The sequence below is a fragment of the Pinus tabuliformis genome, chromosome 5_2 (genome assembly GCF_031772625.1).
Source record: "Pinus tabuliformis cultivar Carrire ecotype Pingquan chromosome 5_2, CPIR1, whole genome shotgun sequence".
Lineage (NCBI taxonomy): Eukaryota > Viridiplantae > Streptophyta > Pinopsida > Pinales > Pinaceae > Pinus > Pinus tabuliformis.
This window is the reverse complement of record NC_142306.1, coordinates 529,004,410-529,076,498: the sequence shown is the minus strand read 5'-3', so window position 1 is coordinate 529,076,498 and position 72,089 is coordinate 529,004,410. Positions and strand designations below refer to the sequence as shown.

At 35.3% G+C, this 72,089-nt stretch overlaps 1 protein-coding gene and 1 long non-coding RNA gene across 2 annotated transcripts; one reads left to right on the top strand and one right to left on the bottom strand.

Annotated features, from left to right (window-relative positions):
* Positions 1-33,912: 33,912 nt before the first annotated feature.
* On the bottom strand, positions 33,913-34,776 carry LOC149160057 (uncharacterized). The gene is made up of 3 exons (XR_016261191.1): positions 34,698-34,776; positions 34,429-34,496; positions 33,913-34,353 (listed from the first exon to the last, which is right to left on the bottom strand). It is a non-coding gene; the product is annotated as an uncharacterized LOC149160057 (long non-coding RNA).
* Positions 34,777-69,077: 34,301 nt separating this feature from the next.
* LOC149160056 (uncharacterized) lies at positions 69,078-70,571 on the top strand. The gene is made up of 3 exons (XM_089433631.1): positions 69,078-69,648; positions 69,746-70,117; positions 70,219-70,571. The coding sequence occupies exons 1-3, from the start codon at positions 69,094-69,096 to the stop codon at positions 70,315-70,317; spliced, it is 1,026 nt and encodes a 341-aa protein (XP_089289757.1). The 5' UTR covers positions 69,078-69,093; the 3' UTR covers positions 70,318-70,571.
* The last annotated feature ends 1,518 nt before the right edge of the window (positions 70,572-72,089 follow it).

Below are 72,089 nucleotides of genomic sequence, written 5' to 3'. Positions count from 1 at the left end.
ATGCTGATAAAAAATAAAGGTAGTTACAACAATTTATAAATATAAATACTTCTCAGATACATTGGTTAAGATTGCAACCACTTGGGTCTGTTGCTTTTAAAACAAACAATTCCTAACACCCGACAACTATTATGTGGAATAGTACCCACAACTTGCCAGCTTTGGTGCAACAACATCGTGCGAGTGAATATTGGTTCGGGATGTAATGACAATAACTGGCGACAACACTCTTGGTGTAACAACAGTCCTTTGTATCAACATGTAGTTTAACAACAACGTGTAACAACATTCATTGTGTAACAACAACCTGTAAAAACATATAGGGTGTAACAACGAATTGCTCTTACCTGCTCTAAAATCGATCAACACTTCCTATTTACTCCATAACCTTGTTCCCACGAGAAACACTTGAAAAAGGGAAGAGCTTCCAAAATACTCCTCCAATGCTCACCCCAGTTAGCCACAAAAGGGAATATAGTATTGTATTATTTATCAAAACATGGAAAAATAACATGACAGTTGAACAGGTTGTATAAATGAGAAAAAGGGTGATTAATCATGTAAAGTTTCATGGGCCTGGAGGATAAGAGGGTCAAAACTAGGGAAAGAAGGTGCAAAAAACAAGGAAAATGTCACACCCAATAGTTGGATTTATTAATCCTTGGATGGTGCAAGACCTAGGCATCTATTATGAGGCTTAAATTATTTAATTATTGCTCTACCATGAAGATAGGACATTGTCTTAGGAAACTGGGGGAGTGGATCTCATTAATGAGTAAGTAACTACTATCCACCTAATGAATAAAGGAGGAGGTAGTTACTAACTATGAACATAATGATAAAAAATGGGTCCTTTTATCTTATACTGTAGTTAGAATCACATAGTGCATAGCTAGAGCAAGGAGGTATAGTGGAAAAAAAGGAAAAAATATAAGAAAATGTTAAGTTGGACTGTAGTCAATTGAAGCTTGGGGGACTCATTTAGGAGAGCGAGTCAAGGTTGGGAGGAGCCTTCCAAATCTAGTATTATTTTCCAGGGAAGAAAACATTTGTCAGGTTGGTTTCTAAACAAATTGTTATTTGTTTTATGTTAAGCATTTTTATATGCAACAAGTGTGTTATTATATTGTGTGAAAGATTTATAAACGTTTTATGCAAGAGAATGAAAAATAATACAAACATATATCCTTTAAGTATTATAAAAAGAGTAGAGCATGCCATGTTATAAACTGATTAAATAAATTATGTTTTCCTATTTATTATAAGGGCTTCTCTATACAAATATATAGCAAGCATATATTTTATGTTTACACTCATGAAAATATTAAATAGAATTTCTAGATACATGGAAATATAAAAAATTAAATAGAGAATTACATAGTTGAAATAAAATAGTTGGATAAGGTATGTTGGTGGCATTCCTTCTTTCTATAAAACTTTAGAGAAAAAAAGGTTGTAATTACAAATGTAAAGAAATAAAATGGTGAAGCCAAAATGGATTAGTACTTTAAAAATAATGGAGTTTGGAGTCATGCTCCTATGTAAAACAAGTTTAATTATAGGCTGAATGCATAAATATGGGTTACACTTTTCGGCCAAATGTGGTGATGAAATTTCAAAATTTTACTCTTCTATCAAATTAAAGCCCTCAAAATTCATATAAGTATTGTTAATCTTGGTAGATCCATCCATTTTCTATTATATATTAGGAAAATTTACACCACACAGGTTGACCGGGTGGCCTCAACTTGCCCTGAGGGGAAACCAATTTTGTTGTCCACTGGTTAGCGTTATAAGCCATCCAAAAACATAATTGTTTCAGTCTTTCTATCCAAGCTAGATAAGTCTCAATATCATGTCCAGATATTACATAACTGTAAAAACTAGCATATGCAACAGGAAAATTAAAAGCTAACCACATAAACAAAAACTATGCATGGGGAGTTTAGTCTTTCTGCTCATATAAGGCAGAAGAAACAAGAGGACGAACTTTAGTAGTCACCCCTAGCATTCCATGCAGCTCCAGAATGCAAGGGATGTGGTGGTCGATTCGATCCATCGCGATGTCCTATTTGCGCAACTGGAAGAGGATATTCTCCATATATTTTTATAGTTTAGCTTACCTTGAACTGTAGCTGCCATCCCCACAGATATTTCTTCCATCACATTTCCAAGAAGGCTCTTCATTAAGAAATACAGATAAAGGGTGTGTTTAAACTGAGTAATTATCCCATGGGTATTCCCTGTGTTTGGGACCAACGTTCTCCAACGAGTTCTTCCTCTGATTCAATTTCCTGCTTAATCTCCACTTCCTAGTCTTCGATCAGCTTCCGAATTCCCATGTGTGTCCCACCTCATTATGCTATTGTTTCCTCTTTTATGAGGTGCTTGACAAGCTTAAAACCTCTGTGAGCTTCCTATGTGCTCGGCCCCTTGTCTGTTAGGGGGGCAAGACCTCTCCTACCACACCCTCGTCCTCTCATTGCTCAAGCCATAACCTATGTAGTGGAGCCCTATTGACATCCAAACAAATTTAGGTTTGTCAAACCTTGCTCAACATCCCATCTGTGCCATTCATATAGTGTCGCTCTTACATACTTCTCCGCCTGAGTGTTAAGGTAGCCCAGAGCCCGCAAGTGGCCAAGGGAAGTGGGTTTTAGACTCTTCTCCCAGGGCTCCTCATAGTACCCCTCCCCCTTGCTATGGCTCAATTGTCGATCATCCCGCTGCATCTGGAGCCAAGCCCACAAGCCTATCTAGAGCCTGGCAAGATACCTATAATTATCCTTGCTTTTTTGCACCCTCAGCTAACAGATGCGAGCCATGGCTTTGCTTTCCCCTCTACCTAGATTGCCGCCGGGGATCCCTAGCTTTTCTCTCAGTGCTATGCGGGTGCTTAGTTTCCAAAAGATCTCTCTGCATCCTACTGCCATGTCTAAATTCCCATCCCCTCGCCCTCATCTCTTTTGTGCCTCTCTCTTCGACACCTAGCCCCCCAGGAATGGAAATCCCACTATCCCGTATTCCCCTGGCCTGAGAGACTAAGGATAGACCTGCATATCTTCTCAACCTGCATTTTCCAATTCCGCAACCAAGGTTCTAGTTCGATTGGGATAGAATCAAAAAGCAGAACCAGGCCATGGCATACCCTTTCTGCCTCTAATGCATCCCATACAAAGTTAATCCCCATTGTGATGGCTGCTTGCTCGTCCCTTCCCCCCATCATAACCCCAGCCAGATCATGGAATCAATACAGGAGTAGGACCAAATTACATACCAGGAATCTGTTTCTTATCCGTAGCCAAGGTTCCTTGCTTGCCTGCACCCCTCCCTAGCTTTGAGTCACCTCCCATCCCCATAGCTGCTCTCTCCTATCCTGCATGTCGAATGCATTAACCTTGTCCTCCACCCTTCCTTATTCCTTTCTATACCAACTTGCCCGCTCACCATCCATGCATTCATTCCGAAGGACACCGCACCCCCCAACTTGAGCATGTGGGGGGTGACGGTCGTTATGGCCTTCGTACTACCCATATCACATCCCAAGCTAGCCTCTCTCACATCAAACCGCATCCTGTTCAGGAGCTTGGATTGTTTGGCTTCGACTTTCTTGGCTATGTCTGAGGTCTTGGGCCAAAATTGCCTCCAAGGTTTCAAATTTCAAATGTTGTATCCCATGATTGAACTAACCATTTCTTTTCCATCATGTGTTGTTGATGGTCACACCCCCAGTTAGCCAGGAAATCAGAACCTTTGTTTCCATCTCTCTGGACATGCTTGGCCTGTATATAGTCAAATTTGGGAATGATTTCTCATATCTCCTGGATAAGTCTTGCAATCCTCCAGCTCTTTGCTAAGTTTGTCCCACTTAGTGCCATTGCTTAATTTTTCCACTGTATTTATAACGAAGCTTGAGTCCCCTTCCACTTCTAGGATTCTGTATCCCATTCTAACAACTATTAAGAGGCCCTGTCGTACTACAGAAAACTCTGCCTCATTGTTACTGGTAATTCCACAACTCTTTTCACAGATGAGACAGGTGTTAGCCTGAGGGTCTCTAAAGAGGCCACCCACACATGCCTCTCCCGGGTAAAATGGGACCCAGTGGTCATGCCCATGTTGCTTGTCTTCCATGCTTTGGTGTCGATCATCCCCGAGGCTAGATTTATCTTTTGTAAGATTCAGGCTTCTTGGGGCGGCACTTGCTAGTCCTCTTTGTGCCATGTTTCTGGCAGGATTATTTCCCTTATATTCTAGACAATACCTTCCCATACTTTTTCCTATGGATTTGCTCTATTATTGAAGATTCTATGGTTTCGTTCCTTCCATATGGCCCAGAGGGTGAATCCTAGGCCTAGGCTCCAGGCCTGATTTACTACAAGGATGGAATAGATATGATGCCACCATAGGAGAATTGTTCCTTTGATATTTTTTTGGTCTCTGTCCATCCTTTCAAAAACTCCTTACATTTGCCTTCGATTTTGTTCCGCAAATTGGCAAGTGTTGAGGATATATTCCATGTCTTCCCGGTGTTGGTGGCATAGCCAGAAAAAAGAGGGCCCCTGGAAACCTTGTTTCTACAACTGATCCCAGGTCAATATGTGTCCTTTACTAACCATCCAAAGGAAGTGGGTTACCTTTGGCCACCACCCACCTTTCCAGATTTTTTTCCATATGATATCATGCCCTTATTGTTCTTGTCTAACTTGGATATCGTTGGCTTCACTTATGGTGAAGGTACACTTAGTGGTGTAGCCCCATCTCAAGATGTCTGGGTCTTGATAGATCACTATCTACCTTGTCCTTAGTTCTTTGTCTAGGTTTTCCCATTGATCTGTTTCTACCGTCTGTTCCTAGTCATCTTTTGTCTTCCATCTCCTCCAAATTTTTGCACCTTGTTCTTCCTTCCAATAATGTTTCACCACATACATATTACTATCCTTGATGTGTTGGTATATTTCCTCGAGTTCCTATCTTTCCACCATTTTTCCCTTTGTTGCTAAGATTCCATCCAGAATCGAGTTGTTTTTCCATTGCGAACCTCCTAGAAGGCATGTTGTTGGATAATGTTTCTATTCCAGGCTGTCAGATTCCGCACCATAGATCCCTTGGGGGGTCTTAATATCCTAGGATATCCTCATTTCTCACTGACATGTTGTACTTCCAAGTCCATATCTGTTTTCATAGATCTACTCCCCCACCCATCCATTGCCACCATAGTTTTTCCCCCATGGTTTTGTTCAGGAGGTATGGGTCTCTGAGGCCTAGTCCACCATCCTCTTTCTTCTTGATTAGGCCCTACCACGACACCAGTGCCCATTTCCTGATCTATTGGGCTCCTCCCCATAGGAATTTTTTAAATATGTCTACCATCTTGGAACACGCTCCTTTTGGGGTCGCCATTCCAGATAGTTGGTATATAGGGATCGACTGGAGCACTACTTTGAGTAGTATTGTTCTGCCCATGATGTTTAGGGATCTAAAGGTCCAACAATTGAGTTTTCCTTGTAGCTTTTGTAGAATGTTTTGCCAAAAATTATTTCTTAGAGGGTTATCGGAGAGCATCATAACCGGGTATTTGGATGGAAGGATACCAGTACTGAACCCTAGGATTCTGGCTAGGTAGTTCTTAACATTTCCTTGGGTATTGAAGAAGAAAATGCAGGATTTGTCATTATTAATCTTGGTTCCTGAGGCTTCCATAAAGGTGTTAAGGATGTCCCTAATGCTTCGGGCTTCCTTCAGGGTGGCTTGACAGAAGAGCATAATGTCGTCAATGAATTATTGGTGGGTGATAGGCATGTCATTACCCCATATCCTTAGCCCTTGGAGCTGGGAATTGTGAATCTTTTAATTTATATACTGGCCTAGCCCATCCACTGCTAAGATGAACAAGAAGGGCGAGATAGGGTCCCCCTGTCTCAACCCTCGGGTTGGGTTGAAGGTCGAAGTGGGGGTTCCATTCAGCAATATGGAGAAGACCGAGGAGGATATCATGGCTAAGATCTAGTTGATCCATATTTGGGCAAAGTCATAGGCTTTGAGAATGCTTGATAGGTATCCCTAGCTGAGTTTATCATATGCCTTGGATAGATCCAACATTATCATCATGCTTGGGATCTTCTGGGACTTAAGAGAGTGGATGACCTCTTGGGATGTAATGAAGCCATCAAGGATTTGACGACCCTCTACAAATCCGGTTTGTTAAGGAGAATGAGACTGGGAAGAAGGGGTTTCAGGTGTTTGACAACAAGTGTGGCTATAATCTTGTAAATGACATTACATAGGGCAATAGGCCTAAATCCTTGAGGGACATCAGACTTAGCAGTTTTAGGAATCAAAGAAATAAAAGTAGAGTTGAGACTTGGGCATACCTTTTGATTACATCTTGATTCCTCCACAACCTCGAGGATGTCCTACCCCATGAATGGCTAGGTGGTTTGGTAGAAATTTGCAGTGAATCCGTCTGGACCGTGGGCTTTGTTCTTCTACATTACTTTTACTATCTCTTCTACTTCTTCTTTGGATACAACTCACATCAAGGCCATATTTTGGTCATTAGTTATCAGTTTGGGAATGTACTACATGATTCTTTGGATGGCTTCCATTCTGTTGTCAGGACTCTCCATGAGCAGATCTTTGAAATGGTTAACTAGGAGGGCTTCCATTTCTTCATGTTATACTCTGCGTTGTCCTTCCTCATCTTTTAGGGAGTAAATTCAGTTATGTTGTCGGTGATGAACCATGGCTTTATGGAAGAATCTCGTGTTTCGTTCTCCTTCCCTCAGCCACTGAACCCAAGATTTTTGTTTCCAGAGGATTTCCTCCTATTGTCTTCTTTCCTCTATCTTGTTAATCAATAATCCTTCCTCTCGAACCAGGTCTTCTGACCTTCCTTCCTGTATCATTTTTTGTTGGACCTCCACCATACGCTTGCTGAGTTCAGTATGATCCTTGATAATATGCCCAAACTCCTCCTTATTCCACTTCCTGAGCTTCTTCTTTAGTTCTTTTAGCTTCAATTGGAAGGTGTGCATCCTGTTCCTACCCTGTTGTACACTTTGTGTCCACCATTCTTCAATTTTGTTTTAGGAGACCAGGGTCTCTAAGCCAGAAAGCTTCAAACCTGAAGGGTCGGTTCTTGGGTCTATCTTTTAGATCCACTTCTAGGCGGACTGGCCAGTGGTCCGACCCCATGCATGGAAGTATCGATGCTTCTATGAAGATATCTCTGCTCATTAGTTGTTTTGAGAGTAGGAATCTATCTAGGCGACATGCTATTTGATGAACCCCTCCTTGTCTGTTATTCCAGGTATGACTCCCATTGATTGTGGGTATATCAACAAGGTGTAAATTTGTGATGGTTTCGCTAAAGGCTTCCATATCGACATATGTTCTTCTCATTCCTCCCTATTTTTCCCCTGGGGTCGTGATCATGTTGAAGTCCCCCCCCACTACCCATAGGTCTTCCGGGTATAGATTTCTCAGGTTTCCCAAATTGTAGGAAGGCTCCTCTTTCTCCCAGAATATGAGGTCCATAAACCCCTGAAAGCAGGACCCATTCATTGGATCATATATTCCAAAATTTTCCTGTGAGAATTCTTGGTAGGCTTACCCAGTCTTCAAACCAGATTTCTATCGGGTTCCAGAGAATCGTCGGTCCCTTGCACTGCCATTAGCGTCTTGGGCCATGACATGGTATTCCAACTTGAAGTGTTCCATTCTTTCATATTTCTTTCGCTGATTTTGGTTTCCTGTATTATCATAATGCTTGGCTTCTCTTTTTTCAACCTCTCCTTAAGGTACCTCTATTCACCTCTGTTGTTGAGTCCTCTAATGTTCTAGGATGTAATAATCATTTTAGCAGTTGGTTGAAGACCTTTGACAGTGGCACTACTCTTCCCGAGTTCATCAACAGTTCCCTGACCATTTGTATGGATTCATTCATCGTTCTCCTGCCTATTTTCTTACCCCCTTTTCCTTGTATTCCCGCTTCTTGTCCTTGGTTGGCTTGGGCCCCTAAATGTTCAGGTTGGCTTATTATCGGTGATCCCTACTTGCATCTATATTGTACGAAGGTCTCCTTATAGAGTTGTTTATGATCTTTCGGGATGAATTGTTCATCCAAATGTCACCATTCCTTTAATAGTCACTTCATGAATTTTTCTTATGCACTTAGGTCTTATTTTTGGTTTTCGATCTCCATTAGGGTTTGTTCCACCATTTGCATGTTGTCCTCTGGTCCTTACTCTATCTCAGTTGCCATTTGCTTCATTTTATTTCCCTATTTTCCTTTTTCTTTTCGGCTTTCCCTTTCTGGTGAAATGTCTCTCATGTCCGCTCCCATATCTTCTTCCTGTAAGACCGAAAAGCCGTTCTGTGGTCTTTGTTTCATCTCTACTTGATTTTCTTTATGATTCCCTGACTATCTCGAGGTTATTTTCTTCCGTTGCACCTCCTTAAACCCTTCTCCATCCTCTTTCGTCATCGATTCCCCTGCCCTTCCATCTGCCAGGTGGTTTTCTTTCTGGTTGAGGGGGCATGCCCGGAACAAGTGGCCATATTCATGGCATCTGCGGCACCAAAATTGTATGTGCATAATCGATCGGTTGTGGCCATAATGTATCGTCGTATTCTGGCTCTATGTAATCTGGGAGTGGTTCCATTATATTCATATAGATATAGATTTTGGCGTAGGAGGTATATATACCATTCCTTGTTGAGTCTGCCACTTTAATAAAGGCGTCGATAGAATTTCCAATGCCTTCTAGTATATCTAGATCCCAAAAGTCCATTGGTAAACCAAATACCCGAACCCATATTGGGGCAACCAATATTTTTTCCTGATCAGGGTTGTAGAATTTTTCCGAATGCCTGATGAAGAGTCCGACATTGTTGAAGAAGTATGGTCTGCCTTCAAAAATCCTCTCTTTGTCTTCCAAATTTGAGAAGATCACTGTGAAGAAACCCTTCACCTCCAGCTTGAGATTAGTGTGGCCTTTTGGCTGCCATCATTGTTGGATCCATTCTATCAGTTCTTTCTCTATCGGCCATTCCCCTATGAACTTGCAGATGAGGGCATGGTCCTTCATGTACTTACAATACTCTTCCAACTTATTGTTTGGGATAACGAATATTGGTTTTTTTGCAGCTCTTGGCAGACATTTTCCTCCCAGACCCACTTGCCATTTGGCTCCAAAAACCGATATTCCTTTACCTTTTCCCCAATTCCCACAAGCGGTGCCATGCTGGCTCGATTCTCCTGCTGTAACACTCCTATAGGAGGGGATCTCTCATGGGGGCTTCACTCAAAGATAAATACCATACCACGTGCATTCATATTGGGAGATATATATTCAGGAAAAAATGACATAATATATTGAGCATATAATAGGGGGTAAAGGGCTTTTATATTGGCAGGTATAAAAAATGGAGGTCAAAGTTAATGAAAAAATATAAAGGGGTATAAAAGATGTTAATGAAAAAATGGATACCTACAATATCTAGTGAAAGTATGGGTTTCTTAAATTGGGAAGGTGTATTGGGTTCGTATTGGCAGGGGGTTAAATAATGTGATTTTTAGAGGTATTTTACAATATGTAGTCAAATTAAGGGTATTGTTTAGTATACCATGAATGCATGTGCTATGTCATAGGTTCATTGAGTGAAGCCCCCGTGGGATCTCTCCCCCCCTACCATACCGTTCATTGCTATCTCAATCACGTGTTGCAGTCAAGTTGCAAGCCTCTGTTTGGTTTTGTTGTAGCGGTTTTGTCAGGGCAGGGTCATGGAACCCTGGAACCCCAACCTATCGCACACCTTGGTCTCTCTGCCATCGTCTCAAGTATTATTAATTTTGATTAAGAGTAAAATGAAAATTTGTGAAGAATTATGTTGTTGTGATAATGATAATTTAAAAAAAATTAGTGTTGTATAATATGTCAATTTTCCATTAAATGAAATGATTGTCCTTATAAATTTTCACACATCTTAAGAGATATGTGTGTGTTCACGTAGCATAACTTAGTCTAAAATGTATAGTTTAATATATATATATATATATATATATATATATATATATATATATATATATATATATATATATATATATATATATATATATATATATATATATACATATACATATACATATACATATACATATACATATCTATATCTATATATATATATATATGTATATATATATATATATATATATATATATATATATATATATATATATATATATATATATATATATATATATATATATGAGAATTATCTATAAGGAGAGAACTAAGTTTTTCATATAAATTTTTTAGTTTTTTATACAAAAGTATATTTTTTTATTATTTTTCGAAGTTGGCAAAGTAATATTTCAATTGCATTTTGCAAAAGTTCTTGTGTTCGCGTAAGGTTTTTTTTAACTATTCAAATAAATTAAAAACCAAGAGTACCCTTTTGAAGAGGACTCGTAGACAAAGATAGTGGTATTTTTTTAATTTTTTTCATTGCGTATGTTTTATGTTATTTATTTTTTATTCAACCTCTTTAAAATTGTCCAAAAAATTTTAAGTATTATGTTGCCTCGTCGAATATTCTCTTGCATAAGAAGTCCCACCCCGCTAACCCGTATGCGCCGTTTTCGAGCAAGGAGGCCCATTGCTTATCATTTTGAAACTTTTCCCCATTCTCCTTTCTCTTCTCTTCCTTTCCCTTTTCTCTCAAGAAATTAGATAAAAAATATCATATGAATTCGAAAATGTCAAACTCATATGCCATTCGATAGAGTATTTCTTAATGAATCTAACATGATCAACTCCACCACCTAAGGAACTATTTTTCCCTAAGTCGGCTAGGGTGGTGTTGCATAAAATTTCGTAGAAGGGGTGTTGACATTGTGGATTTTAGGAATTCAAAAGCTTGATCGAGTGCTTAAAATGCTCGATTGAGCACTTAAATTTCATATTCAAATAGCTTGATCGAGGGTTTCATAAACTCTCAATCGAGCCTTTATAAAAGAATTATGAAATCTTAAATAAGCTCAACTAGAATTATAACATTGAGAAAAGAATTATTGGAGGGTGGAAAGCTTATTATGAGCCTGAAATCAATTGTAAGTCAGTCGATCTTTATATTTGGAGTAAAAAAATGTCCCTCTTTGAGACTCTTGTCACCCCTGTTATCTTATACCGATGTGAAGCTTGGGGGTGCAATATATCTAGGGAGTCGTGGAGAAATATTGAGATGATCCAAAGGCAATTCATAACCTATAACCTAAAGATCAAGGGAAATACTCCCTATCTTATCCTCTTGATCGAAGCTAGCCTGTCCCCCATTGAATGTGAGGCTATGTTTAGATATTTGATGTATAAGAAGAAGTTTCACAATATGGAATCCAAGAGGCTCCCAAAAATTGCTTCTAACTTTAGTCAAAACCCCCACCTATGCCTCAAGCGTGGGTGGCATTATGATGCTGAGTCTTGGCTTAACCTTTGGAGGATTAAGGAGGAGATCATCGTGCGAGGCAAGGACAATATTAAAGATATTATTACCTCCGGTTTGAAGAACAATAGGTGGGATGTTAAGGAGATCGAGGGTAAAACTACCCTCGATTACCAGAATTATCTCTCTATGTTGACTAGCACCAAGAAAATGAACATAACTAGGATTAGAACTAACTCACGTGAGCTTTAGAGTGAGACCAGGTGGTGGTTTACTCCCAAGAATCCTTGGGAAAATATAATTTGTCATATTTGTGAACTAAGAAGGTGGAAGATGAACATCAATTCCTTTTAGACTCCCCAACTTTTGTCCACATCTGCTCTCAATTTCCTATTGTCAGCCACACCTCCAATCTTCTTGACTTATTAAGAAAACCCAACTATAGAGATCTTGGAATGCTTCTTTCCCTGCTCTTTGATCACAGAAACAAGACTTCGAAGAATGACGATTCGACTCGCTTTTCTTGAGGTCTGATAGACCACATTGGTCTTAATGGACGTTAATCATCATCATCATCATATATTAGCACAATTGCATTAATAAATGCGGTTGATATATGCCATAGGTGTCAACAAAAAAGTCATTAACACAAAAAGAGTCATATAAGATGACTCAATATGTTAATTTTATTTAACCTATTTTTTTTTATAAATCTAAAATATTAAAATATAATATTTTTAAGATCCTAAAGTAATCATAACTTAAAGCTACCTAAATAAATAAAACCTAAAAAGTTTCAATTGGACGACATGAAGTGCTCTACGTATCTTTGATGGAGGTAGTTGGAACATTAATATTTTGGAAAATTTTAGATAAGATTTCCATGGAAATTATAATTTTTACTCCAGGTGAATGTACAACACAAATTTGAAATCTTGCATAGTTTTAAATATATATATTCTAAAAAATTAAATTGTTGTATGACATCAAAATAAAAAAAAACATTTAAACATGATATTTTGATTGTCAAAGTATTTTAACATTTTTGAAATATAGAGGGGAGAGAGGGAGAGAAGGGTAAGAGAGAGAGAGAGAGAGGGACACTAATATGGAGACGAGGAGAGAGTGGAGGAGAAATATAGGGAGATCGAGAGATGGAGTTGGAGGAAAATATAGGGAGGGAAGAAGTTTAATACATATAGAGAGAGAAATGTGCAAAGAGAGAGAGGGAGTGCCAAAGGAGAGATAGAGAGAGTGTGTATGTTTGGGGGTGAGATGGAAAGAAAAATAAGGAGAGATGGAGAGAAGGGGGAGAAAGCATGAGAGAGGGAGGGATATAGTCAACAAAGATGGAAGAGAGAGAGAGAGAGAGAGAGAGAGAGAGAGAGAGGACTTGAGAAGGAGGGAGAGAAAGAGAGAGAGAGGACTTGAGAGGGAGGGAGAGAGAGGGAGGTAAGAGGAAAGACATATAGAGAGAGAAAGGTGGAGAGAGAGAGAGGGAGAGAGGAGAGTGGGAGGGAAGAGAGAGAGGGGGGGAAGAGATTACGCGAGGAAGAGGGAGGGATATATAGATAAATATGGAGAAGAAATGTGTATGTTTTCGGGGTGATATAGAGAGATGAAGAAAGAGAGATAGAGGGAGATAGAGATCTCGATGGAAGGGGGAGAGAGGGCAGATGAGAGAGATAGAGGGAGGGAGGGAGAGATAGATAGATATAAAGAGAGAGATCATGTGTGTTTGGGGGGGGGGGGGTGAGATAGAGATATAAAGAAGGAGATATGGAGGGAGATATCAACATAGATGGAGGGGGGAGAGAAAGGGAAGAAAATTGCACTAGATGCATTGATTTCAGTATAAAAATGATGATTTCTAATCCTATTTTATTTCTTTCATTATATGCATTGATTTATATGTAGATGTTGATTTCTAGTTATATTTAATTGCTTTCATTAGATGCATTGATTTCATTAAATATGTTATTTTCTAATCCTATGTGATTAAGATTGCATTAGGTGCATTGATTTTAGTGTAGATGATGATTCCTAATCCTATTTGATTGCTATAACTAGATGCATTGATTTTAGTGTAGATTTTGATTTCTAATCCTATTTGATTTCTTGCAGTAGTAGATGCATTGATTTGAGTGTAGATGTTGATTTCTAATTGTATTTGATTGTTCGCATTAGATGCATTGATTTCAGTGTAAATGTTGATTTCTCATCCTATTTGATTGCTTGCATTAGATGCATTGATTTCAGTGAAGATGTTGATTTATGATTTGATGTAACTAGATGGATGGTGTATATTAATTTCAAGTTAATTAGATTAACATTGTGCATTGATTAGATTAACAAAATTATTGATGAAGTGCATTATGACTAAGCTTTTGTAGATAACCTCAAACAAAATAAAATCAAATAAAACTTATATTTGTAACTTTTACATCTCCACATATTTTAAAATTTAATAGAACTTATTTCAATCATATTTGATTTTTTAAAACTTGAATAAAAATTATTTCAATCATAAGGAATTGATTGAAACACTTGGATATTTAGGAAAATTGATAGCATTATATAAAAGTATAGAAATGTTGTCATATATTATTTTCTAACTTATATATTAAATTTCAATATGATTGCCTTATATCATGTTATGAATAAGATCTTGTAGATAATATCAAAAGAAATAATATTGAATAAAAATGATTTGTTATTTACATGACATCTTTCAAAATTGAATAAAAATTATTTCAATCCTATTTATGTTTTTCAATTGAACCTTGAAATGAAAAATTGATTGAAATGCTTAAAAAATTTGACCATGCAATGGTATATGGGCGAGGCACAAAAAAATTCATATATATATATATATATATATATATATATATATATATATATATATATCTATATATATATATATATATATATATATATATATATATATATATATATATATATATATATTTTATTATATTATGGATGACTTTAGAATTCAAATAATTAAAAAAAAAATTGAATTGTAACAACATACATGTTGATTGCACTAAAATACACATTATACAAACCAATATGAAGCATGATTGTAATTCTTTCCATGTTCAATATTAAGTTGATAAATGATATATTTTAGTTCATTTTAAGTATCAAAGAGGCTTGCATCATAGTAATATTGCACTTATATCATATTATGACTAAGATCTTGTAGATGACCTCAAAATAAATATAAAATTGAATATAACTTATTTGTTGTTTACCGGACATATTTTAAAATTGTATTTAAAACTTATTTCAATCCTATTTGTGTTTTTTAATTTAACCATCATATATTTTAGTTCATTTTAATTATCAAAGTGACTTGCATCATAACTTAAGATTGTACTTATTTTCTTAGTCTATGAAACTAGAAATCAAAATTGTTATATTTTGTAATAAAAGTTATAGTATATAGAAAAAAATTAAACTAGTGAAATAATTTTAAGAGATCCATAATATTAAAAAATTAGTGAACATCCATAAATAAAATTAATACAAATCCATAAAATGAAATAATGAATGTATCAATAATTTATCCATATGAAAATATATACAAATTACAAATATCACATTAGCATCCATAAACTGAAATAATGTTCATATACATCCATAAATTATCCACGTATGAAAATATACAAAGTTTGTATCACATGTGAATGTGCCCTAAGAAATGGGCTTGAAAATATACAAACTATCCACTCTAAGTACCATCAGAACTCCTATGTGAGTTCAGTCGTGCAAAGTAATTTTCCATAACTTGTTGGTATTGCAATATAACCCATTCAAATTCAAACTAATTAGATCATTATTTGTACAAAATAAATAATAGGTAAATAAACGATATTGAACCACATTTTTAATTACATATATGAATCTACTAACTCCATTTGTTTCAATATACAAGTCAAATAGGATGGGGGTATGATGAATCTAGGTTTGGTGCTCCCCTGCCCATGGCTCAATGATTGTAGTTTGCATCAATGGACCCGCATTGTCAGTGCTCTATACCCAACATCCCACTCATGTGTCCACATAACCACAACATCAATAACACTCTGCATATGGGTCTATGTACACGATAGAAAGAACAAATTATAATTAGTCTATGAATTAATTATCACATATGTGTAACTTAAATAAAGAAAATGTTGAAATCTGAGAAATATTTTTTTAACTGCTCATCCATGTGGTTGTACATAGTGACTCTCCTCCACATGAGTGTTATGAGGTGGAGGTGGAGGTGGAGGAGAATCCATTGAAGCATGCTCTAGTGGAGGATGACTTGACTGATCAATTGTCCCCTTGGATGACCTTATAAGCTCATCCATGTGCTGTTCTATGTCTACATGTTATCATGAGCTTATTAATATAAATGCAATTTAATACAAACTAGAAATTAATATAAATAATTATGCATAATTTGACAATAATATTCAAAAGTTATATATATATATATATATATATATATATATATAACGGAGGTTATGCACTATCCAAGTTTCATGGATGGCATCACAACACATACATGCATATGTCAAAAGCTGGTTAGCGAGTAAACTCGCGAGAAATGAATCATCATATAAAGGAATTGGCGGTTCATGAGGAAATGGTGGCGGTCTCCTAATCTCTCCATGCAATGTAGCACGTAAAATTCTTAATGATGTTTGCATGCTATCTACAATGGTCTCCCTGGTCTCAACACCAAGCTGTGATGACTCCTCTAGTTCTGTTGACAATACTATGCTCTGAGACGGTAGTGGAAACACTCTGAGAGGAGGTGGTATATTCCCAGGACCCTATGATCCTCCTCACGATCATATGTATGTCCCAAGCCGGGTCCATCATAATGAGATCCAATATCAGCGTTATACGACCTCATATGTAACACGAAATTTGCATATATATATATATATATATATATATATATATATATAGATATATATATATATATATATATATATATATATATATATATATATATATATATATATATATATACTTGGCAAAACAAACAATGACCTGGTCACAGTAGGGGAACTGGCCCCAAGCTCCAATGAATCGATCATACATAAAAGGAGTTGCATCAAGATTTCTAAAATATTTTAGTGGAAGCAGACCTTTATGTCTAGCAGGGCAATCCAGAGGGATGTTGAAGAACTCCCCACAAACATCAATGTCCTTGGTGGCCTTTCACCACCTCCGAAGTATGTGGGCCTCTAACACCACACCTCTTGATCCTCTATTAGACTATAGGAGGTGGCTCTATGGGCCCAACCTTCGGTATGTCTCGATCAACCTTTTGATGCTTTCCAACATAAAAGAGAAACTACGACTAGTAGGTGAACTGTAGAGGATGTTATGTTACGCATCTCTCGTGTGATCCACATATGCTGAGCCATAACATCCTCCAATGTGATATGAGTTGTAGCATCATCCCACGGAGGGATCAATGCTACATTGTGATCCTCAACTTCACCCCGTTGAGGGCCTGCAAATCATAAACATAATTTAACATATATATTTAACAAACTAGAAACACGATAGCATATACATTAAATTCAAACACATGAATTGAAGGCAATTTAAAAATTAAAGACAATTTCAAAACATAAACAAATAAAGTTTAGAACGATTTAAAAATGCAGGAAGTTTACTTGAAATAGGTGAAGAAGTTTCACTGGAGGTAGCATGATCATCAGCAGAGACAAAAACACTGCCTATGACTCTCTGACTAACAAAGTGCGAATTTTTCACCCACCTTGTGCACTTTTAATTCCTTATAAGTACGACAATTTTGCAACGCAATTTAAAAAAAAAAAATTGTCAGGCTTCTTCACTTGGCTCTCTTCTTAGTGGCTCTGCAGGCACCACAGGCCTTGTCATCCTTCCTCGATTCTGATACCAATTTGTTGGAAAGGTAGAGGAGGAAGGACACAAAATAAAACAAAAATTGACACACAATAAGACAAGGTGTGACTCTTCAATTGATCACACAAATTTGATGATTACAATGAACCCTATGAGGGGTATTTAAACATTTTCTGATCGTCTGGCCCAAAATAACTCAACATGCAAACACACACTAAATTCGACTTTACCCAAAGAATGACTTAACTCGACTTGACTTATTTAACTGACTTTCTAGATTTAGCCAACTCTTCATGAGAGAGTAATTAGCTATCTTTAACATACGAATAGTTACTCCTCATGCTAACCATGGACAATGACTCTCACTTAAGTGTCGCTAGCTGCACCACCTGGCCAAATGTATATTGGAATATCTTTTTTCTCGATGATACTTTGGTAAAACTAGGTTTATACAACCTCAAGATAATTTATTTGTCCTACTATTTTGCTTTCCCACAGGCATACCAATAAGATAAATAATACTCTATGTAACATCACTCTTAATGAAAAAATAAAGCTTCAAACAAAAAAAATATTATCTTGAAATTTTAAATTAAACTATATATTTCTTATTTTAAATTTTAAACTAATAGTCAAATATATTTATATTTATATTAATATAATTTTATTAAATTGATTGATTTTGAAAAACGTATTTATTTTTATCATTTCAAATCCTAAATAATTCATGTAAAAATAAGGAATTTCTTCCTCATCATAATCACCATCATGGGCCGTAAAACGCTAGAAATTGTGTGGAAATCAAGGTTGGGTGGAAAAGACTAGAATACTACAAGGAAACAGTTGTGATTATACCATGTCCCCGGATCCTTTTCATCTCAATTCAAAAGGGCTAACTGGTCAACAGTGCACAGTAGTGGCTAGGGTTGAAACTCGAGTGATGTGCATGCATAGATATCATTCCATTGTCTATTCATTTGGCGGCTTAATCGTTTCACACTATGGTTTCTCTTTGCGGTTTCCCATGGGGTCTTTATCAGGAAGACTTTCTGTCCTTAAAACAACAAACAAGTTACCAGCAATACATCCGCTTCAGCTTTCCTTCAAATCTGAAGGGAAAGGAAAACCATCGCCGCTCTGCTAGGGAGACACCTGGCTAGGTTAGAGAATTCTGCATTTGGTAATTCGTTAGTGACTCCTTTTTATTTGTCACGCGGAAAGGGGAATAGTGGAGAATGGAAAATTGTGGCGAGGCTATCCACATCCATCCAAACCTTCTTCCCAGGAAGGAGTCTGCCTTCCCCAAGATCATGGTAATGTTGGTAATGCTTATGGTGTGCAAATTCGAACACCGATCAAATCAGTCAATTTTGGCGATCCCGGAGGTTGTACTGATGTTGGCGACCCTACAGCAACAGTATTTGATGCATTTACCAGCAAGAGCGAACATGATTACAGGCCGCTCGGAACAGCTTTTTCAGGGCCACTAATGCAGCCTGGTCAGACTGATGACGAAGATTCTTCATCGCCGATGACGCAATGTTGGCGGAAATTCGTGGGTAACTTTGGCGATCGGGGTCTAACTCTGGCCTGCAACTCACGGCCAAATTCTTTGATGAGTTCCCGTAACCCTCTTCTTCGGCCAACACGGAACCGTCGATGGAAGAAAGCAGCAGCAGCAGGAGGAGGGCATTCTCACGTTCACAAACAGGTGGAAAGACAGAGGCGGAATACGATGAAGACGCTTTGTTCAATGCTCATATCGCTACTCCCTGAAGAGTATCACAAGGTAGGTTAGGTTTTCTATATCTCAATCATATGAATAAACGTTATGGAAAACAAGAGGAAAAGGGGCATTAGTTTTACTTGTGTTTGCCGCTTTTGTAGAAAAAACACACGTTATCGGACCAACTGCTGGAAGCCGTTAAATACATTGATAATTTACAAGATACGCTAATTGAACTCGAAAAGGGAAGAGATTTTCTCTGACTCTCGAGCACTGTAAAACCTTTTTCCAGCAGCACTTGTGTTTACAAAACTCTGCGAGCTTCCCAAGATGGCCACTCCAATGTAACCGATACGTTTCCGACAATTAGGGTTAGCAAATTTAGTTCGGGGATTCAAGTCACTGCAAATATTTTTAAGAACCAGATTGACTTCTCTTGTCTTCTATCAGTTGTAGAAGAAGCCGGGCTTGAAGTTGCGAGTGCTACGAGTTCTGCTATAAATGATAGGGTCTTTTATAGCGCACACTAAAGGTATCTCTTCGTTATTATATGACAAGCTTGAATCGGGGATGCTTATCTGAATTTTTTTTTCTATATGTACCTTAACAGTTTCTATTTTGTAACGGTGCAGCTGCCAGAGTTTCTCCATTTTGATAGCGGTGTCCTGCACAGGAGAATTGACCAATTGATGAAGGGAAACCTTCCATCACATTCACTGATAAATAATCAATTCACTTTGCTTTTCAGGTAAAGTGGGTAATCTTGACTTTTGTTTTAGGAACCGGAACCGCTGGAGGTAGGGCAAAGAGGTGTAAGGCTAGGTCTAAGTTTAGAATGGAAGATAAAATTATGAAATTTAAAAGAACTTTGTCTAAATAAGCAGGAAGTTCCTATAATAATATCTGTTTGAGTGCATTTTCTAATTTCCTTCCATTTTTCTTGTTATTGCTGCGCTCTGTCTATTTTCCTTCTGTTGGGTTGCTATTGCTGTTATTTTTACACATTTACTATTCCATAAATATTGTAGAAAAGAATTGTGGAAAGTAAGATTTTAGTGATTGTAAATTTTATATATATAAAATTTAAAGATTTCAACTAGTTTACATAATTAAACTACTTTTAATAATCTAAATTCAACACAATTTTCATATAAAAAACAATTACATTTCATGGACTGATCTTTCCTATAGATAAAGGAAACTATGTAAACTAATGTATATGTGAATGTGTATTTGTTAGTTTTCTGCTTTTTTCGGGGGGCGGGAGTTTGTATTCTTCCTTGCAGAATAAACTGTGTTTCTTCCTTTATCAATGAGTTTGTGTTCTTCATTATTGAATCCACTGATTTAGGAGAACTATATTATTCTCTTTGAATTGCCTGTGGATTGGTTATAAAGTTTTTTGCCGTTGTGAAGATTGTGAAATTGTGTTTGTTCATTAGATTTGTGGGAGAAATAGCGAATTCGTTTATATATGTATGTTTTCTCGTAAATAAATATAAATTGGTTACTATTCTTAAAATCCGTTTGATATTATAAAGTAAATCTAAAATGGTTACCATTCTTAAAATTCTTTTGATAATATAAAATAAATCTAAAGTGGTTACCATTCTTAAAATTGAAAACTCTCCACCCCCCAATATATCAGAGAATTTTCCAATAATTAGGATTAGCAAACTAGGTTGAGGCATTCAAATCACTGCAAATACTTTTAATAATCATATTGGCTTCGGTAGTTGTCGTGACAGCTATGGTTTCAGCTATTAATGAGAGGGTAGGGTCTTTTAGAGCATTCACTCGAAGGTATTCGTTATTATTATACAAGTAGCTTGAATCTCCGATGTTTATTAGAAATTTTCTCTGCTGTAAACACTTTAGCGTTCTATTTTCCATTTTGATACAACAGTTATACACGGAAACATTGGCCATTACAGATAACTAATTATTTCCGTAGGCGTGGTCAGAATTTCTATTCTTTACAATAATAAAAAAATATGGCTGATGTAAATTTAATAAGCTAGAAATATTTTTGGTTATATATATAATGCGAGGATTTATAAACAGTTTCGCAGCATCCAATTTCCACTCCTATCTTGGTGTTATAACTTTTCAGCTTTACAAAAAATATATAAGTATTCAGCTTTAAAAAAAATATACAAGTATTTTGATAACTATAAAATCTTGTCATCCATTTAATTTTTTCCAACAGAAAAAATCGTGTTGGAGCAGCTGTCAGGTATATATAGTCCTGTCTGGATTTGGATTTGGGTTTAGACCATACTACCTGTAGAGACTAAACTTCTCGACAAACCATTTAATTTATATATCTATAATATTTCAGTTAAAATAAACAACCTTAACTTATTTTACTAACTGCCAATACTAACCTAGGTTTGTATCTAAAACGAAAGCTAAATTAACTAAATTTGAAAGAGACTTGTCTAAATAACTAGCAAGCCTTCTTCTCTCGATATAGAAAAGAAATACTTATGTCTCCTGAGTTTATTTTGTAATTTGCTGACCGTTTTTTCATGTTATTCTGGGATCTGCCCGTTCTCCCTTTTTCCCGTTTTCCTTGGGATCTGTCATACGAACCGTGTAAGGAAAAGCTTTTGAGAATGTGAGAACTTTGTTCCTCGCCATGAGAATTCATGGCGAGTAAGACAATTTTACTATCGACAAAGACAATTGCATTAATGCTTCTTTTGTTACTAACTGCTTACACATTAAGTTATAACCTTGTTCCATGCCAATTCATGGAGAAAATGGCAACTTTCATATCCACAAAGGCAATTGCATTAACTATGTGACATGCTTTTGTTACTGATTGTGTACACAAGAAGCTTTTGAGCATCTGAAAACTTTCTCGCCCTACCAATTTATGGAATGTATGGTAACTTTCTCTATTGTTATATGGAATGTATGGCAACTTTCTCAATTGTTATATATGTGAGTGTGTATTTGCTAGTAGTTTCTTTGATTAAAGATGTTTGTGATCTTCATTACCGAATATACTGTGTCACTGATTTCGAGTAGAGATACCCTTTAATCCATTCAGAGTGTCCGGTGAACTGTTGCATGCAAAAATTGTTTGATGTTGTGAAGTAGTTTTTAGATACCCTTTAATCCATTTAGAGTTTCTGGTGAACTGTTGCATGCAAAAATTGTTTGATGTTGTGAAGTTGTTTTTCTCATATTTATTAGAGAAATGGCAACTGTGCTTGTATTCTTATGCGTTCTCGGTAAATATAATTGGAGAAATGGCAACTGTGCTTGTATTCTTATGCCTTCTCGATAAATATAATTGAAGAAATGGCAAGTGTGTTTATATTCGTATGCTTTCTCAGTAAATATAATTCTGAGGACGGGAACAGATCAATAACATTGTTGTTTTATTGGAGAAAGGAGGACTGTGTCTATATTTCATGCGTTCTGGGTAAATATAATTCTGATCGCCCTAGGAGGTGAATTTCATGTCTGTTTTTTAGTTTTGTGTTTAGACAAAATCACACGTGCTTTTGATTTGTGATACACAAAATCACACAATAACATAATATATCTGCAGTTTTATAAGTCAAATTGACTCAGTTAATTGTTTGAAGCTCTATGATTAAATAGAATCAAACGGTTAATAATAGATTTACCTCACACATGAATAAATGAAACTTCCTAAATTTAAAATAAACTTAAATTCCTATAAATGGAAATCTGATAATTATAGTGAATAGTTATTTCTAACACTCCTCAATTACGAATACTACTTCCTAGTCTCATCTAGCCTTTCATCACTTCAAATCAATTCAAAAAGTTATTTTACTTCGTCATTCTAGTGAAAGTTATTTTTAGTTTTAAGTCTTATAAGTTTTTTTTTCTTTTTTGTTGTTGGAAAGACACAGGAAACAAAGCATGAATTAACACACATAAAATACTAGTTGCGGCTCTTTTATTGATCACACAAAACATGATAGTTACAATGAACCCGGTGAAGGGTATTTAACCTTTTCCAACTAGCTACTCGCTTTGACATGCAACTGCATGCAACCACATGCAACCACACACTAAAAGTCGTCTATCACTTAACTCCACTTGACTCAACACTCAAATACTCAAACATTCAATCACTCAGTTAAATGACTCTCTATGTTTAGCCAACTCCTCATTGAGTACTTGTCTTATTTGAACACATTTTGCTCCAAAATTTATATTTTTCATATTTTTTTCTCTTTAACCGTAGTTTTACTTTGGTCTTTTTCTTTAATATTTCTTTGTCTTCCTAGTCATCTTCATTTGGATCGAAAATAGTCTTTAACAAATTTAATTGTTCCCTTCATTTCCTATATTCTTTGTTTTATTGTAGTTATGACAATTTTTCCATAGTTACTTTCTTCCTTATCATATTTAAGCTTTGCAAGCCACTCTTCCTTATAATTAAATTTAACTCCTTATAATTAAATTCAACATTCATTGCTAGGTTCTTCTCACCTATTGTTCTCTATGCAAAGGTGGTTTAATCTTAAATACATGTTTATCCTATTGATACTTTTCTTCTGTTTCTACAAGTTCTTCTATGTGATATCAAAATCTTTCACTTCTGTTAGAATAGTAGTTTCATTCTTCTATGTGATATCAAATCTTTCACTTCTCTTGTTACAATAGTAGTTTCATTAATAATATTTCACCTCTCCTAATATTACAATAATAGTTTCATTAATAATTTCAATGTCCTATAAATGATATTGTTCCTCTTTTCATTGTATGCTATTTTGAGAATATTTCAAGTTTCTTTAATTTAATATGGTTTCTATTATAATATTGGGAATAATGTTATCATCCAACATTTTTTAATGAAAAACAATGTTGTTTATCTTCTTGATCTTGTGCCAGAGTTTCATAGGCTACCTAACAAAAGGGTTTTCAAACCCATGCAAAACAATATCCCTTAACTCATCTATTAGTAATCTCTAGTTCTCATTTTAATGGCCCAAAAATCATCTTTTTTGCAAACTAAAATAAGAGGGTGTAGAAAATATTGTTCCTTCCGTTGTTCTTGTGGTATAGGAACTATGAGATGGCATATGTAAACTGACTTTTGATCTCAATATAATCCTTGGGTTATAGGGGATCCCTTATTAGATTCAAGAAATATTGTAACCAAATAGCAACTTATTCATTAAAATTGGTGGCCAAATTTAAAGTGGAAAAAAAGGATGTTAGATAAGACGGAGGATAAATGGAAGCATGTTGGTATAAAAGATACAAACTTATAAATTACTTTCGATTGGGGAGAGAGTCTTAAAACAAAAATTGATAGTTGAAAGGTGGAAGATTGAGAATTTTTTTTATGTCAGACTTACTTTAAGGTAGTCTTTGTTGACCTGTACTGAAGGAAAAATGGCTTTTCTGAGTAATTAAGAAATGAATATAAATATTAAAATGCATAGATTGAATTCCAAAAAACATAACACTTCATCTACAATTTAAATACAACCTTTGAATATATAAATCATGAAATGTTTCTTTAATGAAATCCTTTCCGTTATAAGTACAACCTTCTAATATATAATGTATAAAAAGGGCATTTAATGAAATCCTTTAAGTCATTAAAAAATATACTGTTGACTGTAACATCCCTTGTGAAAAGTTAATGTTAGTAAATAGTGAAAGTAATTATTGAACAAAGACTTTATTTGAGAAATATATATATTCCTGTTATTAATTTTATGTGAATGAAAAAACAATTGTGTTGGTACTATTTGAACTGAGTTATGATTAATCATGGTTAGTAACTGAGGAATCAGTTACAGTGGAACCCTAACTACCTTGAGGTAGTTGAGACCCCAGAGGAAAAAGGGGGAAATGCCATGTCTGGTTAGGATCAGATGGCAGAGGAAAAAGAAAACATTCATGCTATGTCTGGTTAGGATCAGATGGCATAAGGGGAAAGAATTTCCTGTGTACGCTATGTCTCATTAGGATCAGATAGCGTTTACTGGCAAGACCAGTGTAATTGCGGTCGAGTAGGACCTGCAAGTGCTTGGGGGTGGAAGGTCAAAGAAGAACTCTTCCTACGGACGGGTGGATTGACAAGCACTACAAGTAGGTTTGCAGAGTAGCAGGTATGGCCTACTATGTGTCTATTTATTTACTGAGATGTCTCTTATACTGTTCTGTGCTAAAAAGATATACTGTTCTGTGAGAAGAAATAGAAACAGTAGGGATTATTCGACTGTTATTTTTAACTGAGAATGAAAAAGAAAAACAAACATTATTTGCTGTAATATAGACAGAGATCGAAACACATTCGTATTTTGAAGAAAAACAAACATCAAACCCTCGCATTCTATCTGGAAATAACAGTAAGACACAAATCAGAATAATCAAGTCCTTGTTATCTAAGTAATGGCTAGAAATACGAAAGAGGTAATGCCGTAGACCCTCTGTTTATTTTACATGTCAAGAAACGAAATATGCATTCTGTACAGAAAGAATAGAGAGAAATAGAACATGCATTCTTGGCAGAAAATGGTAATACGCATCTACAACATGGTATCAAATCATAAGGCGGACTGGTAAGTCTCGCAGCTAGATGAATACAGATAAACTATATCGTTGTTTACATAAAATAAAGAAACTTAAATGCAGACTAAACCCCGGCTCGGAGAGCCGTAGCCGGAGAGTCGTAAGAACCTCATAAAGTGAGAATCGAACCCCTGTAACTTTTGCATGCACGGGTTACATATTCCGAACAAAACGCATTTTTAACTATTATACAAATAAACAATATGAGCGACAAGGATTGCATGATAATTATGGTATATGCATTCTCAGTCCGACTCTTAAGTAAAACCCTCACCTACAAAGCTGGACTGAAATGGGTCCAAGCCCGCAAGGTGTCATAATCGAACACATCAAAACAAAGTTCATCATATAACAGAAATATCATAACCGTAACGCAATATCATAACAGTAGTGAATCTCATAACAATAATGCGATATCATAACAGAATGGAACTTCATAACAGTGTAACAATTATTCTGTGGAATAAACTTTCTATATTAAACTTGGAAACAGTAGATAAACTCCGTCCGAGAGGACGGGTAAATAAGAGAATGTGAACAAGCCGGACTTGTAGGGTTACCCTCATTTGTTATTCAAGAAAGTATTAAACAGTTTATGACAGAGTCAAAACCATAAGTTCGTGCACAACCATTGTCTGTAGATAGCGAGCCGAATGGCTTAAGATTAAATATACAAGTTAAAATAGTCCCAGGACTAAATAATCAAAGCTCAGTGTGCTGGGCTTCCCGACAAGGGTGTTCTGCCTGAGCGGGGCAAGAAACCGAACTATTGCCAGAGAGAACCCTGGATTGTGCGGGAACCGAATCGAAATGGACCATGACTGACATCCCTGCTCAAGGGAAGCAGGATTCAGACTTCGATTCGAATGAAGAGAATGTGAAATGACCGACAGTATTATGCATACCTGGTTAAGGGCAGCCGACAACATGTAGAAAACTACCCTTGCCCTCAATGTTCGACGACCGCCATTACCTGAACCAGCAAACCAATAATCGATTAGACCCGAGAACGAAATGAAGAATTGAGCAGATGTAAAATAAAACTAACACAGTAGAGTACTAGCTGGAAATCGCTGAAGTTGAAGGGACTGTAACAGCTTAGAAATATAAGGAAACATAGTGTATTACCAGCTAGCAAATATTGAAGCGTTGTAAACCTTAATTAAACGCATACCTGAACCATCTCATAGCCATGACGACAGCTGGAAAATGTATGAAATACACACAGGAGTTACAGAGCTGCAGCGACTCATCTCATGCCCAAATGAAAATGAGGATCCGACAGAAAGGGAACCGGCTTATAAACATTCCATACCTCTTACCGTTTCGTGGCAAGCTTTCATCCGTTGATCTGCCTTAAACCCTGATTGCCGTCCGATAGCCGGTGGGCATCGGAACCCTTTGGGCGCGAAATCAACAATAATCGAGGTGCCAGGCCGTAACACTTCGAGCTTCGGGCGCACATGGCCAAACGCCATCGCACCGTCTATCTTCCCAAATGGACGACGCTGGTATGGACAACTGGTGTCCGATGCAGAGGCCGGACGAGTGTATTAAATGCAGGTAACTTCGGGATATGGAAATCCGAACGGGTAGCTGTTGCCATTAATGTTAATTGAACTCTGTGCAATGTAAATGATCTGAAGACTTCATAGTGGCGGAGACATTTAAAAGGGTTTATGTAAATGAACGCTATATATATATATAATCTTATAACCTTAGTCAACGAATAACACACTGATTATCATTGTTTGCGTGCAATTATATACATGCCACATATGTGAGGAATCAACTGTAATTCTTGCCGCTACTTTATTACATAAAGAGATTGAAGAATCCGCTGCATTGTGTTATATGTTTATTCCCGTGTTTATCATCAAGTAATGTAGCTACCATGTTTATTATTAAGGTAAAGATTACCATGTAATATTTAAAAAAAAAATATTACATGGTAAAGCACTTGACTTTGAGAGCACAGGTCAGGGGTTCGATCCCTTGAACTCCCAAAAAAAATTTACTTAGTATGGGAGTGTGACAAATTGGTATCAGAGCCCAAGGTTTACAACTCTGTGACCTTTGGGAAAATTTCAAAATTACAGTAACATGAATGTAAATGGTATCATGATAAAAGTTCAGAATACGCCAAGATGAATTATATCTGTTTAATGAGTTATTCTGTAGCAGGTAGTAGCAGAATGAGGAGAGCAAATAGTGCTCCTTATGGAAATCCGGAACCACCGGATAACATGGAACAACCTCAGGGAAATCCTGAGCTTTGGGTACAATTAGGAGCAGCAGGCCGCAATGCTGACTCGACACTGTTGAGGACAGTGCAGGAGCTAAAGGACGAAATGGCCCGGCTGCGTGCGGATAACGAACGATTAAATGTTGAACATGAGAGGATTCTGAAAAGTCTATCTGATAAGCAACATCAACAGCAGTCACATCCGAGACCTGAACAGCCAAGAATAACAGATGAACAGAGCTATCATACTGAACCAGAAGAAGACAGGGCAGAGACGCGAGGAGAAAAGTCTGTCAATGCTTCCGAATACCAAACCCCAAAAAGACCCCGGATGGAACTACAAGGGGAGTTTCGGAAAATTAAACCACCTCATTTCGATGGGGAATCCGAAGAAGCTGCAGAGGCATGGCTAATTAATATGAATAAGTATTTTCAAGTGTATGAATATGATCATCATCTTAAGGCAAGGCTGGCTATATTCCAGCTGCAGGCCAAAGCCACGCTATGGTGGGAAGAGGTCAAGATGGTGCGGGGAGTGAGTGATCAAGATGTGACATGGGAAACGTTTCAAAGATATTTCAAGGAGAAGTATCTAACATAACGCTTTTATGATGAAAAAGCGCGGGAATTTCATGATCTGCAGCTGGGACAACAGACCATTGACGAGTTCGTAACTAAATTCACTTCCCTGCTTCGTTACGTACCCTATATTCGTGAAGAGAAGGCTAAGGTACAAAGATTTGTTAGCAGCTTACCTCTGACAATGCGAGAAAGGATAGAGTTCGATAATCCGAAGACCATGGATGAAGCAATTCGGAAGGCAAGACTGTGTTATCAGCAGAACAAATCAAAAGGAGAAAATTCTGGTAAGCGATGGACAGATAAGCGGGGCAGTAAAATGCCTATGGGAAGTAAGGGAGCACGCAGCAGTTTTCAAAAAGGATTCCCAAAAGGAGCCAACAGTAAGAATCTAACGAAGAATCAGAACAGATTCAAGCCTCCTGCAGAATCCAGATACAGTGAACAGCAAGTTAGATTGGACAATGAAGGCTCAGCTCGGCCACCTGTTCAGTGTTGGGGTTGTGGCGGACCCCATTATATTAGAAACTGCCCTCATCGGAAGGACAGCGACCAGCTGTCCCAGATCTATGAAGCTTCAACAGTAGGAGATGTGGCTCGATCCATGCCCAGAATAAATGCAGCACTGGAAGATCGACAAGCTGATTATCAGCCAACAATGATAGAGTTTGAAGGTAAGATCTTTGATCGAACTGTTTCTATTTTAGTAGATCCAGGAGCTACTTTAAGCTACATAAGCCCCAAAGTTGTGGAAAGTTGTGGTTTGCAAACTGCTAAATTTAAAAGTCCTTGGCTAGTACAGCTGGCCACTGGGACCAAAAGACGAGTACTAACCAAAGTCAGCAACTGTCCATTAAGGTTAGCTGGCCAAACAATAACAACTGAATTAAATGTACTCCCTCTTGGTTCCTATGACGTGCTGATAGGAATGGACTGGTTGGAACGATGGTGGTCTGTAATTAATTGTAAAACAAAAACAGTCTCCTACCGAGATGAGCTGGGTGTGGGAAAAGAGATTCAAGGCATCCAGAAACCAGTGCAGATTCGGCCGATCACAGCCTCACAGCTGGTTAAGTGTATCCGGAATAAGTGCCAGATTTATGCAGTACAAGTGGGGTTTGCAGATTCTGTGGATAAGGTTGCAACTATTAAAGATATACCAGTAGTGCAAGATTTTGCAGACGTATTTCCTGAAGAAATTCCAGGGCTGCCACCCAAAAGGGATTTGGACTTCACCATTGAGCTGATACCCGGAGCAGCCCCAGTGTCCCGAGCACCCTATCGGATGAGTGTGCCGGAGTTAACTGAGTTAAAAATGCAACTGCAAGAGTTGCTGGAAAAGAAGTACATCCGCCCCAGTGTCTCTCCTTGGGGAGCTCCTGTGCTATTTGTGAGGAAAAAGGATGGGACTCTGCGAATGTGCATAGATTATAGACAGCTGAATAAACTGACAGTTAAAAACAAATATCCACTACCCCGCATTGACGAGCTGTTTGATCAGGTGAAGGGGGCGACCATCTTCTCAAAGATCGATTTAAGATCAGGTTACCATCAAATCAGAATCAAAGATGAGGACATAGCCAAGACAGCTTTTCGTACTCGTTACGGACATTACGAGTTTGTGGTACTGCCTTTTGGATTAACTAATGCACCTGCAACATTCATGTGTTTGATGAATAGTGTATTTCATCAATACTTAGACAAATTTGTATTGATCTTCATTGATGATATACTTATTTACTCCCGGAATAAGAAAGAGCATGAGGAACATTTAAGGATAGTGTTACAGACTTTACGGGAGCATCAGTTATATGGAAAATTCAGCAAATGTGATTTTTATAAAGAACAGATCCAGTACTTGGGTCACATTATTACAAAGGAAGGTATAGCTGTAGACCCCGAAAAGATTAAAACTATAATGGAATGGCCTACACCCAAGGATGTAGCAGATATTCGATCTTTCATGGGGCTGGCTGGATATTACCGGCGGTTTGTAGAAGGTTTTTCTAGAGTTGCCTACCCCATTACCTCCTTGCAAAAGAAGGGAAAAGTGTTTAAATGGACAACAGACTGTCAGCGGAGTTTCGAACAGCTCAAGCATTTACTTACCACAACACCTGTGTTGTGTGTGGCAGATCCCGAAAAGGAGTATGTAGTTTGTACAGATGCCAGTAAGGAGGGTGTGGGTGGAGTGATAATGCAGGAAGGTAAAGTGATTGCCTATGAATCCAGGAAGTTGAAAGAGCATGAGCAGAAATATTATGCCTATGATCTGGAATTAACCGCTGTGATCCATGCTTTGAAGATGTGGCGCCATTACCTAGTAGGGAGGAAATTTTTGCTAATGACGGATCACCACAGCTTGACTAGTTACTTTAGTCAACCCACTTTAAACGCAAGACAAGCAAGATGGGTGGACTTTTTGGGAAATTTCGATTTCGAAATTAAACACCTAAAAGGAAAGGAGAACAGAGTAGCTGATGCACTAAGCCGAAAAGTGCATTGCATTTATGAGATTGGTATCAGTCAAGGATGGTCCACTCTTGACAAAGAGATTGAGGAGGCTGCGACGCAAGATCAGATTTATTTGCAAAAGAAGCATTTAGTGTAGAATTTAGATACCTGTTCCATACAACAAGGTTACACCTTGAATACAGCCGGCATTTTGTGCTATCAGAAGAAGATTTATATACCCAATCAGAGCAGTATTAAAGAAAAGATTCTGGATGAAAATCATAGAAGTCCTTATGCAGGACATCCCGGTTACCAGAAATTAATCACCTCACTAAGGAAGGAGTATTACTGGCCAGGCATGAAGAAGGATGTTGTAGAATACCTGGCGCGATGTTTGGAGTGTCAACAGGTGAAGGCTGAACATCAGCATCCTGCGGGACTACTACAACCAATACCCATACCAGAATGGAAATGGGAGACCATAACCATGGGCTTTATTACCAGTTTGCCAAGATCCAAAAAGAATAATGATTCTATAATGGTGGTAGTGGATAAACTCAGCAAGTCAGCTCACTTTATACCGGTTCAATCCACTTATCGTGCAGCTCAAATCGCAAACATTTTTATGCAAAATATATTTAAACTTCATGGGCTGCCGAAAGTAATAATATCTGATCGTGATGTCAAATTTACCTCAGCTTTTTAGAGGACCTTATTTGAAGGTCTAGGAACACAATTGAGCTTCAGCACCGCATATCATCCGCAAACTGACGGACAGACTGAGCGAGTGAATCAAGTGTTGGAGGACATGCTGCGGTCTTATGTGATGCAGCAACCTACGCGATGGGAGGAGTATCTACATCTAGTGGAATTCGCCTATAACAATGGCTATCACTCATCCTTGAATATGAGCCCATTCGAAGTACTCTACGGCTGGAAATGCCGCACACCCTCCAGTTGGGGTGGACCGGAGGACAAATTCTTGCTGGGTCCTGAGATGTTGGAAGAGATGGAGGTCATGGTGAAAAACGTTTGAGCTAATCTAAAGATGGCACAGGACAGGCAGAAGAATTTTGCAGATCGGAAGAGAACATTTAAAGAGTACCAAGTGGGTGAACATGTGTACATCAGAATTCGAGCTAGGAAAAGTACCCTCCAATGGAATGCCTGTGCCAAATTGGCACCGCGTTTTTGTGGACCATTCCAAATTCTGGCACGAGTAGGGCCGGTAGCTTACCAGCTCGCCCTACCCAGCCATATTCGGGTCCATAATGTCTTCCATGTATCAGTTTTAAAGAGATATGTTTATGACCCTAGGCATATAATAAGTTGGCAAGATATTCAGGTAAGGGAAGACTGTTAAATAATGTAAACTGAATTAGAATACTAATAAGCAGCTGACCTGATTGTTATGTATTTCAGGTGGAACCGGAAGGAGAGTTCCTGGTCGAACCAGTGAACATATTAGATCGGAGAAGGGTCGAGCTGCGGAAAAAGGTCATCAGCCAGGTTAAAGTGCGGTGGCAGCACTTTGGGCCTGAAGAGGCCACCTGGGAAGATGAACAAATGATGAGGGACACTTATCCTAGACTGTTTTTGGATGAACAGCAACATCGGGACGATGTAGACTTTCAGGAGGGGGAGATGTAACATCCCTTGTGAAAAGTTAATGTTAGTAAATAGTGAAAGTAATTATTGAACAAAGACTTTATTTGAGAAATATATATATTCCTGTTATTAATTTTATGTGAATGAAAAAACAATTGTGTTGGTACTATTTGAACTGAGTTATGATTAATCATGGTTAGTAACTGAGGAATCAGTTACAGTGGAACCCTAACTACCTTGAGGTAGTTGAGACCCCAGAGGAAAAAGGGGGAAATGCCATGTCTGGTTAGGATCAGATGGCAGAGGAAAAAGAAAACATTCATGCTATGTCTGGTTAGGATCATATGGCATAAGGGGAAAGAATTTCCTGTGTACGCTATGTCTGGTTAGGATCAGATAGCGTTTACTGGCAAGACCAGTGTAATTGCGGTCGAGTAGGACCTGCAAGTGCTTGGGGGTGGAAGGTCAGAGAAGAACTCTTCCTACGGACGGGTGGATTGGCAAGCATTCAAGTAGGTTTGCAGAGTAGCAGGTATGGCCTACTATGAGACTATTTATTTACTGAGTTGTCTCTTATACTGTACAGTGCTAAACTGATACACTGTTTTGTGAGAAGAAATGGAAACAGTAGGGATTAGTTGACTGTTATTCTTAACTGAGAATGAAAAAGAAAATCAAACAGTATTTGCTGTAATATAGACAGAGACCGAAACGCATTCGTATTTGAAGAGAAAACAAACATCAAACCCTTGCATTTTATCTGGAAATAACAATAAGACACAAATCAGAATAATCAAGTCCTTGTTATCTGAGTAATGGTTAGAAATACGAAAGAGGTAATGCCGTAGACCCTCTGTTTATTTTACATGTCAAGAAACGAAATATGCATTCTGTACAGAAAGAATAGAGAGAAATAGAACATGCATTCTTGGCAGAAAATGGTAATACACATCTACAACATGGTATCAATTCATAAGGTGGACTGGTAAGTCTCGCAGCTAGATGAATACAAATAAACTATATCGTTGTTTACATAAGGTAAGAAACTTAAATGCAGGCTAAACCCCAGCCAGGAGAGCCGTAAGAATCTCATAAGGTGAGAATCGGACCCCTGTAACATTTGCATGCACGGGTTAAATAATCCAAACAAAACGCATTTTCGATTATTATACAAATAAACAATATGTGCGCCAAGGATTGCATGATAATTATGGTTACATGCATTCTCAGTCCGACTCTTAAGTAAAACCCTCACCTACAAAGCTGGACTGAAATGGGTCCAAGCCTGCAAGGTGTCATAATCGAACACATCAAAACAAAGTTCATCATATAACAGAAATATCATAACCGTAACGCAATATCATAACAGTAGTGAATCTCATAACAATAATGTGATATCATAACAGAATGGAACTTCATAACAGTGTAACAATTATTCTGTGGAATAAACTTTCTATATTAAACTTGGAAACAGAAGATAAACTCCGCCCGAGAGGACGGGTAAACAGGAGAATGTGAACAAGCCGGACTTGTAGGGTTACCCTCATTTGTTATACAAGAAAGTATTAAACAGTCTATGACAGAGTCAAAACTATAGTTCGTTCACAACCATTGTCTGTAGATAGAACGAGCCGAATGGCTTAAGATTAAAATATACATGTTAAAATAGTCCCTGGACTAAACAATCGAAGCTCAGTGTGCTGTGCTTCCCGACAATGGTGTCCTGCCTGAGCGGGGCAAGAAACCGATCTATTGCCAGAGAGAACCCTGGATTGTGCGGGAACCGAATCGAAATGGACCATGACTGACATCCCTGCTCAAGGGAAGCAGGATTCAGACTTCGATTCGAATGAAGAGAATGTGAAATGACCAACAGTATTATGCATACCTGGTTAAGGGCAGCCGACAACATGTAGAAAACTACCCTTGCCCTCAATGTTCGACGACCGCCATTACCTGAACCAGCAAACCAATAATCAATTAGACCCGAGAACGAAATGAAGAATTGAGCAGATGTAAAATAAAACTAACACAGTAGAGTACCAGCTGGAAATCGCTGAAGTTGAAGGGACTGTAACAGCTTAGAAATATAAGGAAACATAGTGTATTACCAGCTAGCAAATATTGAAGCGTTGTAAACCTTAATTAAACGCATACCTGAACCATCTCATAGCCATGAGGGCAGTTGGAAAATGTATGAGATACACACAGGGTTACATAGCTGCAGCGACTCGTCTCATGCCCAAATGAAAATTAGAGTCCGATAGAAAGGGAATGGGTTTATAAACTTTCCATACCTCTTACCGTTTCGTGGCAAGTTTCCCTCCATTGATCTGCCATAAGTCTTGGTTGCCGTCCGATAGCCGGTGGGCTTGGGCGCGAAATCAACATTAACCGAGGTGCCAGGCCGTAACACATCGAGCTCCGGGAGCACATGGCCATACGCCATCGCACCGTCTATCTTTCCAAATGGACGATGCAGGTTTGGACAACTGGTGTCCGATGCAGAGGCCGGACGAGTGTATTGAATGCAGGTAAGATCAGGATATGGAAATCCGAACGGCGAACTCTGTGCAATGTAAATGATCTGAAGACTTCATAGTGGCGGAGACATTTAAAAGGGTTTATGTGAATGAACGCTATATATATATATATATATATATATATATATATATATATATATATATATAATCTTATAACCTTAGTCAACGAATAACACACTGATTATCATTGTTTGCGTGCAATTATATACATGCCACATATGTGAGGAATCAACTGTAATTCTTGCCGCTACTTTATTACATAAAGAGATTGAAGAATCCACTGCATTGTGTTATATGTTTATTCGCGTGTTTATTATCAAGTAATGTAGCTACCATGTTTATTATTAAGGTAAAGATTACCATGTAATATTTAAAAAAAAAATTACTTAGTATGGGAGTGTGACATTGACATTGAAGTTTGTACCAGATTGTCGAAGCTATAAATTAGTATAGCTTTTGAAAAGAATATGCATGGAAAAATAGAAGCTTAACCTAGAAAATATGAAAAGGAAAACAAGGCTATGTGAGGAATAGCCAACTAATCCATATAATTTGAGAAAATTATAGACATAGCCTACAACACTGCCTCTATTTGTTTTGGTTTTTTTTTTTTTTTTTTTTTGACTTATTATGAACCTTTTATCTTGATTAAATGTTGATTTGGTTATTTGAATTATGGAACTCAATGTTAAAAATAAATTGATGATAAAGGAAGTAGAGAATAATTTTCTATCAAAAATACATTTGTTACTCCACAATGATTTATAATAATAATAATATATCAAATTTCATTATCTATAAAAATGTTAATTTCATTATAAATTTTATTTTAATTATCTATAAAAATATTAATTTCATTATAAACTTTATTTCAGTTTTTATAAAAATATTAATTTCATTATAAATTTTATTTCAGTTTTTATTTATTTTTGTTTGTTTATTTATTTATTAACTTTTTTTAAAAATATTGCAAACCCACCCAACATGAAAATATTTAATATCCAAGTAGTGTCCTCTTTCCCGAGCCTTTTATGGGAATTAACTTTCCTAGAATTTCATGGAGAGGGGTCATAAAAGAAAAACCCTTAGTTATAAAGAAAATTATATAATAAATATAAAATATAAAAGATAACAAAATAATTTTAAAAAGTTGTAGTTCTATAACTTAAATTAATTTAGTTAATTGTTTGAAGTTACATAATTAAATAGACTTAAAAATTCTAATAATAGATGTATTAATCTTAAGCTCACACATGTATAACTAATATTTCTTAAATTTAAATTCAACTTAAACATCTTAACATTTTACCACTATCAGGGGGCGGCCGCGGCTAGGGTTTAAATTAAAATTCAAGGTAGATATGTAGATGTAGTGTAAGTATGTAAGTAATTTTAAATACCAGTTAAATTAAAAAATAATAAAATGTTAAAATTAATAAACAGAAAGTTAAAAGTAATAAAAAAAATTAAAAGTAATATAAATGGGATGAGTGTAAACATTTAAATGTTGGTTCAATTCATAATAAAAAGTTGAAGCAATAAAAATAATAAAATGAACAATTTGTTATATTTTGATTTTGTTATTAACTTGTGAATAGCCTTTGTTACAATACCATGGGCCAATACCATGGCTTATCAATACGGCAAGCCCAAAAAACAATACTTAGTTCACAATCAAAATATTTTGTAACAATATGAAAAGATCCTTAACCATGGATATTCACCTATACTTTCGGATGGATATTATTAACTTGTAAATAGGCTTTGTTACAATACCATGGGCCAATACCATGGCTTATCAGTATGGCATGTCCAAAAAAACATAACTTATTTCACAATCAAAATATTTTATAGCAATATGACAAGATTCTTAACCATGGATATTCACCCCCACTTTTCCATAGATATTATGAACTTGTGATAGGATTTGTTACAATACCATGGGCCAATATCATAGGTTATCAATATCCCATGCCCAAAAATCATAACTTATTTCACAATAAAAATATTTTATAACAATATGAAAAGATTCTCAACCGTTGATATTCACCTCCACTTCACCATGGATATTGTTAACTTGTAAATAGACTTTGTTACAATACCATGGACCAATACCATTGCTTATCAATACCACATGCCCAAAAACCATAACTTATTTCACAATCAAAATATTTTATAAAATATTTTGTTTTAATTTAATTTTATAACTTTTTTTAATTGAATCTAGATTGAAAAGGGTTATAGTTACTTTTGATATATATCTAAACCGTTTATCCTCATGACTACTAAAAATATTCTCATAGAAATTAAATCAAGGTTTTAATAAAATTGAAAATGAGAATACTTTTATATATAAATATGTGGAATTTCTATAATATAAATAATATTATTAAGAACCAACATAGATCCATCTTAAATATGGATCTAACATGAGCCTAGACATCCAATTTCTTCATGTGTAAATTTGTTTATGAGCCGATATTATTTAAATGTTTGGTATAGATATTTACTTTTTTTTTTTTTTTTTTTAATTTCAGATTTTTTTTTTTAAATATTTTGGTTGACATGAGCAAAATTTCAACTTTGATGAAGAAGGGAATTCCTTACACATCATACTGGGCTATAGAATGAGCCTCCAATATTTATTTATCTTAACTAGAGATCCAAGCAATGAGAACAAGCAAAGTGACTAACAATAATAGAGGAATTATAGTGCATCATTTTTAAGTTTTTCATTATTGAATTTTCTTTGACATGATTGATCCAAAATATAGGTTTAATATTTTACAACCAGTTGAGTTTTTTTAGTTTAGTTACTTTCTTAGAAATAATACAATGGGATCAAATTAAAAGAGAGAGAGGAGGAAGGCAGGGCAGGGGGGTGGTGAGAGAGGACGGACATAGTGACAAATCTAGAGGGTGGAGAGAGAGAGAGGGAGGTGGGAGAGAGAGGGATGAAGAGAGAGAGAGAGAAGGGAGAGCGAGATATATGGAATTGGAGGGGGGAGAGAGTAAATAACAAATACATAGAGAGACATATGTGGATAAAGAGACATAGTTACAAGGGAGAGATAGGAGATAAGGGGAAGAGAGGGAGAGAGGGAGAAACAAAGATGGAGGCGGGAGAGAGAAGGAGATAGGGATGGAAATATTGATATAGTTGGAGGGAAGAGAGAGAGCAAGTGATCGGAGAGGGGGAAAGAGAGGGAGGGAGGTGGGAGACAAAGGGAGAGAGAGGAAGGAAGAGATAGAAGACCTAAGAGAGAGAAGGGGAGAGAGATGGAGTTGGAGGTGGAGATAGAAGGGGGAAGAAGAATTAAGACATAGAGGGAGAAAGGTGGAGAGAGAGACAGAGAGTGTGTGTGTATGTGTGGGGAGTGAGATAAAAGGAGGGGATAAGAAACACACACATAGTTATAAATATAGATATTATATAATATTAGATAACCAGCCTAGATCCATCTTAATGCTGGACCTATCGAGTGTTGAGATGAATCAAATCTCTCAAGGTGCAATAGATATTATATAATATTATATAACCAGCCTAGATCCATATTAATGTTGGACCTATCTAGTGTTGAGGCACCTTGAGAGATTTGATAGGTTTTCATCTCAAGAGATAGAGCTTGGTAGATTTGAGGTTAAGATGGATCTTTATCTTTGAAATCTAAGATGTATTCTTAGGTTTGTGTGAAGTGGAAAGGACAACACATTAATAAAATAATTTTCTTATTTTTAGATGAGATTTGATAGGTTTGCACCTTGAGAGATTTTATCCCTCTCAGAGCTTGATAGATCAGAGGTTAAGATGGATCTTTATCTTTGAAATCTCAGATGTATTCTTGGGTTTGTGTGAAGTGGAAAGGACAACACATGAATAAAATAGTTTTCTTATTTTTAGATGAGATTTGATAGGTTTTCACCTCAAGAGATTTGATCCCTCTCAGAGCTTGATAGATCCAAGGTTAAGATGGACATTTATCTTTGAAATCTGAGATGTATTCTTAGGTTCACGTGAAGTTGAAAGCACAACACATTAATAAAATATTTTTCTTATTTTAGATGAGATTTGATAGGTTTGCACCTCAAGATATTTGATCCTTCTTAGAGCTTCCAAGGTTAAGATGAATCTTTATCTTTGAAATCTTTGATCCCTCTCATAGCTTGATAGATCTAAGGTTAATATGGATCTTTATCTTTGAAATATGAGATGTATTCTTGGGTTTGTGTGATGTGGAAAGGACAACACACTAATAAAATAGTTTTCTTATTTTTAGATTAATTTGCCAAGGTTAATATGGATCTTTATCTTTGAAATCTGAGATGTATTCTTGGGTTTGTGTGAAGTGGAAAGGACAACACAATAATAAAACAGTTTTCTTATTTTTACTCCACGTGATAATTTAACTGCTACTTAACCCCTCTATTCCTCTGGTTTTGAACTTATGACCTCTCACATAGAAACACATACTCTCAGCCACTCAAACAATATATTCCTTAAAACATCTTACTCTTATTAGTACAACAATATTAACCCATATAAAGGTATAAACTCTCAATTCCAACAAGGTTAGAGCATTCATGGCCCAACCCCCTTAAAGTATTTGTCTATGTATTCTTTGTTGGTAAGGTAATAGAGTAAGACGTCTAGTCTGACGATGAAATTAAAATTAAAATAAATTTATATTTATTTGTTTTATTATATTTTTAATGTTTTTTAAATTACTTTAATCTTAAACCCTTTATGCTAAAAAGATAAATGTTGTCCGCAAGAAATTTTTAAGAGAAAAACGTTAAAATCTAGTTAATTTTGATTAGTATATCTTATATAATCTAAATTTTTTTATTAAATTATAATTCCATAAATTAAAATATTTTGGTCATATATAATACATTGAAGTCAAAATTGGATAAACTAAAGCCCAATAAATAGCTAAATATTTAATTTTGAATAAAAAGATAACTATATAAATAAATAAACTAAATAAATATTTTATTTATTTATTTCCTTATTTATTTATTAAAATTGTGAAAGATAATTTTTTTAAGATACAATTTTTATTATATAAAAAAATAAATTAAAGTCAATATATTACAATTTTTTTTATAACAATATAAATATATATCTAAGAAATTAATTGAAATATAAACATTTTCAATTTAATATAATAGTTTAGATCTCTTTTTCTAAAACTATTTGCACTATATTTTAATATACATAAATTTAATATCTCATTTAATATCTCTATTTTATACTTACAAGAATATTATAATTATATATATATAAATAAATATTTTTTTGGTTTTATAGTTTACATGTTATGATTTGATTGTTACTTACGTAACAAAATTTCTAAATTTTACTTTTACAATAAAAATGAAATATTTTTGTTTATAAAACGTTTCTGCTTTATAGCCACGAGTGTGTGGTGTTTTCTAGAATTATAGATATGATAGTATAATAACGGATTTATATTTATCAATGTTTTTTATTGATATTTTTTTTTGTTGTTGCGGTTATGTAGTATTTTTTGGGTATATATATAGGTATATTTTGTGGTTAGTTTATGTGACTATTAAGATGACTAAAACGATTAATATATGTTTTGAGTATTTTCGAATTAGGGGAATTTAAGAAGTTGTGATATTTTTGTTCGTGGTTATGTTTTGTTTTTTCTTTTTGTTTTTTTTTGGGGGGCATATGTATCTATTTTATGCATATAATATTTAGTTTTTTTGTTTGCTAATTTATGTGAGTTTTGAGATTATTGGTTCTATTACTCTATGTCCAACCTAAAGACATATAAATATTCAAATTATTGTTGAATTAAGATTCAAGAAAATTATCTCTATATCATAATGGATTTGTATTTATATCAATATTTTTTTTTATTGATATTTGGTCGTCATTTTCTGTTTTTCTTTTTTGCATATGCATGTGTTTGTGTATTTTAAATAAATGAGTATTATTATATTAAAAGAGCTTTTGTTTGACCCAAAACTGTTACAATTCTTCAAAAACAAGAGATACAGAAATTCCTTGAGAATTTGGAATTGAACACGCACGATCAATGCAAATCCCTAGATAAACACTCCATATTACATAGAATTTGTTCCCATTCCAACCATAAATTTTCCAAAAGACCCATAATATCCAAATGTATTTGCATCCCATTTTTGACTTAGTGTGATTTTAGCTTTGACATCCTTCTACTTGTTCTTCGAGAGATATTCTTCTTTTTTTTAAACTTGATTCCATCCCAAGAATTTTGTTGCATTTGTCTTGTCATCATTCATTGAGTCACCTCTATTGAAAGCTTCCTTATTTTGTCCTAATGAAGACTCTTCCCACTACCTAATCAGCCCAAAATGGAGCAGTTTCATATTTGATTTCTAGAGAAGCATGCTCAGAAACAATGGCCATAAAGGTGAATTCCTTGCCCTTGTACATCAAGGGATGTTCCACCTCAATGGTCTATTTTCCAAGATTACTTTCCACTTAGATAATAGCAGATCCAAAAAAATCCACATTGCTTCCTCTCTTCACTTGATTCTCTGCTACGATTCCTTGGTCTTTTGGAGGAACTATTTTGAGGATTGAATAATTTTTTGTTTTTTGTTGATTGTTGTTAATACTAATAATAGAGGGGGGGATATCCTTGCAGATTAAATAATGATCTGGATTAATGTAGTCCCACCATCTTGGTTTTCGTCTGATTTTCCTATCATTATTCCTCCTAGCTTTGGGGTGGTTTTCAATGGAATTCTTGACTTTGTAACATGATCTACATCAAAAGGAAATATTTTCATAATCTAGCTTTTGCACCCATGAGTAATCAAGATCTGTTAACTTGATTTCAACAAAAAAACCCTTGGTGAAATGCATCTCAACATAGATGCGAGCATATGAGGGCTTCAAGAATTTTTCAGTATCATCACTTCGATAAAAAATTTCCTAAGGCATTACATATTGCTTTCAATGCTGGAATATTCCACATATGTAAAGGAAGGTTGGTCAGTCTTACCAAGACCATAGAAGAAAAGATTGAAGTCGAAAGAGGGTCAAAGGAAGGAAATCAGGGTTACATAGAAACCCTTGCATTGACCCAAAATCAAGGACCAGAGTTGGAGATCAACGCAAAATAAAAATTTCTATTAATGAATACAAAAAAGGCTCCTTTGGGAAAAGAGAAGATATTCACATTTTCAAATATTAAGGGATTCCAAGATTTAGAAATACAAGAGCTTAATTCAATGAGCCACAATGACAACTCGGTAAACCTGCATATCAAACCAGCCTCTGAGAAAACTTTCTCCTCACATAGAGCTTCAAATCCCAAAGTAATCTTGATTGAGGGAAATTCATGTACTGATAGACTGGAAAAAGATGGATCGGAGTCAATTTCAATGATATCCAAAAAGTTAAGAGTGTTTAGAGATTGAAAAATTATGTTGATGTGTTTTCAGATTCGTAAATCAATTTCAAACCCATTATAGAGGAAGTAGGGGGTAGAGTCGATTTCAAAGTAATGAACCTCAGAGTGGGAGATCCAAAAATGGAGGGAGAGATCACACTAACCATCAAGGAGGAGGAACATTTGCAAAGTGACGAGCACTTTGAACCAACCACCATGACAGAAGGTGAGATAGCCATAGAGGGCGAACCAAGAGAACTCAAGCAATCTGCAACTGTAAGGGAGAAAAAACAAGAGATGATTGGAATAGTAGTAGATGAAGATAGAGGGGATGAAGGAGAAGTCATGGAGGGGATATCAATTCATTAAACTTGGAAAGCAGAGGAGAAAGGTTGACTAGGGACAAACCCTAGTTTCCATAACAAAACAATCACATGCACGAGACACCATTGTGAAACACTATATATTCGCATATGGATATGTTTTATGAATATAATATTAGTTTGTTTCTTTTTTTGTCAGTTTATGTGAGACCTGATATGACTAACATGACTAACATGTGGTTGAGTATCCATAACCCAGGGGCATCTAAGTCATCATGATATTTCTTGTTGGTGGTTATGTTTTTTTTTTCATATGCATATGGTTTATGAATAAAAAATTGGTTTGTTTTTATTATTTGCGAGTTTATGCGAGTCATGAGATGACTAGCACAAGTAACATTTCCTTATTTGTGGTTATGTTTGGTTTTATTTTTCATATGCATATGTTTTATGAATAGAATATTAGTTTATTTTTTTTGTTTTCTAGTTTATGTGAGTCTTGAGATGACTAGCACCACTAACCTGTGGATTGAGTAGGTGCGACCCAAGGGCATCTAAATATTGTATTTATGAATGAATTAGGATTCAAGGAAATTATCATCATATGAAATGGATTTGTATTTATGTCAACATTGACATTTCATGGATTCAGTAGCCCCAACCTAAGGGCATCTAAATATTGGAATTATAAATGAATTAGGATTAAGGAAATTATCATCATATCATAATGGATTTGTATTTATATTAATATTTTTATTGATATTTCTTGGTTTTTGATTCAATAGCCTCAACCCAGGGAATATTGGAATTATAAATGAACTAGGATTCAAGGAAATTACCATTATATGATAATGGATTTGTGCTCATATCAATATTTTTATTGATATTTCTTGGTCATGGTTGTGTGGTTTTTTGTTTGCATATGCATACTATCATGTGGTTTGAGTATCCTCGACCCAAGGACATCTAAGTGTCATAATAATAGAACTATAATTTAGTTATTTTCTATAATTGTTTAATTTTTAGCAATGTAATGTGTCATGAAGTAAGTGTTTCTATTTTTATCATGGATTGATGCTTATCCATGTTTACCAAACATTTGATTTATATGTATATGTTACTGTGATAACTTTATTTGCTTTCTAACTTATGCATATGTGTTATATTTTTTGTATGGAAAGAGAGTAAATTTGTTAAATGTGATGTTTGAAGTAAGTTTTTTGACCACTTATCTAAAATATAACTTTTTAATTTGTTTAAAATATTATGATCATTTTCTTTTCTTTTCTTGCATATGCTTTTATGAGCAAATATTAGTTTGTTGAATGTTGTTCTACGAGTACGTTTTTTGATGTCACTATTTAGAAATTTAGAAATTTAGATATATGTTGATAGATATATTTCTTTGATTAAAGTATTATTTTTTATCTTAGTTTGAAGTGTAGTCTAACGAGGCTTCAAATTTTCCAATGAAAATTCTCACAAGATTTTGATAAAATCCAATAGAAAATTTGGAAAATTTGGGTTACAACTGTTAAGATTAAATATTTTGGGTGCCTATGGGTTTTTATTGTATTGAATGCATTTACACCATAAAGAACAGGATTCAAGCACTCCTACTATCACATTTTTTCAAGAAAAAACTAGTCAGATTCCAGGGATTTTTTGTCATCTGGGAAAATTTGTTGCCTCAATAGAAAATGTATTAGTTAAATCATTTTAAATATTAAATGTCAACGAATATTTTTGTTAGTAAATGTTTATTTTTTTATTATTGTGAGATTTCATCTTACAATTATACCCTTTTTATCTAAATTCATTTACAATTTTTTGTTAGTTTAATTATATTTGAAAAGGTTTATGGGAATATTTCTTATTATTTTCTACTTAATTATGTATTAAGAAATAAGTAGTGTTTAAAATTTAACATTTAATTAGTGTTCGTTTGAGAAAAAATAACACATGTTTTCCAAGTGAATATTAAAGAGAAAGGTTTGTGTGTGTATTCAGTTGGCATAGATGAGTTTATGGAAGAAGGTCACCCCATGGAAGACATGCTTCCACTAGGAGAACATAAATATCAGGGTGCACTTTATTTATTTTCAATATTCACTATTTCACATTTTGGTTTAGTGTGTGAGCATGTATCAAGTTGAATCTTTATTATTTTCTCTTAGTCATTGAGTTGTGTGAATGTTGAGTGGACCCCTTTGTATTCCTATACAAGGCCATTTGGATAGGAAAATAAAATAGTTTTTTTCTTTGAGTCTATTCATATTTTTGGTTTACTCTTGATTTATATTATTCTTGGGTAAATTATTTTCTTAGGTTGTGTGCTTGACCTCTTAACTAAGGTTTCCCTAGTCAGTAAATTTACATTTACGTCATTCGATTTTAGAGCATTGGTGCATGATTGATTCTTTATTACAAAATTGGGAGCCTAAGTTCTTCCCTCCCTCCCTATAGAAATTGATAACAACAATATATTTATTCTTGTGCTTGGCATTCCACCTAAAATACTTAGTTTTTTAATCATTGGAGTGTGGCTTCCCACCTTGATTTACAATGGTACTTTATTTTAGTGCATTCCCTAATTCAATTTTAAATTGATGTGAAAGCATTCGTTTGGTAAGAATATTTTGTATGTGTTATAAACCTATTTCCCACTCCATTATAGTGAGAGAAACCCAAGTTCAACTTACCTCAGTTGCTAACTAGAATGCATCCCCTTTCACCTTTTCTTTACTAATGTGATATTTATTCCATGTTAAAAGGGTGGAATTATATGATTGAGTTATTTCTCAAAATTATTTTGTCACAATTTTATAATTATGAATAATAATTATTTCATAATTGAGATAAATGAGGAAAAAATCATAATTGTGAAAAAGGTTTGTAGAGCTTGTTATTCCCAAGGAGATCAACTTGAACCACTTATGTATGAGTTGGCTATTGGTCTATTATTGTATAATTTTCCTAACTTCTCAAACCCGTATGTGTCTATATAGATTCTCTTGGATGATAGAATGAACCTATATAATCTCACCAAGAGGAAAGGGGTAAGATCTAGAATCCATATTATAGTGCGAGAGCTCCATTGTATTGGGAGGAGGATACCATGCTACAAACCTAAGAAGTTTGGAAACTTCTACAATAATGGATCCCTAGCCAGCTCATACACAAGTGGGTTAGGTTGATCTCCTTGGGAATAATAAACTATAGAAACTCTTTTCACCCTATTTTCCACTCCATTAGAGTGAGAGAAACCCAGTCTCAACTTACCTCATTTCCTAGCTAGAATGCATCTTCTTTCACCTTTTATTTTACTTATGTGAGATTTATTCCATGTTAAAAAGGTGGAATTACACGATTCAGTTATTTTTCATAATTATTTTGTCAAAATTTTATAATTGTGAGATAATAATTATTTCATAATTGAGATATTTAAGAAAAACTCATAATCATGAAAAAGGTTTCTAGATTTTGTCATTACGAAGGAAATCAACTTGACCCACTTGTGTATGAGTTGGATAGGGGTCCATTATTGTAGAAGTTTCCTATCTTTTGAAGCCCCTAGGTGTCTAGATACATTCTCTCGGACGATAGAACGAACTATATAGTCTCACCAAGAGGTAATGGGGTAAGATTTAGTATCCATATTATAGCGTGAGAAATTTGATGTACTGGGAGGAGGAGACCCTGCTACAGGCTTGAGAAGTTAGGAAAATTCTACAATATTGGACCCCTATCCAAATCATACACAAGTGGGTCAAGTTCACCTCCTTGGGAATGAAAAACTCTAGAAACTTTATTCACAATTTTGAGTTTTTTTTTCTCAAATATTTCAATTATGAAATAATCATTATCTCATGATTAAAATGTTTTGAAAAAATAATTAGGAGAAATAACTAAATCATGTAATTTTTTCTTTTCAACAAGGAATAAATATCACATAAAGGAAAGGTGAAAGGGGATACATTCTAGCCAGCAATTGAGGTAAGTTGAACTTGGGTTTCTCTCACTATAATGGAGCGAAAAATAGGGTTATAATAGTAGGTACAGTTATTTGAGCACAACCCTTGAACTAAGACTTCCCTTGGAAATTTATTCCTAAACATTCCTTTCTTCATCCAAAAATTAATTGGAATCCTTTGAGGTAAAAAGTGGCATCAATATTTTAAGAAAAACATCATATATTTAAAATTTTATCACCCTTCTTGGTAAGTTTTATTAATATCTATGAAACTTTTTAGATTATGTTCACTTATCTAAGAAATATTCAATTACCTTATGTTGTAGCGGCTACAAACACCCTCCAAAATTTTTCCTTAGCTTCGTTTTGGAACCTCCTTACTAACCTTCACAACAACATGTCTTGCTTCGTCAAGTACACTAGCTCCAGTGGTTTTCTTGTAGAGAGATAGCTTATTGATCAAACCTTGATGCATTCCCTTCACACGCTGTTCATACGGGCTTGGTCCAACAGCAAGGTGAGCAGCTCCTTCAAGAATTTTCAAAAATCTATAGGGCAACCGGCCTTCCCTCCAGAAATTGCACAATCTTGGCAAGCAGCCTATTGGGCCCTAGAATTTCCCACTTCTGTTGAGCAATCTTCACTCAGAAAATTATGCAATCCTTCCCATATGGGCTGCTCAACCCAGAATTTGCGCAAATTTAGGTAACAATCAGCTGCTCTGCCTAAAAATTACACAAATATTATGAGCATCCAGCCCAGCTCCCAGTCAGAAATGCACATTTTCTCCCAGCAGTTGAGAAGCCTCTTGCATGTCCAGCTGAGTTGACTGGTTTCCTCTGGGATCGAGCAAAACAAACTTGCATGCATGATCTGCTTCTCCCAAGATAGCATGCAAAGGCATCCCTTGTTTTAGGGATTTATTTTTGATAGTTTGAGGTTACATGGAAGGATCATTTTAGAAACCTCCCACTAAGTGTCACTTTCCCTGATTTGTGGCATGTGTGTCACAAGCTCGATTTTATCAAAAATCATCAACTAGATGCTATAGAGCTCATTCCTCACATCAACCTTGTAACTATAACATCCCACATCGCATCTAGGAGCTTTCGACACATTCAAATCAACTGTTTTGGGGTAAGCCCGCTTTCCATGTCTTATGTTGCATTTCTGGTGCTTTTTGTGCTCAGCTTTGTATGAGAACTATCTGCTTGATTTCAATGAGTGCTTGTTGTCATTTTGATACATACTAGTTTTTACTATCACCATTTCATTTTTCATTAACATCTCACGGTTGTCACACGCATGAAACTGTTTCTCACGAATGGTCACTGATTCAGCGATTCACCTCACCTACATGCATGTTGTTCCATTTTCTGAATCTTTCATTCACCATTTTCATGCATGATCATTCTATTATGCTTACACTCAGTATCACTATGCATTAACTTTCAAATTCACGTTCAGTTTCCCGTCTGCAAGTTTGGGCAACCTCGGTCCAGACTCTGCCTCACCAAGACAACATTACGCAATCCTAGGAGAGAAGGCTTTGTGCTCCTCTCTAGAAATGTGAATTTCTTCCTAAGGGCTGTTCTCCAAGCTTTCTTTGTGCAAATATGAGGGACAATGAATGTTGGCCCAAAAAATTGCACAATGTAGTCACTAAGCTTGTAACCATTGCCAGCTGAGATTGTGCAGTTCGCAATTCTAGCAGTTAGCAGCTAGACTGGATTGTGCATTGCAGAGTTCTAGAAGTCATTCAACCTCCCAGTAGCTGAGACTATTCCTTCAACAGTATTGGAAGTCTGTCTCTTGACCTCTCGGCGGAAATTATGCAACCTTCATGATCAGTCACACAAGTATGTTGCAAGTCAGTTCTCAAGTTCATTTTCATTTTCGACTTATGGATTGCTTGCCATGAGTGTTTCCATGTCTCTAGGTATCGTAGGTGTTCATCTACCTCTTGACAGTACAAGTACAATGGTTTCCAGGAGAGCAGAGTCAAAGAAACTATTTAGAGCACACTTGGGGATGCAATTGATCAAGTGTCTATGGACTTGCCTACCCATGAAGACATCAAGTTTTTCATAGAAAAGGACATCAAGAAATGATGGCAGCAACATCACAGCGAACATCATCATGAACAACAGCTGAAGGAAGTATACCAGATGCAACTAATGAAAGAGGAAGGTTTTTGACAACACAGAGGTGGAACAAAGTTGGAAGCTCAAGCAGATCCACTTGTGATGAAAGCAACTTTGGAGACTCAGGCTATGAAGTGATGGCGCGACTTGAAGATCATGTGAAGGAAGAGAATGGGATAGAGAAGGAGTTGCATGTGATCAAGAAGCAGCTCAAGAAAGAACATGAGATGCATATACGAGCGAATGAGTTGCGGCAGGAACATGAACAACAAGGGGCACAACATGCACTCACAGATGAAACTTTGCTCTTACAAGTTATATGTCCATCCCAGCAGCTGGCACAGAGCATACATGGTGAGCAGTGTTGTTGATCGCATGCAAGGGATTCAACAGCTTGCATGTCATTGCACACGCATGCGATCCAACCCATTCAGCACACTCACCAAGGCAAAGATAAGAAGCAAGTCCAACTGGAGCTGAGCATGTAGTTGATAGTTGATGCGGATGACCACCAACACACACTGGAAGGTCAGCACAAACACTATGCATCAATGTGTTTTTGGTTTGTCCATACCCAAGAAGACCATGCACATGTTGGCAGACAAGTTGGATGGAGGAGCCATACCAATGCACCCAGATGTAACGAAGGCAAGAGTTCACTTCAGCAAGATATCACCGTGGAGTGCATGCACACCATCACGGACGAAAAAGCTTGGCATTAGCTCATTAACTTCACCATCACAGGCATGTCAAAGAGTTGGTCTCACCACAACAAACAGAGTGTCAGTGATGTCTTGCATGTCTTACTCAATCCATTTTGTCTCACATGGGCACATGGGCATTGTAATGTAACGTCTTGTTAAGTGGAAGTTCAAGTGTCGATAGTTGGATGTAACAGTCATAGAGTAGATGAAGATTCACGAGGGTAGATGAAATGTCACAAAGGGAAATGTCAAGGGTCACCCCACCCTTTGTTATAATAACACCTCATAAGTCATTGTAAAGGCTTTTGGTCAGCCAATCTTCTGATAAGAGTATCTTGGAGAGATCCTTGTTATAGATCTGATTTGAAAATATATGATAATGCAAATAAACCCAAGAATAATCACTAAAAATAAAAATATCTGAATATAGATAAATTATTCTTTATTGATCAAACCCTTAAGGTAGGGCAACACCATACATTCACTCCTTAAGGAAGGGGAACACTCCACAAGCCATATGTCTGTTTATACAATATTCCTTGACATCCCTCAATGGGGAGTCTCTAGCCTCTATATAGGCCTCATACATACAATATCATGGATCATTACCATGGTTTCCTCAATACCATCTATCTAATACCATGGGCCCATTACATCATTACTAACTACTTGTGGTCCCTTATATGATACGGGTTAAACACCTTATTTATTACTATGGCCCATCTCATTATTACATTATTCCCTTGGGTACCTCCCTTTGTACACCATATTATCCCCCCTAGGTATACTACATTCCACCCCCCTTAACATGTTTCATCCCTGAAACATGGGAAGAACACAAAAAATAAGATCTACTCAAAAGAGTAGTCCACTGGTACCATGCACGTGCATCTAGCCATCCAAGAAAAAGGTGAACCCTCGATCTTGTTGGTGCCTCGCTCGCTTGAGATGGAAGTTGACCTTGGCTTCTCTTCTGTGTTGATGTGTAGTAGGTGGATATTCACTCCTCTCTATCTGTCATGCGGGGGTTGTTGTCCTTGTGGCTAATTCGTTGCCATCTTGTCGGTTGTTTCTTGTGGGGTGATGTGGGTGGCAATATGTTGAAGTGTTAACCAACAATGTATCTTTCTTTAATTCACCACCTAATGGAGCCTGATGGGTATTTGGTACCTGTTGTGGTGCCTATTGTTGTTTCTTATTTTTCAATATTACTTCAACCACTGAGTCCCCCTCTGATGTAACATTTTTTTCTTCCGCCTCTACATGTTATTCTAGTACCTGGTTTGATGTTTGTGTGTGGTTGTCGACCATGAATGGCTCATCATCTGATATTTCAATCCCTGGAACATCTTCTGCTTCAACCTCCGTGGACTCTACCTGTTTATTGATGGAAATATCATGTAATGTAATTTTCTTCTTTTTATACCAGAGCTTCAGGAATTTCTTCTGCACATTAATATTGACAGTACCCATGGATTCCATCCAAGGATATCCAAAAACAACATCCATGTTATCCATATCTGAAGTATAAAAATCACCATGCAACACATACTTATCCATAGAAAGTTTCAAATCCTTATAAACTTGAACATCCTCATTATCAACCTGTCTGTTTTCAATGTATTTTGTTGGAACTTGCAATTTTTTTGCCAAATTAACATTGATAAAATTATGCTTGCAACTAGGATTTATAGACACAATGATCTTCTCCTTCTGATTCAATCTATGAAATTGCAATAAGGAGACACCAGTAGAAAATAACCCCTTATGTGTCTTATTCTCCTTTTTTCTAGCACGAGACCATTTGTCTAAAAGGACTCTTTCAACTTCTGCATCTGAAAGTTTGGTCAACTGCTTGTTGTCAAGTGAGAACCACCATTTGGTAGCCTCATCTTTGAAACCAAGCCACACTAAATCCTTCCAATCTGTCCCATATGTGAACTTTCTTTGTTTTATGAATTCTTCAATAGTAGGGCCATTATCTTTTCCTGTAAAAAGCATCTTGCTAGATGACACGAAAATAATCACTTACTTGGTGAAAATTTAGAGTGGCCACAGTTTAGTCAATATTGTTCAGAATCCCTATTATGACCTGTTTTCGGAAATGGAACAACCATTCTACATCTTCTCATGTGATAGAAATCATGATCTAGGCACTGGAATTTCCTATTCGCACTGCCACTGTCCCGGCGTCACAAAATTTTGCTGAAACAAATAGGTGATTTTAAATCAGCGATATCTCCCTCATCCAGACTCCGATTCAACTGATTTTTTTTTTCAAATTTGGGCATTTTTTCATAAATAATCCAGATCTACAATTATATTGTGTAGATTTTGCACCAGAACGTACAGATCTACGCCGCAAACTTGCTACCCCAAAAAATGTCTGCAACCGCACTGATTTTTAAATAAGCAAGATCTCCTTCATCCAGACTCCAATTCAGTCGATTTTTTCTTTCAAAATGAGTATTTTTTCACCAAAAACCTAGATCTATAGTTATATTCTTTAGATTTTGCCCCAAAACATACAGATCTGATCTGTAAATTTATCGCCTCGAAAAATGTTTACAACACCATTGATTTTTAGATTAGCGATATCTCCTTCATTCAGACTCCGATTCGGCCAATTTTTTTTGAACTTGGGTATTTTTTAAAAAGAATCCATATATACAATTAGGTTTTGCTGATTTCCCCCCCAAAATGTACATATCTAATATGCAAACTCGCTGCCCCAGAAAGTTCCTGCAAAAAATTTAAAAAAATTCTCCACTTTTGGCCAAGAAAGTGCTCTGATACCACTTGTTATAGATCTAATATGAAAATATATGATAATGAAAATAACCCAAGAATAATCATTAAAAATAACAAGATATGAATATAGATAAATGTTTCTTTATTGATCAAACCCTTATGGTAGGGCAACACCGTACATTCACTCCTTAAGGAAGGAGAACACTCCACAAGCCATATGTTTGTTCATAGAATATTCCTTGACATCCCTCAATGGGGAGTCTATAGACTCTATATAGGCCTCATACATACAATACCACGGGTCATTACCATGGTTCCCTCAATACCATCTATCTAATACCATGGGCCCTTTACATTATTATTAACTACTTGTGGTCCCTTACATGATACGGGTTAACCACTTATTTATTAGTATGGCCCATCCCATTATTACATTATTCCCTTGGGTACCTCCCCTTGTACCCCATATTATCCCCCTAGGTATACTACAATCTTGGACAATATTGTAACGAGCCTTGGCTTCCCCACTACGTAGAACTAGTAGATTTGTTTGGAGGAGAAGGCAGTTGTGGCTGTAATGTTCCATTATTGGAACTAGTGGTTGGACTTGGATATATTGTATGACTAGAACTTACACTTTTTAATAAAACAAGATCCAACACGTTTCATGCATATGTTGTATTGTATTCTATGCTATTTGGTTTACTCTAAATGATATATGTATTTTCTTTCTTACGCATGCATGTATAGACTATTCTGTATAAGTACGTACAAATATTTCTAAAGTGTGATGTTGGTTTAACCATCACTTTGGATTGCTCACTAACTTGCCTTCCATGTTGTGATGTATCTTTGCTTGTGTGTTCCCGTCCAAGACAAGTGCTATCACAGGTTTCCAAGGGGTGCACTCACCTCACCCTCAGTGTGTTAGAACCTCTCATGCACCTTCCTTGTCTTACTGCAACTGTCACTTTTCTGCTACCAACAGAGTCATCTTACTTGCCTCTGTGCGAAATTGCGGTCAAGGCATTACTGTACGACCCACTGCTAGGGCTCCTACACCAAACGATCTGAGGTCTAATTAGGAATTCTTACCGGGAGATCCCCTTACATGTTGGTGGTTCCAACACCATCAACACCTTAATATCCCTTTCCCTCTTATACATAGTCCATCCCCAAGACCTTCAATACCCACTCCTCCTTTCTCCTCATGTTGACCTTCCATCCTCTCAAAGAACATAAAACATCATCACAACCATAATATACCTTATTTTTCATCAACACTTAATTTCACCTTACTCCTTACTTAATTGTATATCTCACCTCGTTTATAAACACATTAAACAATGTATGACCATGCATACTATACATGCAACTAGTTCTCCCTTTTCTTGTTGGTTTTAACCCTATTTATTTAATTGCTATCAATAAGTTATTAATTAAGAATAAAATATGCAATGACATAAAGATGCATTAAGATGGAGGTTTTACCTTGGAAACTAAAAATTGAGAAGAGAATAAATATTTATGTGAGAATTCTCTTATGTCATTGGATATTTGTCTATTTTATTAATAATTTGTTTATAGCCAATCTATATCTCATGTGTATTTTTTTCATATAACATTCATTAAGGTGATTTATTTACTAGGAAACATATTGTAGCCACTCCCTCTACCTTGAATTCATGTCATAACCTGGCACCACTAACCTTGTTCCTTTTTTTGCAATCAATGTTAGGTTCGTCCTTTATACAACTCCATTACACTAAGGTGAGTATGGAGTCATATTATTCCTTGATATACTACACTTCTTACATAATGTCTAAATCAATTCCCACAGAATATCCACCGTTATCTGCCCTCAACACCTTAATTTTCTTCTATGACTAATTTTCTATTAGATCTTTAAACTCCTTCTATTTGTAAAATACTTCATATTTATTCATAAGGAAATAAATCCATGTAATCCTATAAATTCATCCATAAATGAGACAATACATATATTTTATTAGTGATGGGACCAACATAAGTTCAAACACATCACTATGTACTAAAGTGATGTTATCTAGCCCTCATAGCACCAGAGGAAAATTTTACCTTATTCTACTTCCCATAGAAGATTTGTTTACAAAAATAAAAATACAAAGAGTAGTTAGGCATACCTTTTATCATATCTTTACCATGTATTACTCAAATGCCTTTCTCTCCAATATTTCCTAGTCTATGATGCCACAACATAGTCTTCTCTCAAAAGATTGTAGGATTTTTTTCCTTATTTATCCCCACTCTTAGGAATAATGAAATACTTGCACCTATCACTAATAATGATTCCTAGAAGGCTATATAGAGTTTCAATATGAAATATCTTCAGCAATAACATGTCCCTTGAAGCACCTTATAGATTTCTTTTTCAAACGCTATTTTTAAATATGCATCGGCCATCTTGTTATAAATAAAAATTCTAGCTAACTATGGGATGTTTAGACCAAAATTGAGTATTATAATTTTTTCATTCAAAAGTTTCTTTATTTTTCCTCATCCTATAAATACTTTTCTTGAGCCATATTTCAGAAAAGCATCATCACCATTATACCTTTCATACTCACAAAAGCACTCCCAATAAATTGTCATAGGAAAAGATGCTCTTGAGTTTACCAAACATGCCTCATGATCTACATGTGTGCTTAGATAATCCATGTGCATATCCCCTCCTTTGTCAAATGAGGTTATTAATTTTATAGAAGTAGCATCATCATATCCTTTTCCTTTCTTTACACGTTTGGATCTATATTATTTTTTGTAATGCATTTATTTTCCACATCTCAAACAAACCTTTACAAATTTTCTTGAAGGCTGAGATCTTTCTTTATAAAGATATCTCCCTCCTAAGGACATTTTTTTTTTTTTTTCTATTTTCAAAAAATCCTCTTATAAACAAGGCATCTATGTTCTAATTTTCCAGCATATTTCATCCCATCTCCTTCGACAACAAAGACAAAGCTATTTCATTAAAACTTGAAGTAGTTGCATTATTGGTAAAATCACAACATACTAATATACTTATCCTCATCAAAAATATTAATATGAATAGATAATAGTTGACCAACCATAATATCGATAAATGTTCAATGAGTCTCCATCTTTCGTTCTCAAGTATACAATTGTTCCATAGGAGCAATTTTTTTTTTCACCAAGGACTTAGATTGATACCAAGCCCTTGGTCCCTAAATTGTACCATAATTCCTTTGTTTTAGATTCTATTGAAATATTTAGTAATACTAAATTTAAAATAGATAACCATATTTTTCTCTTTACCTTTGAATCTAAATTGGTATAGTTTTTCTTCAACATCCTTATCATTGTAGTACTTGGATTTGCAATTGGTAAAGAAATGGAAGGCTACCAGGCAAGAGGTTAAATAGCTCCACGCAACAACTCATAACACAACATCCACACAGGTCCATTTGGAGGAAATGAGGGAATCGATACTTAGTGAAGTATCAGAACATGGAGAGACCATGCGTAATATCTATGAGGAGCCTTTAACCGTGCATAAGGTTGTTGTCCACCTACATGGCCTGCAACACTAGTGTAAATAATTTATCAAAACTCTCAGAAATGTGCAAGCTGCAATCGCTACTATGCATGAATGGACAATGTGATACAAAGGGGCATCACTTGACTTAGGTAAGTAAATGAAGCCACAGGAAGATATGGAGAAATAAAGGGTGTTGATGTTGATCTAGAACATCAAACAACTTTCCTCATTCATTGTTAACATTCAAGCCTTGTATGCATGTTATATAATAGTATGGATTTCTTCGTAAAGACCCACAAGATCCTATTAGTTGGTTAACTCAATAAAGCCAAACCTAGGAACCAGGTCAGGAGGGAGATAGAGGAATACTTGGAGCAACTAGGACATATTTCCACTAAGGAGGACTTAGAGGTGAATAAATGGAACATGCACAACTACATTTGTGGCCTTGTCCAAGCGCGGACAATGTTGCTCATGCTTCAGAAGGAAGTAGAAACTGGTTCCAAATCATTATGCCTAGATGCCATGGATTCTAGAGTCTACATCCAAGCAAACACCATCACACAATCTGGGGATTTCATCTCGCAATACAAATCTTGGCACCATATGTGACCAAGAAATATCAAGTGGAAGTTGTTGAGCTTGATTTCTCCCAAACTCGAGCATGATAATGTTTTGTCTTATTGCACTGTCTTGTTTGATCTAACCTATTTTATCTCATATGGTTATGATTGTAAATTGTAATATCATTTCTAATGAATTTGTAAGTGGAATTCCAAGTGTCAATATTGGAATGTGAAGAGTCATGATGTAATGTAATGAGTTACTTTGTAAATAAGTTGAAGAGTCATGATGGTAGTCCAAAATTCACAAAGGGGAGTTGAAGAGCCACCCCCTCTTGTTATCAATTGAACCTCATAACTCATGTTGAGGGATTTTGGGGGAGCCAAGCTTTTGGTTAGGCTTAGGCTTAGATTCAAGAGATTGGGAGTTTTTTGAGAGTCGTGGCTTCTCTGTAGCATAGAGGAGGTATGTTTCTTTGGAGGAGAAGGTGATGTTGAATTCATGTTCCACTATTGCGGCTAATGGTTCGTCAATGGTGTATGTATGATTGGAACTTTCACTTAATTAAATATCAGAGATGACACGTTTTCATGCATATGTCGTAAATGTAGTAGGACTATTATTGTTATGTTTCCAATGTACGTTATTTAAATTACTCTTATGCTTATGAACTATTTCGTTTACATCAGTACAAATCATGTTGAATGTGTGTTGTTGTATTAACTCATCATTGTTAACTTGTGAACTATTTCACATATTATCTTGTGATGTCATTATGATCATGTGTTCCTTTCAAGATGCATAATATTAAAAGATTTTAAGGGGATCACTTATTTTCACTTCCGCATGGAATAACCTTCATGCATCACACTTGACTCTCCACAGGGTCACACACTTGTTCTCACCAAAGTCACTATACACCACTCTATGCGTAAATGTAACCAAGACATATCATTAGCACCCACTGCATCAGAAACTTGGACATAGTACAATATGGGATTCCTACACCAAATGGTGTTAGTTCTAATAGGGACTTCATATCGGGGAGATCCCCTGAATGTTGGCGGGTCCAACACCGTCAACAAGAAGTAATTGAGTTGGGAAAAGGAATCTAGGAGATATTTGAAAGATCCAAAGAACATTATGTTTCTTATATTCATGTCTCTTGGTTTTAAAATATTCATTTTCTTATTGTACTTAGACCTATGTTGTCATATATGAATATTAATTTAATCTTTCTATGTATGATGAATAAATTTATCTAGAAAATTTGTATAAAAGTAGTAATGACTTTTTTTGCATAGGTATAATTTTATTCAATGAATGTATGATTAGATATCTATCTCAATTCCTAATATATATTCCATATAAGTAAATCTTGAATGTTATGCATTATATACATTTGTAATTTTGTTTATATAAATTAAATTTCCTGACCTTTTTTTATGTGAAAGCATAGGTTTGAGGCTCTCTTCTTTATATATGTGAGAAAAAATGAAATGAAGTTAAAATGAAATTAAAATATTGGGATATGAATATTACATGCCTCGGGATCTTGAGAAAGTTAATTTAAAATTTTATAAGGCCTCACTCCAAGAAAAAAGTGGAGGTTGAGATAATAATTAGTGAATTTCTAAAATAAGAAAATTTGGTTATTTAATAAGGCCTTTAAATTGTAGGAGGAAATGTGGGGGCATAAATCTCAAATTTTATGTTGAAATAATGTCACATTTTATTTTTTTAAGGAGCCAATAAAGTTAATAAAAGTGATGCAATTGAGAGTGATATCACCATTGATATTGAAGGAAAAGCTAAATTAGCATATGCATAGGGATTAGGAACTTCCTCCTCCAACCAAGTCGAAGCATATGACCTAGTACAAGGATTGAAAATACCATTACACTCTCTGATTTAATATCTAAAGGTAGTGAGAGACTCAAGTACAACTATTAATTTGATGGTATCTATAACTTATTCATCTAATTACAATTTTTCACGCATATTGGCTCGAGTTAAGTTGGAGATTAGTAACATTCAAAGAATATGTTTTTATCAAGTTTTAAGGGAAATAATCCATAATTAAATTCACTTACAAATGATGCCAAAATTCTAAAAGTGGAGGTGCTAATGATCAATGGCTCAATAAGTCACCAAGTTACACTTTAACGAAACAATCATGAACATAAATGAAAGTGGTGTCCCATTAATGCTGCACCTGCCATGCACACCTTATTCTCTCTCCAAATTTGTGGAAAGTAACTTAATGAGACCCGAGATTCTCCTACATTTGATTCATTCATTGAAAAGTTGGAATTTAAAATATGTTAAAATTTATCATTCACAAGATGTCATAAGATGGGGTTATGGAGAGTTATTTATGAAGGAAATATGCAAAAGGAAGAAATCTATTTCAATTCAAAAATTCCTCTATAGTAAGATTTATTACTATTTTTTAGTCTGGTATCATGCATTCTTGGCGTAACACTCTCTCCAACCCCTTGGACTTTCTAGGTTGAATGGGAGGTGTTACTTTTAATTAACCCAACCTCCATGGCCTCATCATGGAAATGGGGTCATAAATTTATCCTTTCCCAAACTTAACAAAATTAACTTTGGATAGTTTCATCATGTTCAACTCACTAAGATCTTTCTTGTGATGTAAATTTTATCTCGATCTGATGCTCAGATCAAAAGTTATACCCATTTAAAGTTTTTTCATTTAATCCCTCCCACATAGGAAATGACCTACCATGTGAAACCCACATGGAATCTACTTGGAACCCACATGCTACCCTCATTGAAACCCCACCACACTCAGCTAGTTCCATTTCACTTTGGGTTCCAATGTGGCTAGGCTATATTTATGTGGCACATGCAACATCACCTAGACCATGGACCCATGAGTCTAGCCCTTAGCATGATATTTTGTTAATTTATGCTAAAATTGGTTTATATAAAATTCGATGTTAAGAACAACTTATCTATCACATGCCAACTCATTTAATTGTCTCCTAGGATAAATACTTGCTCGCCCTTCCACTAAACCAGAGTGCCAAGGCATACCAAGGCCTTATGGTAGACCATTGCGACACACCATGAATTTATGCATAAGATGATGAGCTTATTCCCATCCCATAGCTTCTATCGATTGTGACACCGCACCATAGAAGTATTTCCTATGATTCGTGGGCTTCTATAGTGCACAAATACTCTCTGTGTGCTAAACCTCCTATCTGTCATGGCTATCTTTGATCAAATATGGAACAAAATTCTCTCGAAAGAATGGATGACTCTTCCTCCTAGTGGCCCGATTATAACATAGCTCAATAGCCTACTAGTGGTCAATTTTGACTACATCAACTCTTAACTAGAGTTACCAAATAGTCTCCTCTAGATTATTTTACATAAAAAACACATGGATATCCCATTTTCCATAAATAATGGGGTTGATGTGGCATCCTCCTGAACTATAGGTATGAAAACAAGAAAGTCAACTTCTGAGTGGCATAACGTTTGCATGTAGAATTTGATTGAATAGCTTCTTGTGTCGTTGGAAAGGTCTCTATGTGTAGAATAACATGAAAAGGTGCTGCACTAAAGAGGCAAATTATTACCCCCAAAAAGTGTTGTTTGATGCCTCAAAATAATCCTGAAATGTTTCAGACCTTGTTTTGCCAAACTGGGTCACGCCGGTAAAAATGGTCCCGTCAGATGATTCCTCCACTTTTTCCACTCCAAATGCATCAAGATGGATTAAAAACAACATAATGGTCCAATTTGTATCAAAATATAAATTATGAATTGCAATCTTGTGGTTGGATTTATTAATCGTTGGATGATGTAAGACCTAGGCATTTATTATGAGGCTTAAATTATTTAATTATGGAAAAGTTATTGATCAATAACTCTACCATGGATATAGGACATTTTCTTAGGAAATTGGGGAGAGTGGATCTCATTAATGAGTAAGTAAATAATTTCCAGCTAATGAATAAAAGAAGAGGTAGTTACTAACTACAAACACAATGTTGAAAAACTGGTCCTTTTATCCTATATTGCAGTTAGACTCACAGAGTTCATAGCTAAAGCAAGGAGGTATACTTGAAAAAAAAGGAAAAAATATAAGAAAATGTTAAGTTGGATTGTAGTCCATTGAATCTTGGGGGAACTCATTCAGGAGAGGGATTCAAGGTTGGGAGGAGCCTTCCAGCTCTAGTATTATTTTCTAGGGAAAAAGTCAAGTTGGTTCCCAAACAACTTGTTATTTGTTTTATGCTAAACATTTTTATATGAAACATGAGTGTTATTATATTACGTGCAATATTTCTAAACGTTTTATGCAAGAGAATGGAAAATAAGACAAAATTTTATGCTTTAAGTATTATAAGAAAAGTAGTGTAGGACATGTTATAAAATGAGAAGTAGATACTTCATGTTATAACATGTCCTGCACTACTCTTTTTATAAAATGACAAGCATATATTTCATGTTTATACTGATGAAAATATTAGATAAAATTTCTAGATACATGAAAATATGAAAAATTAGATATTGAATAACATAGTAGAAATAAAATAGTTTTATATGGTATGTTGGTAGCATTCCTTCTTTCTATAAAACTTCAAAGAAAAAAAGACTGTAATTACAAATCTAAAGACATACAATGGTGAAGTCAAAATGGATTAATACTTCAAAAATAATGGAATTTGGAGCCATGCTAGTATGTCAAACAAGTTTAATTATAGGGTGAATGCACGAATATGGGTCACACTTTTGGGCCAAATGTGGTGATGAAATTTTAAAATTTTACTCTTTTATCGAATTGAAGCCCTCAAAATTCATATAAATATTGTGAATTTTGATTCAGAGTAAAATGACAATTTTTTGAGAATTATGTTGTTGTCATAATGATAAAATTTTCAAATTCTTTTAATTTCATATAATATGTCAATTTTCCATTGAAGGAAATGCTTGTCCTTGCAAGGTTTCACACATCTTAAGAGGTATGTGTGTGTTCATGTAGCATAACTTAGTATAATATATATATATATATATATATATATATATATATATATATATATATATATATATATATATATATATATATGAGCATGATCTATAAGGAGAGAACTAATTTTTTCATATTATTTTTTTTTTATACAAAATTATATTCTTTTATTATTTTTCGAAGTTGGCGAAGTAATATTTCAATTGCATTTTGCAAAAACAACTGTCTTCACATAAGGGTTTTTTCAACTATTTTAATAATTTCAATACCAAGAGTACCATTTTGAAGAGGACTCATAAATGAAGATAGTTGTATTTTTTAATTTTTTTCGTTGTTTATATTTTATGTTATTGATTTTTTATTCAATCTCTTTAAAATTGTCCAATTTTTTTTAAGCAATATGTTAAAAGAAATTAGATGAAAAATATCATATGAATTCAAAAATGTAAAACTCGGATTCCTTAATGAATCCAACGTGATCAACTCCACCACATAAGGGAAAATTTTCCCCTAAGTCAGCTAGGGTACAAAATGATGTTGCATAAAATTTTGTAGAAGGGGTGTTGAAATTATGGACTTTAGGAATTCAAAAGCTTGATCGAGAACTTAAAATGATCGATTGAGCACTTAAATTTCATATTCAAATAGCTCAATCAAGGGTTTCATAAACTCTTGATCAAGCCTTTATAAATTTTTTTTATGAAATCTAATATTAATTTTAAAATTTAATATTAATATTATTAAATTTATTAATTTTGGATTAATATAATATTAAATTTAATATAATATTTTTTTTTCTATATTATAATATATATTAGCACAATTTCATTAATAGATGTGGTTGATATACACCGTAGGCATCAGCAAAAAAGTCATTAACACAAATAGTCAGATAAGTTGACTCAATATCTTAATTTTTTTTGACCAATTTTTTTTTATCAATCTGAAATATTAAAATATAATATTTTTAAAATCCTAAAGTAATCATAACCTAAAGATACCGAAAGAAATAAAACCTCAACAATTCCAAATGGAATACATGAAGTGCTCTACGTATCTCTGATGGAGGTAGTTGGAACATTAATATTTTGGAAAATTTTAGATAAGATTTCCATGGAAAATATCATTTTTCATATAGGAGAATGTACACCACATTTTAAATCTTGCATAATTTTAAATATATTTATTCTAAAAATTAAAATCGTTATATGTCATCAAAATAAAAAATATTTAAACATAATATTTTAATTGTCAAAGTATTTTAAAATTTTTGAAATATAGAGGGGAGAAAGAGGGAGAGAAGAGTAAGAGAGAGAGAGGGGGACACAAATATGGAGATCAGGAGAGAGTGGAGGAGAAATATAGGGAGCTCGAGAGATGGAATTGGAGGAAAATATAGGGAGGGAAGAAGTTCAATACATATATAGAGAGAAAGGTGCAAAGAGAGAGGGGAGGACACAAATATGGAGAGGAGGAGAGAGTGGAGGAGAATATAGGGAGATTGAGAGATGGAGTTGGAGGAAATTATATGGAGGGAGGAATTTCAATACATATATATAGAGAGAGAAAGGTGCATAGAGAGAGCGGGAGTGACAAGGGAGAGATTGAGAGAGAGTGCGTATGTTTGGGGGTGAGATAGAAAGACAAATAAGGAGAGATGGAGAGAAGGGGGATAAAGAATGAGAGAGGGAGAGGTATATTCACCAAAGTTGGAAGACAAAGAGAGAGAGAGAGAAAGAGAGAGGGAGAGAGAGAGATGAGGGGGAGAGAAAGAGAGAGAGATGAATGAAGAGACTGAGGACTTGAGAGGGAGGTAAGAAGAAATACATATATAGAGAGAAAGGTGGAGAAAGAGAGAGGGAGTGACAAGGGAGATGGAGAGAGAGGGAGAGAGGAGGGAAGAGAGGTAAAAGGGGAGAGAAAGGAAGAGAAGGGGAAGATAGAGAGAGAGGGAGAGAAGGGGAAGATAGAGTGAGAAAAAGATGGAGGGATATAAAGATAGAGATGAAGAAACAATGTGCATGTTTATGGGGTGATATAAAGAGACAAATAAAGAGAGATAGATATATTGGTGGAAGGGGGAGAGAGGGAAGAAGAGAGAGATAGTGGGAGGGAGGGAGAGATAGATAAATATGAAGAGAGATCATGTGTGTTTGGGGGGGGGGGGGTGGGGGTAAGATAGAGATACAAAGAAGGAGATACGGAGGGAGATATCAATATAGATGGAGGGGGGAGTTGTGATAGATGCATTGATTTCAGTGTACATATTATCCTATTTTAATTCCTGCATTATATGAATTGATTTCTATGTAGATGTTTATTTCTAGTTATATTTCATTTCTTTCATTGGATGAATTGATTTCATTAAATATGTTATTTTCTAATCCTATGTGATTAAGTTTGGATTAGGTGCATTGATTCCAGTGTAGACGTTGATTCCTAATCCTATTTTATTACTAGAATTAGATGCATTGATTTTAGTGTAGATGTTGATTTCTAATCCTCTTTGATTGCTTGCAGTATTAGATGCATTTATTTCAGTGTAGATTTTGATTTCTAATTCTATTTGATTGTTTGCATTAGATGCATTGATTTCAATGTAAATGTTGATTTCTCATCCTATTTGATTGCTTGCATTAGATGCATTGATTTCAGTGAAGATGTTGATTTCTGATTTGATGTAATTAGATGGATGGTGTATATTAATTTCAAGGTAATTAGATTAACATTGTGCATTTATTTCAATGAAAGCATAACAAAATTATTGACAATGTGCATTATGACTAAGATTTTGTAGATAACCTCAAACGAAATAAAATCAAATAAAACTTATATTTGTAACTTTTACACCTCCATACCATTTAAAATTGAATAGAACTTATTTAAATCATATTTGAGTTTTTAAAACTTGAATAGAACTCATTTCGATCATAAGGAATTGTTTGAAACACTTGCCTAGCTAAGTAAATCTAGGAAAGTTGATAACATTATATAAAATTATAGAAATGTTGTCATATATTGTTTTTTAACTTATATATTAAATTTCAATAAGATTGAATTATATCATGTTATGAGTAAGATATTGTAGATAATCTCAAAAGAAATAACATTGAATCAAAATTATTTGTTATTTACATGACATCTTTTAAATTGAATAAAAAATATTTCAATCATATTTGTGTTTTTTAATTGAACCTTGAGATAAGAAATTGATTGAAATACTTAAAAAAATTGACCATGCAATAGTATATGGGTGAGTCACAAAAAAAATCATATATATATATATATATGGCTGGCTTTAAAATTCAAATATTAAAAAACAAAAATTGAATTGTAATAACATACACGTTGATTGCATGAAAAAACACTTTCTACAAGACAATATGAAGCAAGATTGTAATTCTTTCCATGTTCAATATTAAATTGATACATGATATATTTTAGTTCATTTTAATTATTAAAGAGGTTTGCATCATAGTAATATTTTACTTATATCATATTATGAATAAGCTCTTGTAGATGACCTCAAAATAAATTTAAAATTAAATAGAACTTATTTGTTGTTTACCATACATATTTTAAAATTGAATTTAAAACTTATTTCAATCCAATCATCATATATTATAGTTTATTTTAATCATCAAAGTGAATTTCATCATAACTTAAGATTGTACTTATTTTCTTAGCATATGAAACTGAAATCAAAATTGTTATATTTTCTAATAAAAGTTATAGTATATAGAAAAAAATTAAACTAGTGAAATAATTTTAACAGACCCATAATCTAAAAAACTTAATGAACATCCATTAACAAAATTAATACAAATCCATAAACTGAAATAATGAATATATCAATAATTTATCCATATGAAAATATATATAAATTACAAATATCACATGAGCATCCATAAACTAAAAAATGTTCATATACATCCATACATTATCAATGTATGAAAATCTACAAAGTTTGTATCACATGTAAATGTGCCCTATGAAATGGGCCTAAGAATATACAAACTATCCACTCTAAGTACCACCATAACTCCTATGTGAGTTCTGTTGTGCAAAGTAATTATCCATAACTTGCTGGCATTGCAATATAACACATTCAAATTCAAACTAATTACATCATTATTTGTAGAAAATAAATGATAGGAAAATACACGATATTTAACCACATTTTTAATTAAATATATGAATCTACTAACTCCATTTGAGTCCAAATGCAATTCAAATAGGACGGGGGTCTGATGAATCTGGGTTTGATGCTCCCCTACTCATGGCTCAATGATTGGGGCTTGCATCAATGGACCCGCATCATCAGTGCCTCTATACCCAACATCCCACTCATGTGTCCACATAACCAAGACATCAACAACACTCTACATATGGGCTTGTGTACACAATGGAAAGAACAAATTATAATTAGTCTATGAATTAGTTATCATATATGTGTAACTTAAAAAAAGAAAATGTTGAAATATTAGGAATATCTTTTTGACCTAAACTACTCATCCATGTGGCTGTACATAGTGACTCTCCTCCACATTGGTGTTATGAGGTGGAGGAGAATCCATGGAAACATGTTCTAGTGGAGGATGACCTGGTTGATCAATTTCCCCTCGGATGACCTTATAAGCTCATGCATGTAGTTGGGCTATGTATACATGTTACCATGATCTTATTAATATAAATGCAATATAATACGAACTAGAAATTAATATAAATAATTATGTATAAATTGACAATAAGATTCAAAAGTTATATATATATATATATATATATATATATATATATATATATATATATATATATATATATAGATATATATAGATATATATATACCTGGTCTGTATCATGTGGGTTGTGCACTCTCCAAGTGTCACGGATGGCATCACGCCACATACATGCATATGTAAACATCTGGTCAACAACTAAACTCGCGAGAAATGAATCATCACGTAAAGGAACTGGCCATTCACGAGGAAATGGTGGCGGTCTGCTAATATTTCCATGCAATGCAACACATACACTTCCCAATGATGTCTGCATGCTATCTGCAATGGTCTCCCTCATCTCAACACCAAGCTGCAATGACTCCTCTAGCTCTGTTGGAAATACCATGCTCTGAGATGGTAGTGGAGACACTCTTAGAGGAGGTGGTAGATTCCTAGGGGCCCTACGAGCCCCCTCACAATCATATGTATGTCCCAAGATAGGCCCATAATAATGAGATCTAGTATCAGTCTAATACGACCTCATATGTAACACAAACTCTCTCTCTCTCTCTCTCTCTCTCTCTCTATATATATATATATATATATATATATATATACTTGGAAAAATAAGAAACAACTTGGTCATGGTGGGGGAACTGGTGCCAAGATCCAATGAATTGATCATACACAAAAGGTGTTGCATCAATATTCTTAGAGTGTTTCAGTGGAATCAGGACTTTTTGTCTAGCAGGGTGATCCAGAGGGATGTCGAACAACTCCCCATAAACATCAATGTTCTTGGTGGCCTTTCACCACCTTTGAAGTATGTGGGCTTCTAACCTCATGCCTCCTAATCCTTTGTATGGACTGTAGGAGGTGGCTCTATGGGCTGACCTTCGGTATGTCTTGATCAACCTATTGATGGTTTCCAACATCAAATAAAAACTATGACTAGTAGGTGAATTGTCAGACGATGTTACACAACTCTTGAGTGATCCACATATGCTGGACCGTAACATCCTCCAATGTGATATGAGTTGTAGCATCGTCCCACAAAGGGATCAATGTTGCACTGTGATCCTCAACTTCACTCTACTAAGTGTCTGCAAACCATAAACATAATTTTACATATATATTTAACAAACTAGAAACATAATAACATATACATTAAATTCAAACAGATGAATTGAAGGCAATTTAAAAATTAAATACAATTTCAAGACATAAATACATAAAGTTTAAAGAGGATTTAAAAATGCAGGATGTGTACCTGAAATAGGTGAAGAAGGTCCACTAGAGGTAGCATGATCATCAACAGAGACAAAAGCACTGCCTATGACACTCCAACTAACAAAGTGTGAATTTTGCACCTACCTTGCACACTTTTAATTCCTTAACAGTTCGACAATTTGCAACGCAATTAAACAAAAAATAATCAGCCTTCTTCACTTGGCCCTCTTGTTACTGGCTTGCAGGCACCACAGGTCTTGTGATCCTTTCTTGGCTCTCACACCAATTTGTTGGAAAGACAGAGGAGGAAAGACACAAAATAACACAAAAAATCACAAACAATAACACGAGTTGCGACTTTTTAATTGATCACACAAACTTTATGATTACAATGAACCTGGTGAGGGGTATTTAAACTTTTTCCGACTAGTGACTCACCCAAAATAACTCAACATGCAAACACACACTAAATTCAATTTTCCCCAAAATTTTACTTAACTCGATGTGACTCAGTTAATTGACTCTCCAAATTTAGCCAACTCTTCATGCAGGAGTAATTAGCTATCTTTAACATACTAGTAGTTGCTCCTCATCATCACCAAAGAGAATCACTCTCAGTTACTTGCAGCTCCAAATTTAGCCAACTCTTCATGCAGGGGTAATTAACTATCTTTAACATACTAGTAGTTGCTCCTCATCCTCACCAAAGAGAATCACTCTCAATTAATTGCAGCTTGGTGCACGACGTCCATTTTCACAAAAAATGAAATTGTTCAATAATCATAAGTTTAGTTTTGAAATTTTGTCTAGTTTTGAAATTTTGCATGACAATAGTGGGTCGGCCAAATGTATGTATATTGGAATATATGCTTTTCTCGCTGATACTTTAGTAAAGGGAGGTTTATACAACTTCAGGATAATTTATTCGTCCTACTAGTTTGGTTTCCCCTAGGGAATGAGTAACGTAGATAGTACTTTCATGTAACGCCTCTCTTGCTTGATGAAAAGATCGAGCTTAAAAAAAATTATTATCCTAAATTTTAGGTTAAATTTTATATTTAATATTTATATTTATAATAATATAATTCTATTAAATTTATTGATTTTGAAAAATGTATGTATTTTTATCATTTTAAATCCTAAATAATGAATTTAAAAATAAGGAATTTCTTCCTCATCATAATCACCATCATGGGCAGTAAAACGCTGGAAAACAAGATGGGGTGGAAAAGACTAGAATACTAGGAGGAAACAACTGTGATTATACCAAAGCGGCCTGATCCTTTTCAACTCAATTCAAAAGGGCTAGCTGGTCAACAGTGCACTAGTAGTAGCTAGGGTTGAAACTCGAGATGCATAGATATGATTCCTTTGTCTATTCATTTGGCGGCTTAATCGTTTCACATTATGCTTTCTCTTTGCGGTTTCCCATCGGGTCTTTATCAGGGAGACTTTCTGTCCTTAAAACAACAAACAGCTTACCAGCAATACATCCGCTACAGCGCTGGGGAAAGGAAAACCATCGCCGCTCTGCTTGGGAGACACCTGGCTAAGTTAGAGAATTGGGGGTGCTTATTCTGCATTTGGTAATTCGTTAGTCGCTCCTTTTTATTTGTCAGGCGGAAAGGGGGAAGAGTGGAAAATGGAAAATTTGTGGCGAGGCTATCCACATCCATCCAAGCCGTCTTCCCAGGAAGGAGCCTGCCTTCCCCAAGATCATGGTAATGTTGGTACTGCTGAAGGTGTTCAAATTCGAACACCGATCAAATCAGTCAATTTTGGCGATCCCAGAGATTGTACTGATGTTGGTAACCCTGCAGCAACACTATTTGATGCATTTCCCAGCAAGAGCCCACATGATTACATGATGCTCGGAACAGCTTCTTCAGGGCCGCTAATGAAGCTTGGTCAGACAGATGACGAAGATTCCTCGTCGCCGATGTCGCAATGTTGGCAGAAATTCGTCGGTAACTTTTGCGATCAGGGTCCAACTCTGACCTGCAACTCGCGGCCAAATTCTTTGATGAAATCCCCTAACCCTCTTCTTCGGCCAACACGGAACCGTCAACGGAAGGAAGCAGCAGCAGCAGGAGGAGGGCATGCTCATGTTCACAAACTGGTGGAAAGACAGAGGCGGAATACGATGAAGACGCTTTGTTCAACGCTCATATCGCTACTCCCCGAAGAGTATCACAAGGTAGGTTAGGTTTTCTATATCTCAATCATATGAATAAACGTTATAGAAAACAAGAGGAAAGGGGCAGTAGTTTTACTTGTGTTTGCCACTTTTGTAGAAAAAACACACGTTATCGGACCAACTGCTGGAAGCCGTTAAATACATTGATCATTTACAAGATATGCTAATTGAACTCGAAAAGAGAAGAGATTTGCTCAGCCTCTCGAGCACTGTTAGATCTTTTTCCAGCAGCAATTGTGTTTATAAAACTCTGCAAGCTTCCCAAGCTGGCCCCTCCAATCTAACGGAGACGTTTCCGACAATTAGGGTTAGCAAATTTAGTTCGGGGATTCAAGTCACTGCAAATATTTTTAAGAACCAGATTGACTTCTCTAGTCTTCTATCAGTGCTAGAAGAAGCCGGGCTTGAAGTTGTGAGTGCTACGAGTTCTGCTATAAATGATAGGGTCTTTTATAGCACTCACTTAAAGGTATCTCTTCGTTATTATATGACCAGCTTGAATCGGGGATGCTTATCTGAATTTTTGTTTTCTATAAGTACCTTAACAGTTTCTATTTTGTAACGGTGCAGCTGCCAGAGTTTCTCCATTTTGATAGCGGTGTCCTACACAGGAGAATTGACCATTTGATGAAGGGAAACCTTCCATCACATTCACTGATAAATAATTAGTTCACTTTGCTTTTTGTCCTAGCTGGATATGTCAGGTAAAGTGGGTAATCTTGATTTTGTTTTAGCAAAGAGGTGTCAGGCTAGGTGTAAATTTAGAATGGAAGCTAAAATAATGAAATTTAAAAGAAACTTTGTCTAAATAATCAGGAAGTTCTTTTTCCTCTTTGTAATATGGTCTGTTTGGGTTCATTTTCTAATTTCTTTCCATTTTTTCCCATTTTCCTCGTTATTGCCGGGCTCTTTATTGCTGTCATTTTTGCACATTTATTCGGTATGTGATAACTCTATTCCCCTACCAATTCATGGAATGATCTTTCCTATAGATAAAGGAAACTATGTAAACTAATGTATATAATGAGTGTTTTCTCTTCATTATTGAATCCACTGATTCAGGAGAACTACATTATTCCCTTTGAATGGTGCGTGGATTGGTTATAAAGTTGTTTTCTATGTGTATTGGTTATAAAGTTGTTTGCTGTTGTGAAAATTGTGAAATTGTGTTTGTTCATTAGATTTATGACTATGTGTTTTTCATATCGAATCCACTGATTTAGAACTATTTAATTCCCTTTGAATTGCGTGCGGATTGGTTATAAAGTTGCTTGCTGGTGTCAAGATTGTGAAATTGTGTTTGTTCATTAGATTTATTGGAGAAATAGCGAATTCGTTTATATATGTATGTTTTCTCGGTATATAAATATAAAATGGTTGTCATTCATAAAATTCGTTTGATAATATAAAATAAATCTAAAATAGTTACCATTCTTAAAATTGAAAACTCTCCACCCTCCAATATATCAGAAAATTTTCCAATAATTAGGATTAGCAAACTAGATTGAGGTATTCAAATCAGTGCAAATTCTTTTAATAATCATATTTTCTTTAATCTTCTACCAGTATTAGAAACCGTAGTTGTTGTGACGGCTATGGTTTCTGCTATAAATGATTGGGTAGGGTCTTTTAGAGCATTCACTCGAAGGTATTCTTTATTATTATACAAATAGCTTCTGAAATTTTCTCTTCGGTAAACACTTTAGCGTTCTATTTTTCATTTTGATACAACAGTTAAACACGGGAACATCGTCCAAATGATAAATGGAAGAGAAAATTCCATCAAATTTACAGATAACTAATTATTTCGTTAGGCCTGGCTTCTATGTTTCTATTTTCCATTTTGATACATAAGTTAAACACGGGAACATTGACCAAATGATAAATGGAAGAGAAAATTATGGCTTAGTTTGGAATAGGATTTTCAGAATTTCTATTAAGAAAATAAAGAATTAGGGATGATAGTAGATTTAATAAGCTAGAAATATTTTGGGTAATATATATATAATGCAGAGATATATAAACAGTTCTGCCTTTTCCAATTTCCATTTTTATTTTAATGTTACTTTTTAGCTTTCACAAAAAAAATATAATATTTTGATGATTATATATTTTTATTTATTATTTAATTTTTTCCAACTAAAAGATACCTTATCTCGTTTAAAGCAGTTCTCCCAACTAAAAGATACCTTATCTCATTTAAAGCAGTTCTCCCCTCCTAACAATTAGACCACATCCTCTGAACCAATCATTTAATTTATTCAATTAAAGTCAATAATTTTAAAGTGCTAATGCTAACCTAACGTTAGGTGTATATCTAAAAACAAAAGCTAAAATAAGGAAATTTAAAAGAGACTTGCGTAAATAAGTAGCAAGCCTTTTTCCCTCCATATAGAAAGGAAATATTTATGCCTTCGAGTTTATTTTGTAATTTGCTGACC

Coding starts and splice junctions, on each gene's coding strand:
- LOC149160056 (XM_089433631.1), top strand. CDS start 69,094: ATGGAAAATTTGTGGCGAGGCTATCCACATCCATCCAAGCCGTCTTCC. Junction 69,649..69,745: donor TCCCCGAAGAGTATCACAAG/GTAGGTTAGGTT, acceptor CCACTTTTGTAG/AAAAAACACACGTTATCGGA. Junction 70,118..70,218: donor TTTATAGCACTCACTTAAAG/GTATCTCTTCGT, acceptor GTAACGGTGCAG/CTGCCAGAGTTTCTCCATTT.